We start from the raw sequence: 72089 nt of genomic DNA, 5'->3' as shown, positions 1-72089 counted from the left end.
CGGTCAGAAGTTGTAGTACCTTATTTACGGTAGTTCCTCCACCACGGTACAAAATTTTGTGAATGCACGAATTATTAAACACATTCCATGTTTTTCGGTCGACTTTGACTGTCTTCAATGCTCCACCATCTTAGTAAAACACTAATGAATTATCAAACTGACTGAATTTAACAGTACAAATGCCCGCCCGGTTAGCCGTGCAGTCTAACGCACAGCTTTCCGGACGGGAAGGAGCGCCTGGTCCCCGACACCAATCCGCCCGGCGGATATGTGTCGAAGTCCGGTGAACCGGCCAGTCAGTGGATGGTTTTTAGGCGGTTTTCTATCTGACTCGGCGAATGCGGCTTAGTTTCCCTTATTCTGTCCCAGCTACACTACGTCGGCTATTCTGCGCAAAGTTCTCCACGTACGCGTACACCACCATTACTCTACCACGCAAACATAGGGGTCACACTCGTCTGATGTGAGACGCTCCCTGGGGGGCCCCCCGGGTGCCGAACCGCACAATAAACCTGAGTTCGTTGTGGGGCAGCGGATGGGTGAAGTGGACTGCAGTAGTCGTCGTGGGGTTGTGGACTACTGCGGCTGCAGTGGGGACGGAGCCTATCCGTCGTTTCTAGGTCCCTGGTTAACATACAATGCAATACAATACAATACAAAATAAAAAATTTCGTCGTAATATTCGTCAGGCCCTCTAACCTCCGAACTACTGTAATTGTAAGTATTATGTAATGGGTCGAGTTTTCAAAGTTATTAGTTTGAGCGGAACGTTTAAAACAAACCTTTTTCTTACATTACCCTAAGTGCACGCTTAAATTATCAACTTAAACAAAAAAGCCGTGCAATTGAGATATTAATACCTCATAAATTGGTAAGAGATGGAACGGATCCCCCGTGGTACACAAAAAAGGTCCGAACGCTGTTGCAGAGGCAACGGAAAAAGCATGCGAAGTTCAGAAGAATGCGAAATCCTGAAGATGGGCTAAAATTTACAGACGCGCGAAATTTGGCACGTACTTCGATGCGAGATGCCTTTAATAGGTTCCACAACGAAACATTGTCTCGAAATTTGGTAGAAAATCCGAAGAAATTCTGGTCGTATGTAAAGTACACAAGCGGCAAGACGCAGTCAATACCTACGCTGCGCAGTGCCGATGGTACTGTTATCGACGACTGTGCCACTAAAGCGGAGTTATTGAACGCAGTTTTCCGAAATTCCTTCACCAGGGAAGACGAATGGAATATTCCAGAATTTGAAACACGAACATCTGCTAGCATGAGTTTCTTAGAAGTAGATACCTTAGGGGTTGCGAAGCAACTCAAATCGCTTGATACGGGCAAGTCTTCAGGTCCAGATTGTATACCGATTAGGTTCCTTTCAGATTACGCTGATACTATAGCTCCCTACTTAGCACTCATATACAACCGCTCGCTCACCGATAGATCTGTACCTACAGATTGGAAAATTGCGCAGGTCGCACCAGTGTTCTAGAAGGGTAGTAGGAGTAATCCATTTAACTACAGACCTATATCATTGACGTCGGTTTGCAGTAGGGTTTTGGAGCATATACTGTATTCAAACATTATGAATCACCTCGAAGAGAACGATCTATTGACACGTAATCAGCATGGCTTCAGAAAACATCGCTCTTGTGCAACGCAGCTATCTCTTTATTCGCACGAAGTAATGGCCGCTATCGACAGGGGATCTCAAGTTGATTCCGTATTTCTAGATTTCCGGAAAGCTTTTGACACCGTTCCTCACAAGCGACTTCTAATCAAGCTGCGGAGCTATGGGGTATCGTCTCAGTTGTGCGACTGGATTCGTGATTTCCTGTCAGGAAGGTCGCAGTTCGTAGTAATAGACGGCAAATCATCGAGTAAAACTGAAGTGATATCAGGTGTTCCCCAGGGAAGCATCCTGGGACCTCTACTGTTCCTGATCTATATAAATGACCTGGGTGACAATCTGAGCAGTTCTCTTAGACTGTTCGCAGATGATGCTGTAATTTACCGTCTGGTAAGGTCATCCGAAGACCAGTATCAGCTGCAAAGCGATTTAGAAAAGATTGCTGTATGGTGTGTCAGGTGGCAGTTGACGCTAAATAACGAAAAGTGTGAGATGATCCACATGAGTTCCAAAAGAACTCCGTTGGAATTCGATTACTCGATAAATAGTACAATTCTCAAGGCTGTCAATTCAACTAAGTACCTGGGTGTTAAAATTACGAACAACTTCAGTTGGAAGGACCACATAGATAATATTGTGGGGAAGGCGAGCCAAAGGTTGCGTTTCATTGGCAGGACACTTACAAGATGCAACAAGTCCACTAAAGAGACAGCTTACACTACACTCGTTCGTCCTCTGTTAGAATATTGCTGCGCGGTGTGGGATCCTTACCAGGTGGGATTGACGGAGGACATCGAGAGGGTGCAAAGAAGGGCAGCTCGTTTTGTATTATCGCGTTATAGAGGAGAGAGTGTGGCAGATATGATACACGAGTTGGGATGGAAGTCATTACAGCATAGACGTTTTTCGTCGCGGCGAGAGCTTTTTACGAAATTTCAGTCACCAACTTTCTCTTCCGAATGCGAAAATATTTTGTTGAGCCCAACCTACATAGGTAGGAATGATCATCAAAATAAAATAAGAGAAATCAGAGCTCGAACAGAAAGGTTTAGGTGTTCGTTTTTCCCGCTCGCTGTTCGGGAGTGGAATAGTAGAGAGATAGTATGATTGTGGTTCGATGAACCCTCTGCCAAGCACTTAAATGTGAATTGCAGAGTAGTCATGTAGATGTAGATGTGGCATACTAACTCAATCAATATACAATCAAAAACGATAAATATCGGAAATCGTTCTTGTAGTCTGAAATTTTCGTACAGTGATTGGGGGGAGTGCCACGGACAGCGCACTAGAAATCCTGACTGTGAGGGATGTGTGTGAGGTGTGTTTGGAAATCACTAGCCTACGTTTTTGTGAATAATTCGAAAACCGTGTCCTCCATAGATAACATGTCACAGCATAAAATTTAACTTCATGAAATGTTCTACGAAAAGGTCTAGTTCATTTTTTGTGTGGGACTGGTAGTTTGCGCGTAGCGAACGAGAGAATATGAGAGTCTCACATGTGGTTTTTGAAAGCCACGTACAACCTTGCGGATCGCATAAAATAGTATCGATTGTGGCAGCCGAATCACCGTGTACGTTTCAGCTTTGCTCCGCTGTCTTCTAGTTATGTAAAATATCTGATTAAGTGTCTATGAACACAACAGATAACGCAATATCTGGCATAATGTCCAGGTAGAGATGGAATTTATGAATCAATACATTGCATACATCGGTATTATGTGGAAATGATACCGGTAGTAGTATATCGCCAATATACTTCTGTTATATCAACAAATATGTATAGTTTTGTTTTGAGATGTGCTAGGTTTTCATAATTCAGCTTTCAACATTATTCTATTGGGGATTAAATGAACATAGTCACCTATTGATGTTACGTTTCAATTTTCAATTGATAACAACTTGTTGTTCTTTTTCTGTGAATGTATGCGTGCGCCGTCTCTATGGTATTTTTCTGACTTTACAAAATCGTCAAGCCACTGCCATTTTCCCCGAAGTAGCTCACATTTCAGGCAGTCCTATGTTGAACGCTTATAAATTAAAAGAAGGGAGGTGTCAAGTGAAATGAACACTGGAGAAGGTAATCGAACATGTCCACAGCAAAGAAACCCACTACTTTTTGTGTGAAGTGATTTGGTGCAACAACGGCAAATTCAGAACATTATGATCGGACAGCATATGAACTGCAGTCCTGCCCAATTCGAGGTCTGATGTCTTACCACTGCGTCATTTCACTTGCATATACGTATAATAGCTTCATCACTGGCTTATTAAGCACATTGTTGGTTTAGTTTCGTATTGCAAAAGTGTGTTCGACTTACTACAGCAGAGTTTCTCAGCTACCGTGCCACCGCACCGTTGTGTTTTCACTAATACATTTCAGGTGTGTAGCGACATTTTTATTCTTCTAATCATCAGCAGATAAAGTATCTGGAACCCTAAAAAGTTATCGCCAAGGTTTTCCTGGAGTAGCCAGATTCGCAAGAAATCGTCAATCATTGTACATGATTATACACATTATAATAATAAAAATGGGTATGTTTTAAGTAAGGGTGCAGTGAAAGTTTGTAGTGGATTTAGTGTGCCCCGTAGGAAGAAGGTTGAGAAACGCTGCACTGCACCAACCCTAGTTTAACATAACATGCATTACAGACCAAGGCGTATCACTATCGCGTCAATAGTATGGGGAGGTAAACGTTATAGCGTGGCTAAACGTTTGACAGAACATTTCATAAACAATATAAAAAAACATCCATTTACACATGCTGTACCTGGGATAATCGTACATGATTCTAGCGATAATGGAAAAGAGCATCTGTACCAGATCCCAATAGGATACTATGCCGTCAAACGGCAGCGTCTACAGTTGTAAACGAAATTAAAAAAAGACTATGAAAACTAACGTTTGAGTATTAAACAAATATCAAAATTGCAGTATTTTTTAAAATTTCAAGTTTACAGCCCAGCTGTCCACAATTTTTGAACTGAGAACCTGCCAGTCAAACACATGTGAGACGGTCTTCCATGGTTCACCTGAGGACGATTCACAGATACCCAATCGGAATATCGTGGAGTGCAGCGAACGATAGTCAGCTGCAAGGGTAATATTTCTTAGAACAATCTCTAAGTTGATACACTTCCAGGATAATATACCTAACTAGCAACAAGTACAACGTTTACGAAAGTGGTGTAAATTGGCGTCCCAAAGTTTCAGTGCCAACATAACAATGTCTTATGCCTTTCTGTCGAATTTGTTCAGTAAGCCTGACATTGAACAGCGTTCCAGGCAGCGAGACTCCTTGTCATGAGACGATCGCAGGCCTCGTGCATAAGTTGTGGCAGGTGCATTCCAAAGTGGGGTTTACGATTTGGCCAGGAAACAGTCTCCCCTGTGGATATTCACCTACATCTGACACGAGTAAGTACGACCAACACACGCAAAGTGAGACTAGGGTAACCAACACCAAACTATTAAAATCAGGATAGTACTTCACAAAAAGCCTGTAATTTTTTTTATAAAAAGCATGATAATTTATTTTAGAATCAATAAACTGCTTATATTTTATACATTGGGTTAATAAACTTGCTCCGATCTCAATATGAGCATACAATAATACATAGGAAATTTGGAATAGTACTAACAATGGTATTTAATGTTGCTAATGTAAGATAATCATCCTGAAGTAATTTTCAGTATTTTTCATTAGTGTGCCCTTTGAAACCATATTTTTCAGTAGGAAGCACCCTTGAGAGAAGAGGTCAGTTGTTACCTTGAAGTATATAGCTATAAAATGTCTCACGAGGCGTTTACATAAAACTCTATTTCTCTAGTAAAATTCCTCTCACTGAGTCCATCAACGAAGGTTTCCTCTCTTTTGGCCACAGAGAACTTATGAAAGGAAATACAAATTCAGTAGATGCACTGCTACAAGGAATTGAAAAGACAAATTGACAAATTTTCATAATTTCAGAAAATTGTTGGAGAATTTTGACACTGTCTAAACAAAGAACACCACTGTTGCTCTAGTTTAGAGTTTTCGTCCAGCACCATGGATGTGGAAAAATTCTTGTTGTTCGCGAACTGATCATAAACTTTCGAATCATCTATTTTCACGAATTTGATTTGCAAAACATGGAAGTGTTTCCTGAAAACGTAGATCGTAAGTCTTTGCCATTTACAGCACCTGAATTATTCCACGGCTGCATCCATTGGTCTAGGTACTCAGTGCACTGTACTCTACATTTGGTTCCACTTTCGTTTCGTCCAAATACAAAGCATTAGTGTTTTGCGTTTATTTTGTCTGAGGATTTTCACTGACTTTTCTCTGTTATCACTACGATTTAACTTAGAAGAAGAAGTACTTGAATCCGGATATTAACTAATAACTTCTTGTTTTAGAGCGTTGAAGAATCCAGGCATTGCTAAACAAACTACGACATATCGAATCGAGCTATCGCATACGTCGACTATGAAAATGTAATATTCGAAATACCGCATACGGCGACTGTGAATGCAACATTTTCCCGACAATTAGACCATTGGTAGCGATTTTCGTGAAAAAATACATCGTCAAGTGTACGTAGAGACACTGAAATTCACCAAAAGAGGAAAAGAAACTTCTCTACCAAGAAATCGGACATTTCTAAAAAACAAGATTCCGGCCGGACATTATAAAAAGCTTGACGGTATTTTCTTTCTGTCGCTGCAACTACAAAAATGTGTGATTTTTTTTCACCAGACGCGTTTCTCTTTATTGAAGTGAAGTATGATCAGTAGTCTGTAATTAAGCTATTCACATTTTGGTTTGCTTTTAGATCGAAAAACGTCGTTAAGAGTCAGTTGATTTGTACTTACGGTGATTTTCAGTTGATTTCTCACTGACACCTGGAAATGACGTCTGTTAGCACATCGTCGTCTTTCTGAGTTAGACACTGACACATTTCTCGATGTAAGCGAGAAGTCAGCTGAAGGTCAGACTAAGTACAACCCAGCTTATTCTTAACGAATTGTTTTTCCATCTAAAAGCAAATCAAAGTGTAAATAACTTAATCACAGACCACTGACGATGCATTACTGCAATAAAGCGAAACGCATCTCGGGAAAAAGAAAAGAAAGCACGAGTTTTTGTAGCTGCAACGACAGCACAAAGTAACCTCAAGAATTAAAAAGCAACTTCGGACACTACGCCCAAACAAATGAAGAATTATGGAAAGCCTCGAAAAACCGGGCTTGTACGGAAAAAGCAGTACCCTAGGTGAATGGAGCCTCATCATGCTGGAATCTCATAGTGTACTAAGGTCAAGAAAGGTGCCTTCTACAACGTGAAAAGAATGTGTTCCAGAAATACAATATACTCAGGTGCAGTTAACAGAGAAGTAAGCAGATTGCAGCCTATTAAGGCATGCCTGACTATACCCGACATCATGTTCACTGAAATATTTGTTGGTAATTCACTCTTATAGTATGGGCATTCTCTATAACCTATTGATAATTAGTGTAAACATTGTTATAACCCGTCTCTCGTAAAACGGTTGCCAGCGAGGAAAGTACACACTCAGCAGGGATACAGTATGCAATAGACTCAGTAAAACGTAAGCTCCAAAATCAGTAAGGATTAAAGCTTCTTCTTTATGTGTCTGATACAGTTGCAGATGCTGTACCCGTACTATTTTCTACTCAATAATGTTCGTGGCACCTCGTCACGTTCAACTGCCCAAGTGCCGTCAGAAGACTGCTGCACCACAAGGGTAAGAAAGGTAGTGACTACGTAACGGTCTCTGTCCTCCGCGGTCTCTATATTTGGCACAGTACGCAGCTCGTCGTCTCGCGGTCGCGTTCTCGCCTCCCTAGCACAGGGTCCCGGATTCGATTCCCGGCGGGGTCAGGGATTTTCACCTGCCTCGAGATGACTGGGTGTTTCTGCTCTTCTCGTCATTTCATCATCATTCTGGAAAGTGGCGAGATTGGGCTGAGCAAAGGTTGGGAATTAGTACGGGCGCTGATAACCAAGCAGTTGAGCGCCCCACAAACCAAACATCATCATCATCATCATTTGGCATAATTGGTCTTGTCTCCCTCAACCATTGGAACAATCAGATGTGCGGTCGGTTTCTCCCACTTGGGAATATCACAGTATATACCCTGTTACGTTTCCTACAGTTTTCATTTCCGTATTGGTGCGCGAAAATTATTTTTTGTCATTTCGTAGCTGGGTACAAGGGAATTTAACAAGGGCCGATCGGCTGACCACTTCATCGTGTTAATCCATAGGGGAGTCTTACAGACCATTACGTCAGAACTGATCACGTCTGTGTACACATTACTGTATCTTCTGTGTCTTAACGTAGTTTCCTCTTTCCATCCGTTCTGAAGTAAAATAGTACGATTTTCATGTTTATCTGTCCTGCAATTTTAGCAATTGTATGTATAATAAACCATTTATCGAATCATGCTAACAACGGTATGTTAGTTCCAGATGTAGTGTTTTGTACCCCCCAATAGGAACAGTGGCATTTTTCATCACCCTTAAAAGCTGACGTTTTCATTAGGGATAAACCATCAGCAAATGAAGTATAGTTTAAAAAGCATTTTCACCCTGAACCTACAAAGAAGGAAGAAATTTCGCCTGCGCCAGCAGTTCAGTTTGTAGACTGCGGTTATAAGCATCCCTATTGCTAATATGAGCAGTCAAATCATATAAAACTTCCTGAAATTTAAAAAAAAATAAAGCAAAAGTTTCTATTTATCATAAAATACCTCTATTGCCCAGTGAGTGTCTTTCAAAGATTTCGTACGATTACTGTATAATTGCGTAACTGTTCGCGGTCTCTTCGGTGTACAATACTTTTTCCGGGAAGCAATATTTTTTTCGTTTTATTACATACATCTTGGTTAAACGATGAAGCTATGACGAAGGTCTTATCTGGCAAGCTCCACGCACGTTTGAATGTAGTGATTTATTAGTACAGTGGTAACAACTATCAAGTCTGCACCGATGTATAGCTATCTGGAGGAGAATATTCATTCTAAGCCGGAACGAACAGCACCCACGATGACAGCTGTGGGCTCTCCGCTGCGAGATTTTTGTGCACAGATAGCGGACAACCGACGAGGGGGACCGCATTCATACCTCATAGCCACTCTCAAACGCCAGTCCGATAAGGCTCCGGTGGCAGGTTTCGTTCCAATCGCTGAGGCAGGAACGTTTCCAATTTAAGATTGGAGGACATTTATTTCCACGAACAGCTTTTGTCCGTACACAAGTCGTTTCCCTCACGAGTCGATACCGTAACGGCTTCCACAGAGCACGCTGATGCCATAAACTGATAAATACCGCTCAACCCTTCACCGCCAGACTTATATATTTACGACTGGGGCTGAGCCTTATGAACGCTTCTGTGGATTTTATCTTTTTCTTCAGGTGGAATGTTAGTGATTGTGAAGTCAAAAAGTGAGCCACGAGGAGCGGCAGCGTGGTTTGAGATCGCGATGTCACTGATTGCGCGACCCCTCCCGCCGGAGGTTCGAATCCTCCCTCGTTCACGCGTGCGTGTGTGATGTTCTTAGCGTGAGTTCGTTTAAGTTGGATTAAGTAGTGTCTAAGTCTATGGACCGATGACCTCAGCAGTTTAGTCCCTTAGAAAGTCACACACACTGGAACATTTGAAAAAGCGAAGAAAAATCCACAGCTAACCCATGAACAGGCAGGCCTCAAGTAAAGACGGATAGTCGTCTCGAATGTTGCAGAGGGTGGACGTAAACAAATCCCATGAAAGCAGCGAGAGGAATCACTCATGAGTTCCAAAGTGCTGCCGGTATTCCATCCAACAGCATTACTAAGCGTGGGGACTTAAAGGAAATAGGATTCAATGGTCGTGCAGTTCCCCATAAGTTTCACATTTCTGTAGTCAATGCTGCAACACTGTTGAGGTCCAGTAAAGAGCGACCCCATAGTCAGTGGATGACTGGAAACAATGTATCTGGAGTGATGAATCACGTTGTACTCTACGACGATCGGATGGACGCATTTGAGATTGGCGAATGCCTGGGGAATTTTACCTATCATCATAAGTAGTGCCGACAATTACGTAGAGGAGATGGTGCTATGGAATTAGGAGTGCTTTTCATGGTTAGGTTGTAGCTCTCTTATTGTGCTTTAGAGAAAGCTAAAAGAAGAAGGATATGAACACATTTTAGAACGCTAAGTGCTGCGTACAGCAGATGAACAGTTAGGATAAGATGACTCTTTAGATCAGCATAGCCATTCTTGAAATGGAATGGCTTGCTCAGAATCTCCAACTGAACCCAACGGAACACCTTTGAGGTGACTTTTGACTTCAACTTCGCTCCAGATCCCAGCATCCTGCATCACCACTTTCGACATCGCTAGCAGCAGATTCTCTTCGTACGCTCTGGCAATGATGATCGATATTGCTGGTGCTTTCGGTAACGTATGGAGGCCGTCTTTCTTTGGTCACCTTAGCGAAATGGAGTGTCCAGAAGCGGTGTACACCTGCTTGAGAGAGTATAGCCTCGGGGACCACGCTTCTTGAATAAGCCAAGGAAAGAAAATAAAGAACGTAGTAGCAAAACGCTGTCCGCAAGGATCAGTGCTTGGTCCAGAGTTTTGGGCTGCTGCACTGGGGACGTTACACGGCAGCGGTAACATAGGCGGGCTGGTAGCGTTTGCAGATGACGTGCTGTTTGTTGTTAATGGTGACTCAAGTAGAATTATAGAAGACGAATGTAATGCGGCGTTCCGCTTGAAGTCTGTTTCGGAAGATTAAACTGTCATTTGCGCCTCACAAAATAGCATACCTCCTGCTGAAAGAAAACAGAGCAAGAAACCTTAAAATAACATTAAAGGATGTATCGGTTAGGAAAAGCGCAGTAACGAGAAATCTAGTGGTATTTCTGTATGAACGTCGTAACTTTGCGCATAATATACAGAAAGCAGGCACAAAAGGAACAAACATAAAAAATAAAATTATGACCATTGCATACAGTCAATTTCGGCTTCCCTTGAAACAGAGCATACCATCGATCTTTTTAGCCTCAATCGTAAGATATGATGCGAGCGTTTGGGTTCATAGATTGCAGCTGGTGAAGCCAGCCTCATTAGTGGGAAAAGTTCTGCGAGGAGCGCTTCCAAAATTAACGGGCGTCTACTGCAATTTCCCGAATGAATCCTCCTTACTAATTCTACAATACGCCCACTGCACTTGAAAATTAGGAGAGGGAAGCCATATTCTGGGAAAAGAAAGGCAACAGAATGGAAGTGCAAAGGATGCTTGGAACTGAGGACAATATGAAAAAAATTAATAAAGGTTCGTATATCACAACTGTGGCTAAATAAATATGACACTTCAGGCACAGACAAGAAAAGGCACGAATTTCTCAGTAACCTAAGGAACAGACTAAAAATGAGATTTCTTACCCTGTTGGGTGGATTGATATACAACCTGAATGGCCATGGCCGTTTGCCACTTATCAATACAAGGCCAAAGAACATATCAAAAATAGCTGCGCTTGCGGCAGTGTGTGCATACCGGAACTCACTGTGCGACTGCACGCCCAATGAAGTTGCTGCGGATTATGGACGTTAAGCATTAAGGATGTTGTATCTCAAAGCAGCACTAAGGAGGGTCGACTTGGCGCGTCTTGGGCGACACTGCAGCTACAGTATCCAGGAAGGCCAAAGAAGATTTCATGGGGCGTTCAACCACACGCCAGCATGCCTCCATCCCGGATAGGCAACATATTCCGCAGATAGCGAGAAGACAACTGAGGTCGGCCACCACCGAATGAAATAGTTTCTCAGAAATTCTGACTATGTTGGTGCAAGTGATCAGGAAAGTGTGGACTTTAAGACGTAACAATAATTAGTGGTACTGTTTGTTGCAGTGGAAACACCGCCGAAGTGCTGCCCCACGCCCATGGAATCCTGCGGACGATGGCTGTGAGCCGGGGAAGTAAGAGGGCGGATGCAGTAGCACAAATAACCAATTATAGGTTAAACGCACCGAAACAAATGAACCAACACAGTATAGGTTCTGTAGTGGTTACAACAGTATTAGTAGTTGGGTAAATTGTTAACGGTTTTATTGTAGTTTTGGAGTAACAGAAGTAACTGTAATATTACGAAAATTGGTATGTCAATTTAAGATTAACCAAGGAAATGTGAGACTCTCTTAGCTTTCCAGATAATAGGTTGCAATTATGAGGAATAAATAATGAAATTCCCAGTTTCCTTGGTGTCGGATCATGATGAAGAATGGGCTTGTCGTACCTCCACAGACATTCAGGCATCTCCCCCTGAGAGTGTCCCCAGGTGAATTCAACCTTTCATAAAGGTGAAGTGTGCACACCCCATATTTCTGTCTAATAAAAGTGTCCACGTTGTTTTGATTAAACAGTGTATTAATAATGACAACGGAATATTAGTCTAAATAGCGAATACTGAGCGTTTATTGAAAATACCAACCATGCATAATCTTTTAACGTTACCAAAGAAACCAATTTGGTATTTGCTTTATAATGAAAATTTTGTATTTACACCCATTGCCACAGTTTTGCATTTTTATCTAGACATGTGGCAGCTTGTTATTTTTCTCTCTAGGCACAATTAGTCGCTTTAAAGCGCTTTCTATAACGGAAATTGAATAAATTGTAAATGACGCCCACTCAGTGGCGACTTCTGATGATGAGGGTCAAGTGAATGAGACAACCGACATTGTCTAGCTCCCTCTAGATCGCGTACATTCGATGTCTGCCTATGATGGTATCGACAAAAATAAATTGGAAGACGTTCCTCCAGCTGATGTGTCGGTACACTGAAAGTTAATACTACTGAAGAGACGGAGGACGAAGAAAAAGCATGCCGTAGAAAAAATTAAACGTAAACTGGTGTCACTTCTAATTGAACAAACAGAAGATGCAACTGGCCGTAAAACCGATCCCGATCGAGTAGAAACTGATCAGCGGAATTGCGGTTTGGTCACAGCACTGAGAAAAAAGTCCGCAGCTGAGCGCTTTGAACAATTTTTCTGTAAACAAGTACTGAATTTGACTGCCAGTGAAAGAGTCGAACTTGGTACACAGAAGAATGATCACAGCTTTGCGTTATCCAAAGAATGCGTCAAGCACTTCTTATGTGTACTGCTCTTCGCTGGATGCCATGCTCCCAGAAACAATTATGTTGGAGCGAAGTTGAGAGCTCTGAAAGAAAAACACAATGAGACGAATTTAAACGACTCTTTTATTCTACGACACTGAAGTTTTTTTTCGATGTCTGAGGGTCACTTGAACATTACTGACGCCGGGACATGTTTCGCAATAGGGTATCTGACCATGATGGACGGCAGTGCGTTATCTGCAACGTGCTCCCATGCTGGCCAGAAATTTGGCAAGGAGTAGTTGTAGCAGGGCGTTCCATTCATGCAGAAGTGCGGTAAACAGCTGATGGATGCTCGGAGGTGTACGTGGACGTGCAGCAACACATCTTGCCAACGCATACCACATGTGCTGGATGGAATTTAAGTAGAAGGAATGAGCGGGCGAGTTTATTAGCCACATATCCTCTCTCCTGCTTGCGCTGTTCGATGCGATGGGCATTGTCATCTATGAAAATAAAGTCAGCGCCGAATGCACCCCTGAAATGGCGCGAATGCGGAATTAGCACAGTGTCACAATAACAGTATCCGGCGAGTCTACTGTGTCCAAAGATTTCGAGGTAGGTACGCACTTGTTGCCCCCACCCCATACCGTATCACCTGGGCCAGAGCCAGGCGGGGTAGCTTCGCTGTCGAATGGCACCTTGTCAATGTTCGCGCGAGTTCCCCCTCGGAGGTTCGAGTCCTCCCTCGGGCATGGGTATTCTCCTTACCGTAAGTTAGTCTGAGTTGGATTTAATGTTCTGTAAGCTTAGGAACCGACGACCTCAGAAATTTGGTTCCATAGGAACTTACCGCATATTTCAAAAATAAAAATCCTGGACCAGACAAAACGACCAGATCGACAGCCTTCCTGGGTACAAAATAGTTCAAATGGCTCTGACCACTGTGGGAATTAACTTCGGAGGTCATCAGTCCCCTAGAACGTAGAACTCCTTAAACCTAATTAACCTAAGCACATCACACACATCCATGCCCGAGGCAGGATTCGAACCTGCGACCGAAGTGGTCACGCGGCTCCAGACTGAAGCACCTAGAACCGCACGGCCACAACGGCCGGCTCCTGGGTACATTGCGTGTTCTCAACTGTTGCAATTTGAGAGTATCTTCGTTATTTTTTCTGGAAAAATTTCGTGTTAGACAGTGTCGCGACCAAAAAACTTCGACAAAAGAAGGTGGAAATAATTTCTCGATCAGCCTTGCGGTAATTGATGGCATTTGGAAACAGTAAGTGTGTCAAATAGGGCTTTAACGAATCTCATGCTTGCATACATGTTTTCGACATCTTAGGTCAAAAATATACAAGATGACCCGAAACAGTTCGAAAAGTTTATAAGGGTGTTGTGGAGTACGGTGTCCTGAGAAATAACTGTTAAACAAAAAAGTCGATATGTTGTGCCGTTTACCAGTCAATTAGCAATGATGTTAGCCAATCAGTACACTGTGTGCGGAAATTCAAGCAGCCCGCCATGATGTAGTCGGAAAATATTACTGCGACGGACGAGGCACAGTTTACTGTGCTGGTGGTGTGAAAGCACGTAACTGTCGTGTCTGGAGTTCTCCTCCGTCACATGTTGTGCAGGAACATCCCTTCTACTTAGCTTATGTGAATATGTGGTCTGGTTTCATAGGACCCTCCATTGTAGTTCCTCTTTTCTTAAAAAATATGGCATCTCGCCGACCTATTAGCTGTGTAGTTTGCATTTGCACTTTATTCACTGATACAGAAAATGTTATAGGATTCCTCTTAATGTTGAGTCTGACCTCATATTGCCCGGCGTAGTGCGGCAGCTCAACGTGGAAAGGACCGAACAAGTCGTTGGACGTCACCTGCTGAAATATTGATCCATGCTGCATCTATAGCATTCCATAACTACGGAGGTGTTTGTACGAGCAGAATTCTCTGCATGAACTGACCTCTGGATTATGTCCCATATATGTTAAAAGCGACTCGTGCCGGGCGGCCTGGATGTCAAATCTTTCATTCGAAGTGTCCAGAACATTCTTCAAACCATTTGTGAAGAATTGTGGCCCAGTAACATGGCGCATTGTCGTCCATAAAAATTACATCGTTGTTTGTGAACATGAAGTCTAAAAATGGCTGTAAATGGTCTCGAAGTAGCTGAACATAATCATTTCAATCAACGATTGGTTGAGTTGGACCACGGGACACAGTGCATTTCATGAAAACCTATCCCACACCATTATGGAGCTTTCAACAAAAAAAAAAAAAAAAAAAAATGGTTCAAATGGCTCTGAGCACTATGGGACTCAACTGCTGTGGTCATTAGTCCCCTAGAACGTAGAATTACTTAAACCTAACTAACCTAAGGACATCACACACATCCATGCCCGAGGCAGCATTCGAACCTGCGACCGTAGCAGTCGCACGGTTCCGAACTGCGCGCCTAGAACCGCGAGACCACCGCGGCCGGCTATGGAGCTTTCACTGGAATGTAGAGTCTCTTGTTGAGAAATTGGGTCCACATCTTCGTGAAGTCTACGTCACACGCAAACCCTACCATCAGCTCTTAGCAACTGAAGTCGGGACTCAAATGACGACGCCACGGTCTTCCTGTGTATTAGCGTAAAATCGATTTGGCCGGGAGCCCAGGAGAGGCCTTGCAGGTGTTCTTCGCGAAGGGACTCGCCTCGGTCGCCTGCTGCCGTAGCGCATTAACGCCAAGCGTCTCCGCACTGACCTAACGCACACTGCGTCTTTCACCATACATTTATTCCTCTGGTTATGTTACTCAGTGTTTCTTGTCTGTCAGCAATGAGAACTCTTCGCTAATACAGTTGATATAGGTCGTTAAGTGACGGCCATCAGCCACTTCATTATGGAAGGTAAGAGGAAATGCCTGAAATTTGGTATCCCCGCACACTCTTGAGACTATGGATCTCTGAATGTTGAATTTTCTAGCGATTTCCGAAATGGATGGTCATATGCGTCTAGCACCAACTACAATTTCGAGTTCGACGTTTTTTAATTCCTTTCGCGTGTTCATAATCACGCCGGATACCTTTTCACATGAGTCACCTGAGTAATATTGACAGCTTCACCAATGCACTGCGCTGTTACACCTTGTATACGCGAAACTAACGCCATATGCGTTTGTGCATATCGTTATCACATGACATTTGTCACCTCAATGTAAGGATCTCATTGCTATGTAACGATCTCCAGCTATGCAAGAATGCAACTGCCTGCACATCCCTATTTTCATGTAAGATGGGACAATACCGCTTGTTGCTTCACTGGTTAAACATCCGGTAAGAACCACATCATCTCTAGGAAGTTTCCAAACGTATGGCCCTCCAACCCCCGACTGAAATTTATGTGACTATGGTTTCGAGATATATGGAAGGTCGTGTCAATAATGGATGTACCCGGATTCTTTTAGATTTGAAGGATAGCGTGTGCCGATATACCCCCTAATTGCACTGGAATTGCTGAAACGAACTGTCGACCATACAGTATTACGGATGCACCCTGTTCCTGAGTTGGGAGGCCATTCTGAACACATGTTGTAATTTGTGTTTATATACTAATAAAAGTACCAGAACCACCAGTCTCATATGTTGGATCGTTCCTCCTCTTTATCCGTAACCATACTAAATCCCAACTCCTTACAGCGCTATATTTCGGCCTGGTGGCAACAACTGAGGTACTATTTTTATCATTGTACTCCGCGAGCGCACAGATTAATGAACAAACCTACGATATTTCAGAGTTCTGTTATACAAGGTGTTACCAAATGGTAAGGCCAAACTTTCAGGAAACATTCCTCACACGTAAATAAAGAAAAGTTGTTATGTGGACATGTGTCCGGAAACGCTTAATTTCCATGTTAGAGCTCATTTTAGTTTTGTCAGTATGTACTGTACTCTCTCGATTCACCGCCATGATTTCATACGGGATACTCTACCTAAGCTGCTAGAACATGAGCCTTTACAAGTACGACACAACATGTGGTTCATGCACGGTGGAGCTCCTGCACATTTCAGTCGAAGTGTTTGTACGCTTCTCAACAACAGATTCGGTGACCGATGGATTGGTAGAGGCGGACCAGCTCCATGGCCTCCACGCTCTCCTGACCTCGACCCTCTTGACTTTCATTTATGGGGGCATTTCAAAACTCTTGTCTACGATAACCCGGTACCAAATGTAGAGAATCTTCGTGCTCGTATTGTGGACGGCTGTGATACAATACGCCATTCTCCAGGTCTGCATCAGTGCATTAGGGAATCCATGCGACGGAGGGTGGATGCATGTATCCTCGCTAACGCAGGACATTCTGAACATTTCCTGTAACAAAGTGTTTGAAGTCACGCTGCTACGTTCTGTTGCTGTGTGTCTCCATTCCATGATTAATGTGATTTGAAGAGAAGTAATAAAATGAGCTCTAACATGGAAAGTAAGCGTTTCCGTAGACATGTCCACATAACATATTTTCTTTCCTTGTGTGTGAAGAATGTTTCCTGAATATTTGGCCGTACCTTTTTGTAACACCCTCTATAAACAGCTTGCGCTGAAGTAGTCGGGACACGGTCACTTTACTTATGACCAACGGTGCTTAGAAGTCGCTTTGCCGTTAACAATTCGTAATTGTTGAGGTAACATTAGATTTTTTTTTAAGCTGCAGTGATCTGAGGTTCAATCTGAAGCTAACGCGCACGAATGCAGAGGTAGAACAGAGAGTGGGAAGTGCGTAGCAATCGCGGTGCGAGAGCCTACGATCCCCTCACAGCCCCGTCTGTAACAAATTTCAACAGGACGCTGGCCGTAAGAGGCGACACACAAGACGCCCCCGCCGTATTTCTCGCTGATAAAAGCCGCCGGCAGCGCCGCCATATTTCAGGTGGCCGTTAGGAAACACGGCGGCCGGTCTGAAAGACCGCGCCGGGGCTCCGTGACACAGCGGCGTACCTCGCAGCTAGCCGGGTCTACCGCCGGCGGCACCCTGCCCTAGCGGCACGATAAGGGCAACGCGCCGCGTCCTGCGACCACACTTAATCTTCCTTATTTACGACTTCTCTAGAGCACCCCACCTGGCACCATACTTCCAGATGACCTCTAAATTTTGCGTGAAACAGGCTGCTGTCCTATCTCTCTTGCGTGATGCAGTTTCGTCCCGTCCGGGAAGCACATTTCCAATTTAACTACAGTGGTGCCACAAAAGAAGTGTTCTCATATCTGATATGGCAAGAAAATGTACTGGTACGAGGTGAACCTCCATTATTGTCCTCATTGAGAATTAAATCATTTCGGGTCTGTATTGACCTCAGATCTTCGTCTACAGCACATACACACTCCGCAACAGAGTTAAAGGATTACTTTTTCCAAACACCGTGGCTGTCTCCTATCGCAAGGGCTAAGTTTCAAATTCGACATAAAGGTGTGTACAATCTACCTCTGTGGTGGTGCAAAAGAGTGGGACCATGCGACTGCACCCTCGGTCTCGCCGACGATTTAAACAGAAGACGTCGACACCCGCGAAAAAATGGCCAGAGCTGAGAAGATCGTGTGACGTGTGAAGTGCGTCAGTGATGTAACATTGACAGAAAATCTGACCACAATTTTACTCAGCACCACGATGGATTTGTCACTTGATGGGAAGCCCCCTTACCCTCTGATAATATCTTCTTTTAACATCTCTGTAATAGAGACCAGAAGCGTAACGTCCAGCACTGAAATCAGGTGGTTTTGTTATGAGCGCCCAAGGAAAACGTTCCAGACACATCGCCGCTCACAATGGGTACGGGACATTCTCGCGGGTTGGCATTAAGAGCGTCAATGAAAGCACTCTTTTCTCTGGGTCGTTGATTGTCATGCATTCTTTAGTCGGAAACGACAGCGATGAGGAACAGGAAGACATTCTTGGCAACGTCTGATACTGCTGCCACCCTTGGATGTGTTGACACTCTTCTGAGGAAGCCGTAAGGCTGTAAACCCACTGAATATGATTGAACCCATTTGGAGTGCAGTGCAACTGCAATTTATTCTGTCTTGTACAGGCTGGAACCACTGGGGATCGTTTCAAAATCACTGGATGGGATACGAACGTGATCTGAAGGAACAAAGGATGCTTACGTTTTTCCTGTCTTGTATCCTCCTGTGGCGTGATGATGGAGGGGTGCGACATGGTCGCACGTGTGAATACAATGATGGCTGAGGGTCCCTCTAAGGGCCTCCAATTCAGCAGTAATCTCATTGGCACACACCCACATTTACGGGGAATTTTCAAAATGTGCGTTTACACAGAGAACTAGTGAAGTACTCCTACGTGCTTGCAGGCAGTGAAGTAGCATCAGAGGTGAGACAAGTGGTTGCCTAACTGCAGGCGCCTAGGGCTACTTCGCAGGTTTTACTTGTAGAGGCACATTTAGAAAAACCTCATCATATGTGTTCGGGTAGCATTGGCGATTTTGCTAAACTGGGGGTCTTAGAGGAGCTATGTTCTGTTTTCTTCAAGAGTGTGTCAATGTTCCTCTCCTTAGTTTCATGCCACAGGAAGGTGTGAAACAGGACCACTACGAAACAATAAATACCCTTAGCTGCTTTGGATCACGTCTGAATTTCGTCGAATGATTTTGAACTTTCCCTAGTAGTTCCATCCCACATATCAGAGCAAAAACTGAGGCTGCAGCTTGAAACTTGTGATGAGTTTCCCAACAGGAAATGCGTCGGAATGGAATTGTTGCTTAATGGGTGGTGACATAAGAACTTCAGCCCTAGGAGTATAGAGAGAGAGATAGAGAGAGAGAGAGAGAGAGAGAGAGAGAGAGAGAGAGAGAGAGAGAGAGAGGAGAGGAGAGGAGAGGAGAGGGGTATAGGGGAGAGAGGGAGAGGGGGAGAGGAGAGGGGAAGGGGAGGGGGGGAGGGGGGAGAGGGGGATAGGGGGGGGATAGAGAGAGAGAGAGAGAGAGAGTAGGCATTTGGTTGTCAGTTGTTGGCTGGGTCGCACAAGAGAATGTAACGTAACATTCGAGTAGATTCGCTTCCTGATTCATAGAACCCACATGCATCCATTTCATGTGTGGTGAATCGTTTACAATGGAATTCGATCTACAGTGAGCTCATTTTGTCAGTATTTGATCTTAATTTATTCTCTTTCCTGCTCAAAATTACGCCACTTCACTACACTTGGGTGTCACTTGTAATTGTTTTGACAATGGACACTCTTGCTTGCAGCTACACGCTGTTAAGAGCTTTCTCTAAGCTGATAATAAAGCTCAATAAATTTAATCCCTTAGAAGTTTATCTTGGTGCTATTCAAGGATTAGATGTGTGGGTCTTAAGATAACGTGCTCATTCACTTACATCACTTTGTTTGAACAGTTGTTATATCCACGATTTTGCTTGCAACTTTATCATTCCTACAGAAGAAGATAATCCTTTTAAATGAGAATGCCATAATACGCAACCTATCCTAATTTTCAATATGTTTACTGTTATTATCTTGCATTATTTCTTTGGCATGCGTTTTTCATCAAATTTGCTACTACCTTCCAGCATTAAGAGATATCTGTTGAAGCTTGAGATGCAGTGGAAGGAGTTGCGCAAAGTTTTGAAGTCTAAGGTAATAAGACAATCATATTTTGGTCTCGATTCAAGGTAGTATGGTTATCACCGACCAGCATGTTGATGTGCTTATGCCCAATATAGGATTTTTCTATAAAGTAAATGGATTTTGAGGAACCACTATTTGATTTCATGGTACATCGAAGTGGTCGCTTTCATTCACCAAATTTACTAATGTTCACATTTCATTTAGTATTCTCTTTGACGACGTGATGGAAAGGACCAAAAATCGGAAGGTAGAGAACATTCAGTCGTCTTGGCACACCTTGTTTACTTTGGTTACATTCCATTAGGATTATTTCTCGTCGGTGGTGTAAACATAACGAAGTATAAAATAGAAAAGTAATGTAAGAAGAAGTCAATCTTACGTCCGAAAGAATGGTCACAGAGACGGCGTCCAGAAGCTGACAATGACATTGGCCTTTTTGCTGGCCTAGGCAATCTGTACATATCATAACTGACGGTGATACGCACCAGTGGCTGTACGACATCAAAATATGTATCGTTCGGCTGGAAATCTAAATAACCTCTTTTCACACAGCATCCTGTGGATTTATCGATGCCACTTCTGAAGCGATTCGCTGTCTGCTTATTCATGTATTGTAGGTAAATTCTGGTTGATCAGGTACAAATGGCCTTCCACTAATGAGATATTTTAGTCTGAATCGCCAAAACTCTCTACTTACAGGGAAGTTTGGATGGTTTTTACTTTTATTAGAAATTCGGTGTACAAGCTTCTGACTGCTTGTCTTGAGATTTAATTCTGTCTTGTCTTACATTCCGGACGCCCCTCACGGTGTGCCTCGGTTGTGTGGTATCAGCTATAAACAAGGACATTCGTTAGGTACGACACCCGTTTTCGTCAGGTACTGGTTACAGACATCCACATCGTGAGGGATGGGTGCATCTTCCAGAATAAGAATGCAAGTGCTATGGACTGTGCAAACTAGGACAGTATATATAGTGTGAACTATATATCTGTCAGTCGAAAACAATATTGGATATCCACTGTCCATATAACAAGCTAAAAATTGCACGTAAATTACGATAGAGCACGTAGGTATGCACCAAAGACATCGGTCAACAGTATTCGTCATAGAGTGTGTACCCGCGAATATCATGCTGTAAGAAAGAAATCATTGTCAGAGCAAGTTGTAATACACTTAATGTCCGTGCTATACGCTAATATACACTGTTAGTAATTACCAAGCACAGATCACAAACTTCAAGCTTCACACAAAATTTTACTAAATTTTTTTTTGGTCATCAGTCTACTGACTGGTTTGATGCGGCCCGCCACGAATTCCTTTCCTGTGGTAACCTCTTTATCTCAGAGTAGCACTTGCAACCTACGCCCTCAATTATTTGCTTGATGTATTCCAATCTCTGTCTTCCTCTACAGTTTTTGCCCTCTACAGCTCCCTCTAGTACCATGGAAGTCATTCACTCATCTCTTAGCAGATGTCCTATCATCCTGTTCCTTCTCCTTACCAGTGTTTTCCACATATTCCTTTCCTCTCCGATTCTGCGTAGAAACTCCTCATTCCTTACCTTATCAGTCCACCTAATTTTCAACATTCGTGTAAAGCACCACATCTCAAATGCTTCGATTCTCTTCTGTTCCGGTTTTCCCACAGTCCATGTTTCACTACCATACAATGCTGTACTCCAGACGTACATCCTCAGACATTTCTTCCTCAAATTAAGGCCGGTATTTGATATTAGTAGACTTCTCTTGGCCAGAAATGCCTTCTTTGCCACAGCGAGTCTGCTTTTGATGTCCTCCTTGCTCCGTACGTCTTTGGTTATTTTACTGCCTAGGTAGCAAAATTCCTTAACTTCATTGACTTCGTGACCATCAGTCCTGATTTTAAGTTTCTCGCTGTTCTCATTTCTACTACTTCTCATTACCTTCGTCTTTCTCCGATTTACTCTCAAACCATACTGTGTACTCATTAGACTGTTCATTCCGTTCAGCAGATCATTTAATTCTTCTTCACTTTCACTCAGGATAGCAATGTCATCAGCGAATCGTATCATTGATATCCTTTCACCTTGTATTTTAATTCCACTCCTGAACCTTTCTTTTATTTCCATCATTGCTTCCTCGATGTACAGAGTGAAGAGTAGGGGGGAAAGACTACAGCCTTGTCTTACTCCCTTCTTAATACGAGCACTTCGTTCTTGATCGTCCACTCTTATTATTCCCTCTTGGTTGTTGTACTTATTGTACATGACCCGTCTCTCCCTATAGCTTACCCCTACTTTTTTCAGAATCTTGAACAGCTTGCACCATTTTATATTGTCGAACGCTTTTTCCAGGTCGACAAATCCTATGAACGTGTCTTGATTTGTCTTTAGCCTTGCTTCCATTATTAGCCGTAACGTCAGAATTGCCTCTCTCGTGCCTTTACTTTTCCTAAAGCCAAACTAATCGTCACCTAGCGCTTTTTCAATTTTCTTTTCCATTCTTCAGTATATTATTCTTGTAAGCAGCTTCGATGCATGACCTGTTAAGCTGATTGTGCGATAATTCTCGCACTTATCACCTCTTGCCGTCTTCGGAATTGTGTGGATGATGTCAGATGGTATGTCGCCAGACTCATATATTCTGCACACCAACGTGAATAGTCGTTTTGTTGCCACTGCCCCTAATGATTTTAGAAATTCTGATGGAATGTTATCTATCCCTTCTGCCTTATTTGACCGTAAGTCCTCCAAAGCTCTTTTAAATTCCGATTCTAATACTGGATCCCCTATCTCTTCTAAATCGAGTCCTTTTTCTTCTTCTATCACATCAGACAAATTATCACCCTCATAGAGGCTTTCAATGTATTCTTTCCACCTATCTGCTCTCTCTTCTGCATTTAACAGTGGAATTCCCGTTGCACTCTTAATGTTACCACCGTTGCTTTTAATGTCACCAAAGGTTGTTTTGACTTTCCTGTATGCTGAGTCTGTCCTTCCGACAATCATATCTTTTTCGATGTCTTCACATTTTTCCTGCTGCCATTTCGTCTTAGCTGCCCTGCACTTCCTATTTATTTCATTCCTCAGCGACTTGTATTTCTGTATTCCTGATTTTCCCGGAACATGTTTGTACTTCCTCCTTTCATCAATAAGCTGAAGTATTTCTTCTGTTAACCATGGTTTCTTCGCAGATACCTTCTTTGTACCTATTTTGTCCTTTCCAACTTCTGTGACGGCCATTTTTAGAGATGTCGATTCCTCTTCAATTGTGCTGCCTACTGCGCCATTCCTTATTGCTGTATCTATAGAGTTCGAGAACTTCAAACGTATCTCGTCATTCCTTAGAACTTGCGTATCCCACTTCGTTATGTATTGATTCTTCCTGACTAATGTCTTGAACTTCAGCCTACTCTTCATCACTACTATATTGTGATCTGATTCTATATCTGCTCCTGGGTACGCCTTACAATCCAATATCTGATTTCGGAATGTCTGTCTGACCATGATGTAATATAATTGAAATCTTCCCGTATCTCCCAGCCTTTTCCAAGTATACCTCCTCCTCTTGTGATTCTTGAACAGGGTACTCGCTATTACTAGGTGAAACTTGTTACAGAACTCAATTAGTCTTTCTCCTCTTTCATTCCTTGTCCCAAGCCCAAATTCTCCTGTAACCTTTTCTTCTACTCCTTCCCCTAGAACTACATTCCAGTCGCCCATGACTATTAGATTTTCATCCCCCTTTACATACTGCATTACCCTTTCAACATTCTCATACACTTTCTCTATCTGTTCATCTTCAGCTTGCGACGTCGTCATGTATACCTGAACTATCGTTGTCGGTGTTGGTCTGCTGTCGATTCTGATTAGAACAACCCGGTCACTGAACTGTTCACAGTAACACACCCTCTGCCCTACCTTCCTACTCATAACGAATCCTACACCTATTATACCATTTTCTGCTGCTGTTGATATTAGCCGAAACTCATCTGACCAGAAATCCTTGTCTTCCTTTCACTTCACTTCACTGACCCCTACTATATCTAGATTGAGCCTTTGCATTTCCCTTTTCAGATTTTCTAGTTTCCCTACCACGTTCAAGCTTCTGACATTCCACGCCCCGACTCGTAGAACGTTATCCTTTCGTTGATTATTCAATCCTTTTCTCATGGTAACCTCCCCCTTGGCAGTCCCCTCCCGGAGATCCGAATGGGGGACTATTCCGGAATCTTTTGCCAATGGAGAGATCATCATGACACTTCTTCAACTACAGGCCACATGTCCTGTGGATACAAGTTACGTGTCTTTAATGCAGTGGTTTCCATTGCCTTCTGCATCCTCATGTCGTTGATCATAGCTGATTCTTCCGCCTTCAGGGGAAATTTTTCACCCCTAGGACAAGAGAGTGCCCTGAACCTCTATCTGCTACTCCGCCCTCTTTGACAAGACCGTTGGCAGAATGAGGCTGACTTCGGCCGCCAATGCTGAGAAAAACAAACACCTATATCTTTTCGTGCGATTTCTGATTTCCCTCATCGTATTATTATAATTAATTCTCCCTATGCAGAACATCGTAAACAAAATATTTTTGCATTCGAAGGAGAAAGTTCGTGATCGAAATTTAGTGAGAAGATATCGCCGCAACGATTTCAGTAGGCTGTTTAGGTCTTTATGTTGGTAAAGCCACGTAGTGCTCTGTATGAAAATCACTGACTGTGCTGTGTGCAGTCTGTGGCTGGTTTGCATTGTTGTAATATTTACTATTGTAGTGTTGGGCAGCTCTATGTGAACAGCGCGTAGCGTTGAGCACTTGGATGTGAGCCGCCAGCAGTGGTGGATGTAGGGAGAAAGATGGCCGAGTTTTGAGAGCGAACGATCTGGACGTGTGTCCGTCAGAAAAAGGAAATTTGTTAAACTGGATGTCGCGAATTTATATAAATACTCGTATTATGACTTTTGAACACTATTAAGGTACATACATTGTTTGTTATCCATCAAAATCTTTCATTTGCTAACTGTGCCTATCAGTAGTTAGTGCCTTCACTAGTTAGAACCTTTTATTTAGCTGGCAGTATTGGCGATCGCTGTATTGCAGTAGTTCGAGTAACGAAGATTTTTGTGAGGTAAGTGACTCATGAAAGATATAGGTTATTGTTAGTAAGGGCCATTCTTTTGAAGGGTTATTGAAGGTCAGATTGCGTTGGGATAAAAATATGTATTATGTGCCCTTTTAGTGTTGATCAGAATAAGTGAAGAGAGAAATGTCTGAGTACGTTCAGTTCTGCTCAGCTGTTTACCAGCACAGTCATTCTTTATTTTTCTAATGGGATGTTTCACGATAAATACCTTTGTTTTAATTATGTCCACCGCAGATCCTGTTTCATGTCGGTGACGCTCTCTCCCCTATTTCTCAATAACACAAAACGTGTTGCTCTTCTTTCAACTTACACGATATACTTTGTTAACCATATCTGGTAAGAATCCAACAACGCGTAGCAGTACTCCAAAAGAGGACCGATAAGTGTAGTGTAGATCTGTTGCATCGTCTAAGTGAACTGTCAATATATCGAGATATTTTGTTTGCCTTACCCACAACATTTTCGATGTGTTCTTTCCAATTTAAATTCTTCGTAATTGTAATTCTTAGGTATTTAGCTTAATTTATGGCCTTCGGATTTGACTGATTTCTAGTGTAACAGAAGTTTAACGAATTCCTTTTCAGCATTCATGTGCATGACCTCACATTTTCCATTATTTAACAGACAATACATAACGGCGTCATCTGCAAGCAATCTAAGACGGCTGCACGGATTGTCTTCTAAATCGTTTAAATAGATAAGGAAGAGCAGAGGGTCTGCAACCCTACCTTGGGGAACGCCAGAAATCACTTCTGATTTACTCGGTGAATCTACGTCAGTTACTACATTCTGACAGGGAATCGCGTATTCACTCGCGTAACTGAGAGAATATTCCAAAGCAAGTAATTTGATTACAAGCTGCTTGTGAGGTACAGTGTCAAAAGCCTTCAAGACATCTACAAATGCGAAATCAATCTAAAATCCCTAATCAATAGCCCTCAGCACTTCGTATGAGTAAACTGCAAGTTCAGTGAAGGACAGCATGTTTTGCATTATCGCGGAATAGGGGAGAGAATGTCACTGAAATGATAAAGGATTTGGGATGGACATCATTAAAACAAAGGCGTTTTTCGTTGCGCAGCAATCTTCTCACGAACTTGCAATCACCAACGTTCTCCTCCGAATGCGAAAATACTTTATTGACGCCGACCTGCATACGGAGGAACGATCACCATTATAAAATAAGGGAAATCAGAGCTCGTACGGAAAGATATGGGTGTTCATTCTTTCCATGCGCTATAAAAGATTGGTATAAGATAATTGTGAAGGTGGTCTGATGAACTGCCTGACAGACACTTAAAGGTGATTTTCTGAGTATTCATGTAGATGTAGACGTAGATATTGATTTCGCTAATATAAAATTACTATTACACAGACTCTCCTAAAAAAACTTAACGATATAACCAACTCACCAACTATGTCTGGTTGTGCCTCCACGAACAACAGCATCGAAACTTACTTGTCGTTGAGATCTGAAAAAGAAAAGAAGGAGAACGTAAGAACAACTTTGATCTTTGAGTATAACACTATATACGGAGAACTAATGTAACACACAAACTGCTCATTGAAGAATTAACATTCACCTGTTGTGTATGGAGAGAGAATTCAGATTAATTCATTAACAAAGACCGATTCAGAAACACGTTTCTAGTAACGCCCAGCAATCCGTTTGCTCTTAAACTGTTTCAAGGCCACGTAGTTGCTTCTCTGCAACACACCAGACGCTACAGGGAGTCATTCTGATCTGTGCGTGGCCGTCACGTATCTAGAACTAATATAAGTTAGCTATGGGAAACCAGAAGTAGCGAAAGTGTTTCTCGATGGCATCCCAGTTGTTTTGTTTCACCCTCTGCCGAAATGCCTAGGAAAATTGTGTGTGTGTGTGTGTGTGTGTGTGTGTGTGTGTGTGTGTGTGTGTGTGTGTGTGTCTGAAAGAGAGAGAGAGAGAGAGAGAGAGAGAGAGAGAGCTTAATCAAATATAATCATACACTATGTTCACATATGCGAAATCATTAATTTAAATGAAACACTAACTGAAAATGTCCTCAACGAGGATTGGGGTTCTGCAGTAGCGTGGTCAAAATCAATTCGGGAAGAGGTGAATGCTGGACAGCAGGTGTATAAAGTGATCTGTTTTATACAGTCGAGTTTTGTAGCCCGCACGTCTAATTGATCGCATCACAACGCCACCTCTGGAGGGCTCTCCGAATACAACGATCACATGGCAAGCAGTACTGAAGTAAATTACTCTGTTGTTACACGTGGTCTGCGGTGCATCATGTGCCACTGACCAATTACGGGAGACCATATGGCTTTCAAAAATGACTGCCGGAGAAAGCTTTGACGACTTAGTTGGAGACTGGAGACCAGTTCAGTAAGTCACTGTACTCAGACTTCTTTTCTGCTTTTTAATGACAATTTATTTGTAAGAACAAACTCGATTTAGAATGCGATTAGGATTGTAATGAGGAGCGAATCTAAAGACGTTCATAGGTACTAATATATCATCAATGGTATTAACATGAAACGTAGGAATATTGGAGACTATTAGCCAATCTCTGGAAGAGACTAATTCCCTCCCATCTACAGAATATGGAAGTTAATAATAAAGGAAATAAATTTATTGAATGAGACTAAGATCGCATTGTATTTTTTTAAACTGACACTGACCACAGTTTCACATTTTTTAGCTTTTCTGTGCGGCTCGTCCCGGTGGAGGTTCGAGTCCTCCCTCGGACATGTGTGTGTGTGTTTGTCCTTAGGATAATTTAGGTTAAGTAGTGTGTAAGCTTATGGACTGATGACCTTAGCAGTTAAGTCCGATAAGATTTCACACACATTTGAACATTTTTTTAACTTTTGATCTGATGATAGTAGTACCTGAAACGTGGTTATAAATAAAGAAAAATATATTCATTAATTTGTAGTCACTTTCTTTCCACTCGCAACTATCCTGCCATTGTAACTAGTCATTATGAGATGTCTAAACAAACCAATATTCAAGCAGCGTCTGAATCCAGTATCACTACTCTCTTAGCTCAGACAGTATATAACCGTTTCTTGCCAGGTAAGAAACTACTCGGAGTGGTTGTATCAGGAAAGGTAGGACAAGTGCAGCATGCGGTACTGTCTCTGAAGAGAGATAATTCTATCCCATCTGCAGGACCCATAACTCATTAATAAAGAAAACAAAATTTCTTGAAAAACTCAGACTTAATGTTTTAAATGAAAGTAGCTGTAACCTGACACTCAAAGTTGTTTTACAGTTCCTAACATCTTCACTGATGTTAGCAGTACCTAAAATGTGGTTATAAATAAGCAAGGCTTCAATCAGAAAATGGCGTTTAACTTTAAATAACTATAAATGAAAAGACTGCAAAAGACCAACATCAATTTAGTTGTGGACTCAAATGTTTCCATATTATACATTTACACACATAAAAGTTTTTATCGACTGTTTCACCCGGGCACGCATAGATCACATACATTTCACACATACACTATGTGACCAAAAGCATCCGAACAACCCTAAAAAACATACGTCTTTCATGTTAGGTGCATTGTGCTACCAGATGCTCTATGTCAGCGAGCTCAGTAGTCATTAGATATCGAAAGAGAGAGAGAGAGAGCAGAATGGGGTGCTCCGCGGAACTCACAGACTTCGAATGTGGTCAGGTGGTTGGGTGTCACTTGTGTCATGCTTCTATACGCGAGATTTCCACGCTTCTACACATCCCTAAGCTCACAGTTTCCGATGTGATAGTGAAATAGAAACTTGAAGATAGACGTACAGCACAAAAGCGTACAAGCCGGCCTCGTCTCCCGGCTGACAGAGACCGCCGGCAGCTGAAGAGGGTCGTAATGTGTAATAGTCAGACATCAAAAATAGTTCAAATGGCTCTGAGCACTATGGGACTTAACATCTGAGGTCATCAGTCCCGTAGAACTTAGAACTACTTAAACCTAACTAACCTAAGGACATCACACAAATCCATTCCCGAGGCAGGATTCGAAACTGCGACCGTTGCAGTCGCACGGTTCCGCACTGAAGCGCCTAAAACCGCTTGGCAACAGCGGCCGGTTGCAGACATCTATCCAGACTATCACTCAGGAATTCCTAACTGCATCAGGATCCACTGCAGGTACTATTACAGTTAGGCGGGAGATGAGAAAACTTGGCATTCATTGTCGAGCGGCTCCTCATAAGGCACACATCACGACGGTAAATGCCAAACGACGCCTCAGTTGGTGTAAGGATCGTAAACACTGGACGATTGAACAGTGGAAAAACGAGGAGTGGAGTGACGAATCACGGCACACAACGTGGCTATCCGACTGCCCTGTGTGTGTATGGCGAATGACCGGTGTACGTCATCTACCAGGGTGTGTAGTGCCAACAGCAAAATTCGGAGGCGGTGGTGTTATGGTGTGTTCACGTTTTTCATGGAGAGGGCTTGCAACTCTTGTCGTCTTGGGTGTCACTATCATAGCACAGACCTACGTTGATGTTTTAAGTTTCTTGCTTCTCACTGTTGAATACAATTCAAGGATGGCGACAGCATCTTTCAACACGATCTAGCACATGTTAGTAACGTGTGCTGGACTGCGGTTGAAATTTCTCGTCAGTATTTTACAAAGTTGTAGGCTTCAGTTACTTTTTTAAAAGTTTATTTGTGTTAATATTCGCTGTGACAGTAACTTCTTAGTGGATTTTAATTAATCTCAGTCTTTCTTCCTGTGTTATTAACTCGAGTGTTCTGTTATTCGTGAGTTTGTTTTTTTTCTAATAATTTTGTGAAGTTTTGTTGGCATTAGTATTATCTGTGGTTTAGTAGTACTAATACAAGCAGTTGCTTTCTTATAGACAGAGAATTTCTAGACCACTACTGTTAGTTCTTTAAGCAGTTCTACTGATGTAACTGAACGTAGGAACCTAGGTAAAGTAGAAGTATAGTTTTTTTCAGTAACTGTAAAATTTTACCATGCGTGAGAAGTGTGGGCTCTGTCCTAGGTTTGTGAATAGTGGATTACGGTGTGGGATTTGTTCAAAGTAATTTCATTGGCGTAATGCAGTGGGGAAGCTAGTGGGCATTCTAGCAAGATCCTCTGCTGGGAGGGCAGAATCTTTAGTAGAAATAAGGTGATACAGGAGCAGGAGCTTAAGATCTGTGCCCTTCAGGTGCAGTTATAACGCGCAAAGGAGGAACAAGATAGGTTGAGGAGGGTGAAGAGTGATGGGGAATGGCAAATGGCGCATGGCAAGAAGTCATCTAGTAGTAGGAGGAGGAGGAGGTATTCAGGCAGTTATACTTTGCGTACATGTAATAGATTTGACCAACTGTCAGAGCTGAGTGCAGAGGAGCCTCTTGTAGCTGTAGATGTAGGGAACAAGGAGCAGCCCTCAACAGTTATGTGGCCCACGTCAGTTGCAAAGTCTAACAGAAAGACAAAGGTTCTGCTGCTAGGTAGTTCGCACGGTAGAGATGTGGACCAGCAGTTGCAGGAAGTGTTGCGGAGTGAGTACCAGGTCACAAGCATTGTGAAGCCTAGTGCAGGTTTAGCTCAGGTGACTGACAGCATAGCGGAGTTGTGTTGGTATTTTATTGACGAGGATCAGGTATTGATAGTGGATGCCGCAGGAAACAGTTTTGATAGGGACAGGGATTATTATATAGGTGGTGACCTGGTAATGATAGGTACTCAAACTGGTGGCACTAATGTGCATTTTGTGCAACTGTTTCAGCGTCATGATCGACCTCATCTTAATGCGGCTGTTAGACGCGTTAACACGGGGATGCAGAGGGCGCTGATGGCAGAGGGCATGGGTCACATTTCAGTGGTGCCAGTTTAGTCTATCAGCATATTGGGTTTCACTAGACATTGCATGCAGCTCAATAGGTATGTGAAGGAGAGGCTGGCGAAGCTTATAGGTGACAGTGTAGAGGGTGGTGGTGGGATCACTCATGGAAAAATTGATGTAGTAGTTGGTGTTAGAGCTGCACCTTTTTTTAGATTGAAGTTAGCTGATAAGTATACCTACTTAAAGATAGTCCACCTAACTAAGGGATCACCTTCAGAGGATTTCATGCTTCCTAGTAGAGAAAGAATTAGCGTATTTCATCAAAATATAATAAGTATTAGAGACAAAGTTAGTGAAATGCTTACAGATCTTGACTCTGAAATTATTGGCATCTCAGAGCACCACTTAAATAATTTGACAATTTACAAGCTTCCTTTGCCAGAATACAGATTAGCTGGCTGTTTTTCAAGGAAGTCCTTGCGGGGTGGGGGAGTGGTTATGTACGTAAAAACAATATTCAGTTTGAGTCCATCGATGTATCATGACGCTGCACTGAGCAGATATTTGAATGTTATACTAGGGCAGTTAAATTTAGTGAAACTAAACTTCTAAATGGGATTATTTATAGGTCCCTAACTCTGACTTCATAGCATTTTGCTCAAGCTAGAGGGAGTTCTTGATTGACTTTGTAGGAAGTACCAGAATTTAGTTACTTGTGGTGACTTCAATATAAATTTTGTATATCAGGGTGCAAGAAAAAGGATGTTGGTAGATCTCCTAAATTCATATGATGTGACGCAGACTGTAGTTTTTCGAACCAGGATGCAGGGGAACAGTAGCACAGCCATAGACAATATTTTAATTCATTCTTCATTACTAGATTGGCACTCCGTTAGTAAAAGGGTAAATGGCTTTCAAACCAAGATGCACAAATTTTAACACTAAAAGGCTTTTGCGCTCAAACAAATGTCACATATAATTACAAACTATGTAGGAAAGTTTATCCAATAGCAATAGAGGAACAAGATTGGCAGGATGTTCATAGTGCCAATAACATAGATGTTAAATGTAGTGCTTTCCTTAACACATTTCTCATGCTCTTTGAGAGTTGCTTTCTATTAGAAAGTTATAAACGTGGTACTAGCAGTAATAGGCAGCATGGGTTGGTTAATTAGTGGGATAAGGATATCATGATGAATAAAGTGGGAATTACATCAAAATGTTAGAAATAGTCAGAATCAAGCTACAGCAGCCCATTACAAACAGTAAGGTGCTCAAAATTGTTATCAGGAAAGTAAAACGTATATGGTACGCAAAAAGAATAGCATATTCACAGGATAAAATTGAAACCATTTGGTCAGTTGTGAAGGAAGTGTCTGGTCAGTAAAACAAGTTCGATGATATAAAGTCAGTTCGTAGTAAAAATTATTCTGTTATTGGTAAATTACATATATGTACAGTATTTAACAATCACTTTCTGAGCATTGCTGACTAATTTAAAAAAAATTTAGTTTCTACCGGGAATCATGTAACTTTCTTGGCAAATGCCTTTCCAAAATTGATGTCTGAAATACTCCTCTGCGATACAGACAAGGGGGAGATTGAGTCAATAATTAAATCACTGGACACTAAGGACTCTCATGGATATGAAGGAGTGCCTAGCAGAATATTAAAGTATTGTGCTGCACATGTTAGCCCTGTATTTAGCCATATTTTATTTTTTCATTTAGGAATGGTAGTTTCCTGAACGATTAAAGTACTCAATACTAAAGCCGCTTTACGAAAAGGGAGAAAGACATAATGTAGACAGTTTTAGACCTATTTATATGCCATTAGTGTCTACTAAAGTTATTGCAAAGGCTGTGTATGTAAGGATAATTGATCATTTTATATCACACGATTTGCTATCGAATGTACAGTATGGCTTTAGAAGTCGTTTAACAACTGGAAATGCTATATTCTCTTTTCTCTGTGAGGTAATGGATGGGTTAAACAAAAGGTTTCAAACGCTGGGAATATTTTTTTTATTTAACTAAGGCGTTTGATTGTGTTGATCACAAAATATTGGTCCAGAAGTTGGACCATTACAGAAAAGGGGGGGGGGGTAGCACAAAATTGGTTCACCTCTAGCTTTAACAATAGTCAGCAAAAGGTCGTTAGTGACAGTGTTGAGAATGGCAGTGATGTGGGGTCTGAATGGGGTAGAGCCAAGTGGGGGGTGCACCGAGGATCAGTGTTGGGTCACTCCTTTTCCTCATTTATATAAATGATATGCCCTCTAGTATTACACGTAGCTCTAAAAAATTTCTGTTTGTTGTTGGTAGTAATCAAGCAAGCTTGGTAGTAAGGGATGTTGTGTGCGTCAGTGGCTCGATTTCCTAAAGTGCAGTACATGACTTAAGTTCATGGCTTGTATAATTTAAACTAACGCTAAATCACAGTAAGACTCAGTTTTTACAGTTTCTAACACAAAATTCAACTAAACGTGACGTTTTAATTCCACAGAATGGGCATATGATTAGCGAAATTGAACAGTTCAACTTTTTAGATGTTCAGATAGATAGTAAACTGTTGTGGAAAGCCTACGTTCAGGATCAAGTTCAAAGACTTAGTTCTGACATTTTTAGTATCCGAACGCTATCTGAAGTGAATGATCGCTCGACATGAAAATTGGCCCACTATGCTTATTTTCATTCACTTATGTCATATGGTTTTATATTTTGGGGTAACTCTTCGCATTCTGAAACGATACTTTTGTCTCAGAAACGGGCGGTTCGGGCAATAAGTGGTGTAAGTTCACGAACTTCTTCTCGACACCTGTTCACGAGTGTGAATATTTTTATATTGGTCTATATTCCTTACCGTCATTTCTTGTTGACAATATTAGCTTATTCCCAAGAATAAGCTGCTTTCACTCAGTTAATACTCGGCAGGAATCAAACCTGCATTTGATCGTACTTCCTTAACTCTTGTGCAGAAAGGTGTGCAGTATACTGCCTTACCCATTTTCAATAAGATACCATTCGAATTCAAAAATCTTAACAGTAATCCACGAGCTTCCAAATCGAAACTGACGTTTTCCTCATGGGTCACTCCTCCTAATCTGTCTAGGAGGTCATTGAAAAATTAAAGATTTTTTGCATTGGTGATTGCGTTTACTTAAACTTATGGATTGCCCCTTTTCGAGTTCATAAACATTTTTATCTTTATCTGTTATTACTCTTATGCTGTAATTTCATGTATGACACGTTCCATGACTTTAGAGATTTGGCTTCAAATTGGTCCTACAGAACTTGACTTGTAAATAAATAAATAAATAAACAAACATTTCTGGAATGGACTGACCTGCAAGAGTCTTGACCTCAATTCCATAGAGCACCTTTGGGATGTTTGGAATGCCTACTTCATGCCAGGCCTCACCGAGCAACATCGATACCTCTCCTCAGAGCAGCACTCTGTGACGAATGGGCTGCAATTCCCTTGAAACCTTACAGTGCCTGACTGAACGTATGCCTGTGAGAGTGGAAGCTGTCCTGAAGCTAAGGGTGTGCCAACACCATATTGAATTAGAGCATTACCAATGTAGGGAACCACGAACTTTAGAGTCTTTTCAGCCAGCCGTCCGGATACTTTTGATCACATAGAGTGTATAAATTTCACGCCTACTTAAATTATTTCTTTGTAAGTCACGTTCGGTTGGTCTTCAGATTCATCAGCTGCGTTGTAGTAACATGGTGCAGCATATCCAGAAATCGACGGTGTCGTTGATAATCCGTTTCATTTCTTCGCAATAGTTTCGTATTTGTTCCTTTCCGTAACAACTGTCAGACTTTTATCTCTTTTCAGGCATACCGGCTAAAGAAACTGACCTTCATTTCGCGGAAGAGAACTGTTGTTGACAGCTATCTTATTTTTTGCTGCCTTAGAACCTGTGACACGAACATTAAATGTACCGTAGGTATTTAGCCGTATAGCATGATCACTGGCCCAGAACCTCGTGGCCTGGGTAGGTAGTGAACAACACAAGTAAGAAACAAATTGATTTTCATACTGTAGAGGAATTCAAGTCAAGCTAAAGCCGTTTTCGATCACAGTTATATTAAACACCTTCTCATCTCCAACTCAACCCATAGCTGCAGCAGGGGATATTATCCCAACAATATATTTACACAAATAATTATTCCTCTATTATTTGTTGATTCTGTCCCAGTGGCCCTTCTAGTATGGATTTATGTCATTCCTATTCTCCCCTATCCTCAACCACAGAGGTGCTGGAAGTGTCTTACTGTAACCATACTTTTCTCCACATAGCAGGTGACGAGTATGCCAAATGTGGCAGAAATTACTCCCGACATTACAGAAATCTGGTGATTTGTCGCTCTCTGTGCACCGCACCCCTAGCAGTTTAACTTCTTCGGGACATTCATGACTGAAACTAACTAATTCAACATTTAGATATGATACCAGTATCGGTAGTTCTGGAACAATTTTACTCGTCTCGGCTTCTAATCCCTACCAATATCTCTAGCGAGGTTAATATATGATACTTTTAAGCAGATAATACAAGTAATGAGTAATTTACACTCAAAGCTTGCCGGAAGTTGTTCCTGAGTTATGCTTGTAACCCACCATTTTCCACCCTCCCCGTCGTTGTGAGAGGTAGGTGGTTCCTAGTTCTACAGTGATTCTTTCCAGATTGTAAGTGGTATGTATGCAAAGTATGGTTGCAATCTATCCGGTGGTTTGGGAGCAGATACAGAATGTATGCAAATATATATTTTAATTGTATAGCGAACCCACCAATGCTTCACAACCGTAGAAAATAGGGGTCCTAATCTTCTTCAGCACACTTTCACTACGAATCTGCTGTTCCCTCCTCTTTTCATCCATCATCTCCTCTATCCCATCACTGTTCATCACCCCCCCCCCCCCCCGACCTTTCTGCTCATCTTGCTCATATCCTCCCCTCCGACCTCTCTCTCTCTCTCAACCTTCTCCTTCTCTCTCCATCAATTTCCTTCTTCCCCCATTTTCTGCTATTCCCACCGCCCCCAACTCTCTATGTCCCTCAGCGTCTTCCACCTCTCATTCACCATCACGTATCTCTGTCCACTTCCTCTCCCCATCTCTCGTTCCATCTCCACTTCATCCATTCTCTGTGTTCTTGAGTCTCATTTAATGTTATTGCAAAAAGAAGCCTCAACTGGACATTGAAGACGCTTGAAATAAATCTTTGCGATCAATGTTATAAGGGATATGAGAGAGACCTCTTCAGCTGCTGGATCTATGATGATAGTAGCTCAACGATATATTTTGCATTGTTTTAATCTGCGAACGGATACGGTTACGAGGTATCACATTATTCAGATTCCATAATAGGATTCTAATCATAAACCAATAAACCATGATTACAACTTTCCGGTTTCCTGTTAAAAGTGATTGTGCGGAAGAAAAAAAGCAGCCAATTTTTGTTTAAATTCCAGAAATAAGTAGAAATAATAAATAAGAGAGTAACAGTTTGTCTAATGGTCACAGTTAACATTGATTTCCAGAATGGAACGTAAACTGAACTTATTACGGGACACTATTTTATAGCATTTCCTTTCTCAGGGTCTGTTTTAGCAGAGAAGCTGTCACTGGTGTTTAAAAAAATATGTAGCTTGTGCTGAATCTTTATTAGAACATCGTGTAAAAATTTACTCATAATCACCCAGTCCAAATTGCTAAGAATTGAAACTTTAAATTTCCAAAGATGTTCATTTTATACTATAGGTGTCGTTTAAGAAGAGATTTTTCGAAATTCCGCACCTAATGGGGTGAAATAAAGGGTGAAATGGATTTTTTAAATATGAAACTAGCGTTACGAAGATTGGTATTTTTTCTCACAGTCACAAAATAAAGAAATACGTGTCACAGTATTTTTAATAATTTAATCCCTATGGAGGTGAAATAGTTGTTGTTTTCATTAAACAAATCAATATTAGAGAAGTCCTAAAGTATTTTTAAAGATCCGTCTATGGAAATTGATATCTAATTTCTCAGTTGAAAATAAAAAAATGTACATGTCCAGTGTTTTCGAAAATTCAGCACCCAGAGGTGTGAAATAAGGCGACTGATTCATTGACTCATGATCACCAATCCCAAACCACTAAGGACAGAAACATGAAATTTGGAGATGCAAGCATAATTTAGAAATGGATTGTTAGAAATTCTACCCCGGAGGAGGTGAAGTAGAGGATGTTAGGTTTAAAAAAAAAAAGATGTTGCCAATAAGGAAATGTTGAAGCTAGAAGTACAAAAATTGGTATTTGTGTTCTCTGTCAGATATTAATGTATGTGCTTCAGCATATTTAGAAATTCAGCCAATATGGGGAACAACAGTGGGTGACAGTTTTATTGGAAAATAAACCATTACTTACGTCCTAATAAAGTATTTTTAAAGCTACATCTTTGAAAATTGATATTGTTGTTCTCGGTTACAATTAATAACATACGTGTTTCAGTGTTTTTGGAAATTCTAGCCCTAAGGGGGTGAAAAAGGCAATGAAATTTTTTATGAAAATGTTATATTAAACATTTTTAAAGCTAAATCTACCAAAATGTTTATTTGACATATAAATAAATACGTGTTAGGGGATTAAAGTTTCTATGGAAATGTCACCACAAGACCTCAGAAGGTGGGTTAATGAAGATCTCCGACTCTAGCTGACAGAATCGCTTTTTGGTCAGAAGTAAATTCGGAGAAGGCCATTTATCTATAGGCCCAATTAGTATCGAAAGTATAGATGATCTTGCAATGCTTGAACAACATACACATTCGATTAAAGGAAAACAATGAAGTCTGTGCAGGCCATACAGTCAACGAGAGTGAAGCAGTGGGCATTAAGCTAGATTATATATATATATGAACTTTCGGCGTGGAACAATACATACATGTATCAGCTTTCATGGTGACTGGTCAAATGATGTCGAAGTCTGTTTCGCAAACAGATATACCGACATACATTTTTATATAAAAAGATCAACACTCAAGAAAATTGACTAGCAATAAATTTCACCAGCACAATCTACAACAGACTGTGCAACAAGTAGAAATAGCGTAACCTTTAGCTTAAAAGCTACTATTTGCGCAAATCGATGTGAGGCTTTCTCACAGCAGAACGTAAACGTCCTTCGGATGCAATACGGGCGCTGGGCGCTGTCGGAACTTGGCACATCCATCGCGTGCAGAAGGTCGCCGTGCCACACAGGGGCCGCATGCAACCCAGCGAGGCACGGCAGCTGCGAGCGCTGAGTGGCTGTGACGGGCCCTGCTTCGGCTTATTAAAGTGATGCTGCTCACGGCCGCTTGTCACAAAGTGACAGTATCTGCTTACGGAATGAAGTGTTGCTCTTTGAACGTACACGCAATGCACGTGAGACCCGGAGACTTCAATGCTTTGTTGGGATAACGCACATGTGAAGTTCGACTTGTAATTAGGGAGACTAGACATTACTCTCATGATTCAAAGGCAAAGTAATGTCGATGTACTTAATTTATTAACGAATGTATGTACCTTTCCTCCGGCCTTCTACGTTATTACGATGGTTGCCCAGAAAGTCATGCACCGTACTTCCTTTCCTCAGCCGAAAACAATGCTACGAATGCGAAATGTTACATATGCAATTTTTGTAGCCTTCTGAGTGAGCGCACCTAGTTTCCGTCAGTTCCGGAAGATAGTGTAGTTGCAGGACAATTACAAAATGGCGTATCAAGGTGATGTTCATAACAAGCAATTTGCCGTCTCTGAATTGGTAACTGCAAAGAAAGGTCACCGAAAGGCGTTTCAGCAGAGCTCCACGATTTGTACCTGTTGGGGAGACCATCCACGCTTGTCACATTTGACATGTCGCAGCGAGCTGATATTGTCATTCGTGAGGGCAGATGCCTTACGACTTGGCAGTTGGCAAGGCATCTGTCAATCAGCGGAGAAATTGTGAATGCAATTACCCGAATTCTAGGATATTTAAAAGTGGTTGCGGTCTCTAACGGTGGATCAGAAATCGCACAGGAAAAACATTTCTCCTGATTTGTTGCAACGTTTTGAAACTAAGAGGGAAGGTTTCTTGTACCGAATTGTGACAGGTGACGAAACCTGGATTCGCCATTTTGAGTCTGTAACAAAAAGACAGTCGATGTAATGGTGGCATTCCCGATCCCCACAGAAAAAAAAATGCAAAGGAACTGCTTCCACCGTTAAGGTCACGATCGCCGATTTCTAGGAGTGTGCGGCCGTGATTCTCATTAATGTGATGACAAGAGGTGGTATCATTAATTAAGAAACAAATGTCAACACATTTAACAATACTCAAGACGCGCTTCCGGTGACTTCTGCTCCACATCAACCCCTGGTAGAATTTCGCACAGAGCATAGCTTCATCATAGCTAACACTTTGTTCAATAATCATAAAATAAGGTTGTATACATGGAAGAACCCTGGAGATGCTAAAAGGTTTCAAATAGATTATATAATGGTAAGACAGGAACCAGATTTTAAATTGTAAGACATTTATTGGGGCAGATGTGGAGTCTGGCCACAATCTATTGGTTTTCATCGGTATATTAAAACTAAATAAACTTCAAAAAGGTGGGAATTTAAGGAGATTGGACCTGGATAAACTGAAAGAACGAGAGGTTGTACAAAGTTTCAGGGAGAGTATAAGGGAACAATTGACAGGAATGGGGGAAAGAAATACAGTTGAAGAAGAATGGTTAGCTTTGAGGGATGAGATAGTGAAGGTAGCAGAGAATCAAGTAGGTGAAAAGACGAGGGCTAGTAGAAATCCTTGGGTAACAGAAGAGATACTGAATTTAACTGATGAAAGGAGAAAATATAAAAATGCAGTAAGTGAAGCAGGCAAAAAGGAATACAAACGCCTCAAAAATGAGATCAACAGGAAGTGCAAAATGGCTAAGCAGGGATAGCTAGAGGACAAATGTAAGGATGTAGAGGCTTATCCCACGAAGGGTAAGATAGATACTGCCAACAGGAAAATTAAGGAGACATTTGGAGAGAAGAGAACCACTTGCATGAATATCAAAAGCTCAGATGGCAACCCAGTTCTAAGCAAATAAGGGAAAGCAGAAAGGTGGAAGGAGGATATAGAGGGGCTATACAAGGGCGATGTATTTGAGGACAATATTATGGAAATGGAAGAGGAGGTAGATGAGGATGAAATGTGAGTGTGATACTGCGTGAAAAGTTTGAGCACTGAAAGACCTTAGTGGTAACAAAGCCCTCAGGAGTATACGACATTCCATTAGAACTACTGACAGCCTTGGGCCTAACAAAACTCTACCATCTGGTGAGCAAGATGTATGACACAGGCGAAATTCCCTCACACTTCAAGAAGAATATAGTAATTCCAATCCCAAAGAAAGCAAATGTCGACAGATGTGAAAATTATCGAACTATCAGTTTAATAAGTCACAGCTGCAAAATACTAACGAGAATTCTTTGCAGACGAATGGATAAACTGGCATAAGCTGACTTTGGGGAAGATCAGTTTGGATTCCGTAGAAATGTTGGAACACGTGAGGCAATACTGACCCTACGACTTACCTTAGAAGAAAGATTAAGGAAGGGAAAACCTACGTTTCTAGCATTTGTAGACTTACAGAAAGCTTTTGACAATGTTGACTGGAATACTGTCTTTCAAATCGTGAAGGTGGCAGGGGTAAAATACAGGGAGCAAAAGGCTATTTACGATTTGTACAAAAACCATATGGCAGTTATAAGAGTCGAGGGACATGAAAGGGTAGCAGTGGTTGGGAAGGGAATGAGATAGGGTTGTAGCATCTCCTAGATGCTATTCAATCTGTATATTGAGCAAGCAGTAAAGGAAAGAAAAGAAAAGTTCGGAGTAGGTATTAAAATCCATGGAGAAGAAATAAAAACTTTGAGGTTCGCCGATGACATTATAATTCTGTGAGAGACAGCAAAGGACTTGGAAAAGCAGTTGAACGGAATGGACAGTGTCTTGAAAGGAGGATATAAGATGAACATCAACAAAAGCAAAACGAGGATAATGGAATGTAGTCGAATTAAGTCGGGTGATGCTGAGGGAATTAGATTAGGAAATGAAACACTTGAAGTAGTAAAGGAGTTTTGCTATTTGGGGAGAAAAGTAACTGATGATGGTCGAAGTAGAGAAGATATAAAATGTAGACTAACAACGGCAAGGAAAGCGTATAGATTTAAGTTCAGGAAGTCGTTTCTGGAAGTATTTGTATGGAGTGTAGCCATTTATGGAAGTGAAACATGGACGATAAATAGTTTGGACAAGAAGAGAATAGAAGCTTTCGAAATGTGGTGCTACAGAAGAATGCTAAAGATTAGATGGGTAGATCATATAACTAATGAGGAGGTATTCAATAGAATTGGGGAGAAGAGGAGTTTGTGGTACAACTTGACTAGAAGAAGTGGTCGGTTGGTAGGACGTGTTCTGGGGCATCAAGGGATCACCAATTTAGTACTGGAGGTCAGCGTGGCGGTTAAAAATCGTACAGGTAGACCAAGAGATGAATACACTAAGCAGATTCAGGAGGATGTAGGCTGTAGTAGGTACTGCGAGATTAAGAAGCTTGGACAGGATAGAGTAGCATGGAGAGCTGCACCAAACCAGACTCAGGACTTAAGACCACAACAGCAACAACAACTTTCGCGCTGGAGGAATGCAGAACGCGATGGAGAATACGTGGAAAAATAGGGTGTGTAGGTAAAACACCTTTCTTTCGTTTGTATGATTCTCAATATGTTCTATAATGAATTGTTGAAGAAAAAATGCGGTGCAATACCTTCTGGGCTACCCTCGTACTTTGGACAGTTTGCAACGTTCGGCTGCTGCGAGCCAAACGATGAAAAAGCCAATGCCGCGTCTTCCTCACTCATGCAGCGATACAATACAAAAACCGTAACATCACACTGACGAGGCAAAATATTGTGACCACTGACCATTGCTAAACTGAACGCCATCTGGTGTTGTTACGGGAAGGTGAAGCAACAAGGAAAGTTGAAAGTGGTGCAGAGCCGAATGGAGAAATATTCTAGCGTCGATACCGGTCACAAATGAGGAAATCCGTGGACATGAGGGTCTTTGGAAAAGGGAAGACTGCTATGGTCCAGCGAATGCTAATGGGCAACACGGAAAAGACAAAGATAGTCATCTGTTCGCGTACTACTTTCGTGTACAATCAGAACATAATTGCGGATTACCAGCTTCCCTCTATGCTTGATATCTTCCCCGACGGCGTTGGGAAGCTCCAGCAGGACATCTGTTACTGTTACGATGCCAGAAATGTGTTACAATGGTTTCAAGAGCATTGTTGTGAACTCACTTCGTTGTCTTGGTCACAAAATTTTTCAGATCTTATCTTATCTAGGGGGCTATTGGGTCCCACCTCAGCCTCCACAAACCACCAGGTGTAATTTACGGGAGCTGTGTTTACCTGTGCGTAGACGTCTAGTTTAACAGACCTCCGAAAAGCCACCAACGGCTTGTCAAATTCTTGACGCACAGATTTTCTGCCGCATTGCGTTCCAATGTTGGACCAACATGCCATCACGCAGATGGTCATAATGTTTTGGTACATCGCTGTAGAGCAAGGATTCTGGGGAATTTGGAGTGACGAGAGGACCACGTTCATAAACAAGACTGCCTTCTGAATGGTCAAAATGTTCAACGAGAAAAGGAAATAATTCAAACTACTAAAGAATCTTTGGTAGTTGTAAAAATCATGTAAATTCTGTAACACATTATCTGGGTCACTGTGTTGGCGCCCAACAGCCGAATTAGATTAGGAACGAGTTCCCAAACTGCGAGATAAAACAGGGTCTCATGAATCAAGGTAATGAAGTGGGCGCAATAAGGGGAGCAGACACTAGAACAAATGGAGATTTGGGCCACTCCTAAAAGCGTGCTAGTATAACTGAATGCGTTTAGGCGACCGCTCTCGACAAGCGGGAAATCAGGGTTCGAGGCCTGGTACGGCAGATATTTTTATTTATTCTATAATATTCTACAGCTGATGCAGCACCATAACAGCAGTTTGCGACTTCAGTCTTAAATGATGCAAATGCATGAGAAAGAAAACAATTATAAAACGTCGACTGGAGGATTCCTTAAACTTTATGTAACAGATTAAGTCATAGCCAGTCAAGAATTTTAAAAAAATTCAAAAGCATTCGCAGAAATGGGAGAATTTCCAGCCAAACAGAGGACAACTTTCCCCTTGTGAGCGGATGGATTATGACAAATACAGAACATATTACGAAGCGCGGCAGAGTGGGCAGTGTGGGACACGCTTTCCGAGAGAAAGACTGTATTACTTAATTGTGAATATAAAACCACAGTGTATTAGGTATTCTAACCACCCAAGAGTTTGTGTGTCAACCTATAATCAAGTGTGTGATGAAAGCATTCAAGAACATGTAGCCCTAACTCTTTAGAAACTTTTGCTTCTGAGCCTATACGAGTTTAATCCTATGCGATGCATTAAGTTTCCTAACCTTAAAGTTTGTGTACGACAGCTTTAATTCATCTGTGAAATGCTTGTGCTTGTACATTTTAAGTAATGTACAGTAAATTAAATTCCCAATAAGGTTTTGTTAAGCTGGTTTTGGTAAAGGTTTGTTCATGATGTAAGTTTAAAACAGGCACCAGTAATGTACAGTACGTTTAATTTGATACTTGTCTTGTTGCTGATATGGTTGTTTTATTATTCGTCAGTTTTTCAAAGTTGCTATTCCTTCAGAAAGAAGGCAGTATTTAATTTGATACTTGTCTTGTTGCTGATATGGTTGTTTTATTATTCGTCAGTTTTTCAAAGTTGCTATTCCTTCAGAAAGAAGGCAGTATTAGAAAATGGATTTCAGTGGTGTGGAACTAATTAATTAACACGACAGAATTGTCACGTGTAACCTACGTTAAGCCACAGCACTTCCGAGCACAGGGCACTGGTAAAGGCAGGTGAATAAACAAATTAGAAAGTCCCAGTGAACCGAACAATCAAAGAAGTTTCGGGTTTGCTCTTGGTCGTCGTTAACTAAAACCGACGATGTTTCGACTGTGCACCTAACAGTCTTCTTCAGGCGAGCTATTGAAGACCGAAGATGACTTTTCCCGTCTCGCAGTTCATTGGCATGCTGTGTGCGTTACGCTAATAGAACGACTGATCACACCTCGATGGGACATATACTGTACATGTGAAAATATGATGTGTCCAGGGTTGTAGCTCCCCGCAGCCATTGGCGTGCCCTGTCTTCTTCTTGTGGAGCAAAATGTGGAATTGAGGAGCTCACAGATTATGAAACTGGTAGTCGCTAACGAAGTTCATCATACTTTCCGCTATGCGTATTTTCACAGATACCTTAGCAATGAAGACACCAATTGATATAGCTGTGACAAAAAGTGTTGTACAATACTTCACGGAATGTGACGCAATGTATGAGACAATTTTCAGCCTCCGACGTACATTGTTGTTAGCATAAGCCGAGTGCAAATTTGATGTTGGTATTTGGTGCAGCTTCCTTCTACGGTACGTGTCGTCTGGCCAACGTATCCTGTATCACATTTGCAACGCATTTTTGTTGATTCTAGCCCTTCCTAATAACAAATCATCCTTGCCTGACCCTACTAACCCTGCAGTTTTTGAAGGTGGGCCAAAAGCACTTAAACCTAACATTTATGAGTATTCAGGTTACCTTGAAATAAATAATGGCAACAAAGGAAAAGATATACGATTTTTGCAGGCGTGCTGTACCCTTTACCCACTGCTTGGGTTTTATCTTTGACTAAAAGTGACTTGTTGATATTTTGAACAGAATACCAGTTTTCTCTAAACATTGTTTATACACTCCTGGAAACGGAAAAAAGAACACATTGACACCGGTGTGTCAGACCCACCATACTTGACCCGGACACTGCGAGAGGGCTGTACAAGCAATGATCACACGCACGGCACAGCGGACACACCAGGAACCGCGGTGTTGGCCGTCGAATGGCGCTAGCTGCGCAGCATTTGTGCACCGCCGCCGTCTGTGTCAGCCAGTTTGCCGTGGCATACGGAGGTCCATCGCAGTCTTTAACACTGGTAGCATGCCGCGACAGCGTGGACGCGAACCGTATGTGCAGTTGACGGATTTTGAGCGAGGGCGTATAGTGGGCATGCGGGAGGCCGGGTGGACGTACCGCCGAATTGCTCAACACATGGGGCGTGAGGTCTCCACAGTACATCGATGTTGTCGCCAGTGGTCGGCAGAAGGTGCACGTGCCCGTCGACCTGGGCCCGGACCGCAGCGACGCACGGATGCACGCCAAGACCATAGGATCCTACGCAGTGCCGTAGGGGACCGCACCGCCACTTCCCAGCAAATTAGGGACACTGTTGCTCCTGGGGTATCGGCGAGGACCATTCGCAACCGTCTCCATGAAGCTGGGCTACGGTCCCGCACACCGTTAGGCCGTCTTCCGCTCACGCCCCAACATCGTGCAGCCCGCCTCCAGTGGTGTCGCGACAGGCGTGAATGGAGGGACGAATGGAGACGTGTCGGCTTCAGCGATGAGAGTCGCTTCCTCCTTGGTGCCAATGATGGTCGTGTGCGTGTTTGGCACCGTGCAGGTGAGCGCCACAATCAGGACTGCATATGACCGAGGCACACAGGGCCAACACCCGACAACATGGTGTGGGGAGCGATCTCCTACACTGGCCATACACCTCTGGTGATCGTCGAGGGGACACTGAATAGTGCACGGTACATCCAAACCGTCATCGAACCCATCGTTCTACCATTCCTAGACCGGCAAGGGAACTTGCTGTTCCAACAGGACAATGCACGTCCGCATGTATCCCGTGCCACCGAACGTGCTCTAGAAGGTGTAAGTCAACTACCCTGGCCAGCAAGATCTCCGGATCTGTCCCCCATTGAGCATGTTTGGGGCTGGATGAAGCGTCGTCTCACGCGGTCTGCACGTCCAGCACGAACGCTGGTATAACTGAGGCGCCAGGTGGAAATGGCATGGCAAGCCGTTCTACAGGACTACATCCGGCATCTCTACGATCGTCTCCATGGGAGAATAGCAGCCTGCATTGCTGCGAAAGGTGGATATACACTGTACTAGTGCCGACATTGTGCATGCTCTGTTGCCTGTGTCTATGTGCCTGTGGTTCTGTCAGTGTGATCATGTGATGTATCTGACCCCAGGAATGTGTCAATAAAGTTTCCAGTTCCTGGGACAATGAATTCACGGTTTTCTTATTTCAATTTCCAGGAGTGTAGATAGGCAAGCACATTGGGTGGATCTGAGGCCGTGCACGCTATGTGAAAAAGTGTTTTAAGCACATTGATAATTTGTGAAGGTAGGCTGCGACGAGAGGCAAATGTGAGGGGTCGCGACTACCTCAAATACCACTACCAAGGGCGCTTTCCGCAGGGTGTTGTGCTGAGTCTGCCACCACTATTTTAACGCATGCATGGAATACATACACAGCGCGCTAGTTAACTACCGGAGGCGATCTTCATCAGTCTTCGATGGGAAACTTTAAGATAACTAGCTGATTCCCTGCCGAAGTATTGCGGTTTGCAGTTAACGATGACCGATAGTGAACTCGAAACTCATTATATACACTAGTGTCCAAAACGTAAGGATGAAAGTAACTTTAGCAATACGTGGCACTGCCAGGTAAGATAGCTCGAAAAACCTTGGACCATATATAGAAAGGTTTGCTACAGTGCAATACAGAAGGCAACTGAAAGAAATACGGAATGAGACGGGTAGATGTGACACTTATTCAAAGAAATCGCGATTTCTGATGGTCCCCTGTATTACAATAGGCGGAACATGGTTCTTAATAGATGCAGTATCACCACGAGCCGAAATGGTTGGTCTGCGACGTACTTACATGCTGCTTACAAGATGAGCGAGCAGTTCTTGCGGTAGGGCGCTCATTCCTCCATAAGTGAGGCTGACAACTGATGGAAGGTCGCAGGTGCATGTGGACGTGTTGCAATTCGTCTCCCACCGTATACACACGTGCTCGATAGGACTTGGGTTAGGGGAACGGACAAGCTATTTATTATCCAAATATCCTCTCGTTCCAAGAGCTCTTCTGCTTTAGTTGTTCGATGTCTTATCGCATTGTCATCCACAAAAATGGAGTGAGGGCCGAATGTGCCCCCGAAATAGCGCAAATGTGAAAGGAGTGCAGTGTCACAACAGCACTGAACCGTGTGTTTGAGCTGTGATCTAAGATTCCGATGTCAGCCTGCCCGTGCAACATTAAGTTTCCCCTCACTTTAAGTCCCTGACCGCCAAGATGATTATGTTCGACAATGTTCCTGGGCGCATTACGGATTCCAGTCTCTCTCTATGTTAGGGTACGTTGAGAATCAGTACTCAGTCTGGTTCTGCTCTGAACCGAGAAGAGCTCGTGACCCTACTCCTCGCCGGGCCAGTCCTTGTGCTCTTGGCACCATTGCATACGATGTCGCTGATATTACGATGTCAATGGAACAATACGTACTAGTCGTTGGGCAAAGAGACAGCCCCCAAGCAGTCTCCGCGTGAGATGGCGTGAGATTGCGTGCCTTCCAGTCTTTTTAAACTTGGTTGCAATTGCACAGGTTGTTTGATTTGGGTTCCTTCTTGCCTGCTGCTCAAAGTAGCCGTCAGCTGATGTTGTAATTGGCCATGGTAGACAATCACCTCTCCTTCGGCAACAGACCTGTGTTTCGGAGCGCTTCCGACGCACATGAAACAATGCTGTGAGCATTACCAAACTCCCCGTCTACAGTTGTGACACTTCGTTCCTCTTCCAGTTTCGCGATGATGCTTCCACGTGTGACATCGTTCAAATGTTATTTCTGGGCCATGTTGTAAAGAAGAACGCCATCACAGTGGACCGCAACTGTTCGCTGACTGACACACGCTCTTTCTTTAGATCCCATTAATTTCCTCGTGTTTCGGGGCCGGCCGAATATGGCGCTATAGTCACACTGACCTGACACTACCTGACGTCCAGCTTCATGTGTAAGACATTAAGACCTCTAGCAACATGCTCCCGCGTTGTGATTGATTTCCAGTACCTTAACTTATTTCGTCTTTAAGATTTTCGGGGCAATGTAGTTGTAATTTCTGTAACAGTAACAGTCAAAGTATGACGTCCAGTTAATGTAAAAGTTATGTTTGATTATGATACTTTAAAGCTTTCTTTCGCTTTCCAAAGGCAGTCAATGGACATAACGTCAAGGTTGTTTTTTATGTAAACCTTTTAGTACGATATAATTTTACACTAATTAGTAATTAAATTAAATCTATAAAACAGATCTTGGGAGCAAACATAAACATTTATGAAAGTATTTGTTTTTGCCAACGTAATTAGATGATGATTTTTAGCTGGGCCTAGCGGTCTTGTGTTGCGCTAGGTTGGATGTAGGCGTTGTTTTCACGAAGTTTCCGAAAATAAAAGCGCTGTTTCAAAAGCAACAATTGTGAACTTCAAACTGTCTGACCTAAAGTTCAATAATGACGAGGTTATTATCAGCCGCTTTAATGAATAGAAACGAGTTGGAGAAACGGAAAAATAAATACAAATTCAGAGCTGAGTTGTGCTGTTAACTTTTTATAGTAACACAGTCAGAAGGGCCAAATGATCATATGGAAAACTGTAGCTTAGAAAGGGAGAGTCGCTTTCTGGTGGTGGGGGGTGGTGGTAGCCAGAAGGGGGAGGGGGCTTTACAATGGACGAGACTTGGAAACTTAGTTTCCAGAGGCTGATAAAATAAACATGCATACTGGCTAGAACCCAGCAACTGGTTATCGGAACACTTCGTGAGAGTCATAAATTGGCACTAGCGCATCTAATAAGCAATATGACAGAATACTTGCAATGGTATTTTAAGTGATCCGTAGTCCTCGTCTGCCATTAATACAGTAAATGCAGATCTGCAGCGAGTACATAGGACCGGTCTAAAATATCGTATCTTTATTTAAGAAAGCCGTAAAATATTTTGCCCAATCTTCATAGCATTCCTCTTATTTAGCCAAAATCATATCGAGCTATAACCTAAAATACGACCTCGTAATCAGTTATCCCATAGAATCCTCCACTAGATAACCTGTTGCTTTGTGACATAAAAAGTATTGCACTTTGACATAAGTCTGTTTAACTTGCCAAACTGGATATTTGACGATTGTCAAAGGCTAAACAAGCAGTTGTTACTACAGCGCAGTGCGCAGTTGCCTATCTTGCGAGACAGTTTGCTGAACCAAATTGAAACCGTGAGCAAAATTAACGATTTGGTATGTTGATTTTAACCGCTAATCTAAGCTCGTTTAAACATACCCGTATTGTGCGCTGGTCATGAATCTCTATCTCAGAAAATGCGACTCTCAACGGGTAAAAAACGACAGCATTCAGTACAGTACTTACATGATGCACACACAGATGGCGCACACAGCTTCCCTCCCTTGCTCTTACAAAGCAGCTTCCAGTAGTCTCAGAATGGATACATACAGGTCCTGTATGTTTTTCAGGGGAACATTACACCATTCTTCTTGCAACATAGTGGCACGTTAAGGTAACACACCCATCATGCAAAATTCTCTCGAAAGTAGACCGTAAAGGCTCAATAATATTGAGATCTGGTGACTATGGTGGCCACTGTGGATGCGTCAATTCATACTCATTCTCACAAAAACAGTCCTGTATTCCGCGGGCTGAATGACCACGGGCACTGTCCTCTTGAGCCACAGGTGGTGGTGGTGGGTAGTCTTTAACGTCCCGTCGACAACGAGGTCATTAGAGACGGAGCACAAGCTCGGATTAGGGAAGGATTGGGAAGGAAATCGGCCGTGCCCTTTCAAAGGAACCATCCCGGCATTTGCCTGAAACGATTTAGGGAAATCACGAAAAACCTAAATCAGGATGGCCGGAGACGGCTCACTCGGTGAGCCCCAGAATCTCCGTTCGGGATCGCACATTGTTCCATGGGATGGGCCTGACAAACCAAACTGGCCACATAGTCCTTGGAAGTAATGCGATCTTGCGGAGCACCCTTGGTGGCCATGGATTACCACGATGCGGCTACCAAAATCATCACCGAAACCACAGCGTGTTTCGCTTTTGGAACGTAGCCGCGGCTAGAAAGAGAATACCGTGGACAACAAGACTCATACAAGCAAATAACTTTCTTCCTCCTTACTCAGTGTTTTATGGTTGCAGCACCACTCTTTTCTACTACAGTCATTTGCATCACTGATGAGTGTTTTTGGAATTCCCCCTAGCCCTATATTTCCCTGATTATGGAGATTCCGTTGTTTCTTTTTGGAGGGGAGGGGACAAAAGGATTTCCTTGTGCGAAATTCAATCCGACGTAGATTTTTGCGTATGTTATCTTCTTATATTTCGTAATAATCCTCTTTAATGAGAGTATCTCACGACCACTCAACGTATCGTATCGTCCACGCTGTGACACAGAGATTAAAGTTTTTCAGCTTTTCCTGTAGGCAGTAAAAATCTTCGCCATGGCGCCTCTTGAAATACCGATCACTTCCGCTGCTTTGGTAAGGGAAGTACCCACCACAAGAACAACAACGAGTTTCCCCCGTTCGAAGTCACTTAGCTTCACCGTAATGCGTTCACAGCTACACAGAACACTATTGCGTATATGACTCAGACTTGAAACGTAATGAGGGCATTGAACAGCTATTGTTTCTGCTCAGATACAACATTGTAACTGACAGGCTTGGCTAGCATCTGCATTTATGTTCAACCATGTGTCTCTCGTGGTACTTCTGTATTTTTGTTCAACCCGTGTATAAAATGTGAAGGGGTCTGTATCATTCGCAGTGCAACGTATATTGTTTCGATATTATCAATAGTTTCTAAAATAATTCCAGGTTATTAGATTACGTAATTTTTTAAATCTAATACAACTTTGTGTGGATAGCTTTACTGAGAACCAATTTCTCCACTACATATAACTCAGACTCTTTATGAAACTTCCTGGCAAATTAAAACTGTGTGCGAGACCGAGACTGGAACTAGGGACCTTTGCCTTTCAGGCAAAGTGCTCTACCATCCGAGCTTCTCATGCTCGACTCACGCCTCGTCCTCACAGCTTTACTTCCGCCAGTACCTTGTCTCCTAATTTCCAAAGTTCACACAAGGTCTCCTGCGAACCTAGCAGGACTAGCACTCCTGGAAGAAAGGATATTGCGGAGACATGGCTTAGCCACAGTCTGTCTCCGCAATATCTATCACAAAGCGAAAAAAGTGGTCCAACTAAAACATTCATTCTTCTTTACGTACTACACGACGTGTAAGAAAAAATGGGGGTTCCTATTTAAAAAATCGCAGTTGATATCCGTTTGACCTATGGCAGCGCCATCTAGAACGACATCCACAGCGCCATCTGGTTTCCCCCTTCAAGCAAGTCTCGTTCTTTGTGGTTTTTTCGTTTGGCGCTTATTTCGTGAGATATTTGGCCCGGTCACGATCAATGGACCACCCCGTATAGTACTGTTTTAAAGTTACGTAAGTCTTTGAATTGCACAGATAATTTATGGACGCACCGTATCCGCCCAAGGTGGTCGGTCGTGCCGAGCCAAATGCAGTACGGGTAATGAGCACGCACTGGATACACATTGCAGCAGCGCAGGGATCCGTGTAAACAGATGAGCCGACCTACGGGCAGTGTGTGGTGTCAGAGGCTCAGCGACGGCCTTCGCACGGCACAATGCGCCCCCTCTGTGTACAGCGTGGGGCTCGGCAGGCCACCCGGGAACGCACAGCGCACGGCCGGGCTGAGGTGAGGTGAGGCGAGCCGAGCCGGTATCGCGTGCCTGGAGGCGCAACCGAGCACTCACGGAGCTCAGCGCAGCCGGCCGTCGTAATCAGAAGCGCCTACTCGCCGTGACCGGCGATACACGCTCCACCGCAGCAGTCAGTATCAGGCCGATACTGACGTCCACAGCAGGGCCGCGGGGCCAACGGTATGTGCGAGCCCTGCAACGAACTTGTGACGTCACACTGGTCGGCTACTCCGCCAACGCTTGGCTCAGTGGAGGGCCCACGCTATGTCAAAATTTAATCGGAAAGGTACCCACTGAAGGTATAAATTTTGTCGTGTGGTCTCGAGAACGTGCATAGATACAAACACGCAGTCAAGAATTAACAAACTCACAAACTCATCCCCGATGGAGACGAGTGCTGGCACTCGTAAGACCTACACTGTCACGTGCTGTGACGTACGCGCCATGACCTGTCTTTCTCGTGGGCCTCGCAGGGCTGCGGAACGTCGCAAGCACAACGGTGGACTTTGCGAAGTAGCAACTCACCTACAGCTCCGATCCGTAAAAGGGGTACTGATAATGTTTCCACTTCCTACAAAGGTGACTAACATTTCACAAAAATTTTCGGGACCAATTACTAACATCTGCTTCTTATACAACTAATTGAATATTATCATTCTACTTTCGGTGTTTTCGGACCCACACCATCAGCATATAATTTTATGTTTTGGGCATCTGAAGTTTATATATATATTATTTCAAGCTATTAAAATCTTCTAAAAACTTTTGGTAGCCGCATAACCTTAGAAGTTCATTCCGTACAGGATCTTACACAACCTGTTTCGCTATTTTCTTTTTTTTGTGGTTTTAGGGCGCACAACTACAGTGGTCATTAGCGCCCAAACTAAGTTACGAATGCACTACGAGGCACAAGGTTAAAACAGCATCTAAAAAGGACAACACTATAAAAGGCACATTAACAGGTAAGGTATTAAAAGAAAACAACATAATCAAATGTCCTTATACAAGTTTGTCAAGTAGATAAAACGAAGAACGCGAGCAGCTAATCCTGGGTCATCCGCTAAAATGGCATCCAGAGTACAAGGCAGGCGGTTTCGCGATGATTTAATTGCATCCTCGGGTTTATACGTCTATGAAAAAATATAATATAAATTAGAGGGTACATTAATGATAAAAATAGGTCTGTTAACCAGAGAGACAAATGGTTCAAATGGCTCTGAGCACTATCTGACATAACTTCTGAGGTCATCAGTCACTTATAACTTAGAACTACTTAAACCTAACCAACCTAAGGACATCACATACATCCATGCCCGAGGCAGGATTCGAACCTGCAACCTTAGCGGTCGCGGGGTTCCAGACCCAGAGAGACAGAGAAGCAAGTTTTCACATAACTAAAATTAACAGTGGTTAGTTACAAACACACGGTATCCCAACGTTCGAGTGACACTCCAATTGCCAGAACCGCCTAAAGTAGATGGTTACAAGATGAAAAATCAAAATTCCAATGGGTATAAGGTGCATATAATGTACATGAGCACTGTCAGCCGGGGATATAGACCTAAAAAGGAGCTAAATTAAGACTCCGGAGGAAATCTATGCGGAGTAAGCGCATGTTTGGATAGATAGAATGTAAATACTCACCAATGATGAAAAAACAAATTCCCGGAAAAGCTACATAGTGGATGTTACTATGGTACTTTTCATTTCAGTTTTACCTTAGAAGCTCTTACCACGCGCTATGTAATTGTCGTCTACCTATTTGTTTTTCCTCCTGAAACTATGTTGTAACGGTTCCCAATCTTCGGTTGCTACGTAATTGTGTTTCTTCCGCCTCCATTATTGCAGCTTCCAGTGGCATATTTCCATACTAATAGTTTGCCGCTTCTCTTCGGCACACTACGTGCTGACATTTTCAATAACGCTAATATTAATGAGTGAGATGGCGCAATGGTTAGCACACTAAACTGACATTCGGCAGGGCGCCGGTTCAAACCTGTGTCCGGCAGTCCTGATGCAGGATTTCCGTGATTTCCTTAAATAGCTTAGGGCAAATACCGGGATGGTTCCTTAGCGAGTGCACGTCCGACTTCCTTCCCCATACTTTAGCAATCCGATTGGACCGATGGCCTCTCTGTTTGGTCCCATCCCCCAAATCAAAATGGCTGCTGCTTCAAAATAGTTATTAACTGCGCGTTTCTCCAGTAGTTTGGAACGCACATGAAATTCCCCTGCGATCTTTCCAAGCTTCCCTCCATCTTTCGCGTGCTTAAGAAGATTCAACACTATAATGTGTAAACGTACCTTGACGAAAAAAGTTCTACGCCCGTTCAAATTCACCCAGCGTATTGTCTTGTTAACTTCGGTTTCTGCATTGTTTGCTGAATCACTAGCAGGTCCTTACTTAGGAGAAAGTGTAACAAAATATTATTCACTATTTATGTAATTATTTGTGGATGATTACTAGAGATTCTGCTGAATCTGTCAGAGCGTATTGATATTTAGGAAGATGACATATGCTTATTTCAACATTTTCTTGATCAGAATTACTTAATTTTTTCGACTGTAGTATTTCATGTTACTCATGTTTGAATTTATTTATAAAACGTTTCTCATTAAGTACCGAAGAGGTCTTCAAATTAGTTTTTTATTCTTACCACACTTTCGTAATGAAATGCGTCTGAGGAACCGACAAGACGGCTTCGTAATTTGCAGTGGCGTTGTACCATCTCCTTAACTCAGACTGGATGCATATAAACAGTTCTAAGTTCTAGGAGACTGACGATCTCAGAAGTTAAGTCCCATAGTGGTCAGAGCCATGTGAACCATGTTTTTGATAGTGGTCAGAGCCATTTGAACCATGTTTTTGATGTGTCTTCAATCAATTTACTCACACAAAACTCAAAATTTTTCAACAAACGATTAGCGAAATACTTTCATACATAGAGGCAAGTTACAAAATATACGGAGTGCTAAAGATAAAGAAGATAGCCTACTGCGTAGAGCACTGACCTATCTCGACACAAGCAGAATGTTCCAAAACTCAACAAATTATATTTTTTAGAACATATCTTTATAGAAATTATTGTAGTTTTGTCCGAATACAGATAATATTTTCTTCAATTTCCTGTAGTAACTGCGGCAGCATTACCACCACGCTGCGTTAAATTTTTGAACGACTTGTAGTAGCCAAGAATTACGACACATTTATGAAATCAGTGTAATTGATATAATGTGCAATACTGCTAGATCAATTAATGTAAAATATTTGTAGTGTCTTTCTACAATTAAGTTTCACATAGAATGGGTAAAGACACACTACTTACGAAACTTATAGTGTTTTGCATTATTTCTGAATAGAATCGCCCTTTCCTACCCAGCACATATAAAATTAGTACAGGGTGTTTCAAAGTAACACCGACAAAGTTCGAGGGAATGTAGAACGTGTCATGAGGAACAAAATGACGATAGCAGCCTGCGTCCGGAAACGTCACACAACGACGCTACAGAGCGGGGTCGGTGCATGTACAATACAAATATTGTGTATGTACACTGTGCAACAGAATTAAAGGGTTACTTTTTCGAAACCCCGTAATTCCTAACCACTGCGACGCTTAAATTTGAAACTTTACTGAAAGGTAAACTTTCTCAGTAAGTATACAAAACCGTGGTGCCCTGCAGTGTCATCTTTGGTCTCACCGACGCTTCGAACAGCAAGGTGTCCACACTTGCGAAACAAGACCACAGTTCATATGTCCAAGTGAGTGGTTTTAGAGGGATTTTTGCCGTTTGATGCAAGTATGTGTCAATGTAGCATCTAGGTGTGATAACACAGGTGTTGCGGAGCAGATACAGTCTGCTACAGTTTTATAGGGCTTTCGTGCGTTCACTGCTCGACTATGGGTGCGCGGTATATGGATCGGGAAGGCCTTCTAATCTGAAGATCACTGACTCTGTCCACCATGAGGGGGTTCAGCAAGCCACAGCTGATTGTAGGACCAGTCCCAAACTCAGTTTCCGTGCTGAGGCTGGGTAACCAACACTCATCATCCGGCGGTAGCTCCTCATGGTTCGTCAGCATACAAGTTACTTGGAGTTCCAACTTCACCAGCGTACCTTACTATTGCTCGTCCGACTCTGGAACGCCTTTTCTCCAACATTCCACGAGCCACAATGCCGTTTCGGTTCGACGTTCGACGTGTGCTGGATTCACTCACTGCGGACCAAGTACAATCTCAAATCAACGGTTTTAACAGTCTGCCGTCCAGGTTATTGCAGAGGCCAATAGCGATATATGATTAGTGACAGTACAGAAGAGACTGCACTCCTTGTATTTTTAATGCAATATTTTCTGACATATTGTCTGAGCGCCACAACTATGTAGCTGTGTTTCGTACAGGTCTAAACAGGGGTTAACAGTTAGTTGGTCTGTTGTTTTCCCGTATGGCGTCCTCAACATCTAACTGCCTGAAGACTTCGTTGTTTTCGGCGCAGAATTATATTTAAAAAAAATGAAAATGTGCGTACGGCATTGTGAGCAGTGAGTCCCCCACCCGGGGAAGTTCGGCCGCCGAGGGTAAGTACTTATTGCATTCGACACCACATTGGGAGACTTAACGCGTTGGAGTTGGTGATGAAATGATAAGGAAGACAACACAACACCCCGTCCCTGAGTGGAGAAAATCTCCTTCCCCACCCGGAAATCGAACCCGGGCCCATTGGCGTGGCATTCCGCCTCGCTGACTTCTCAGCTAACGGGGTTGCGGGGGGGTGGGGGGGGGGGGAGGAGGGTAGGGCAGAATTATATGCAATCTTGCGGACACTGGAGCAGATGAGACGTTCTTTCAGTGGTAAATTTCTTGTCTGTTACGATTATCTGAGCGCCCCTCACTCTATGCAACGTTTGTACCCAGGAGATAAAGTAGTGCAGAATATACAGGATACCCTCCTCCATGTGGAATCCGTGAATAAATTTCAGCTACTTACGCGATGAAACTTATTTAATATCGTAATATTTATGATTCCTGATAAGTGAATTCTCGACCTATAAACAGGTGACCAAGGTCTCTGCCATTTGCAAGGTACTTTGTTTGCTTCTCCTATGCGTCACAATCGAAAATTCTCGCATATCTGTTTACTTAGTGGGGCAATTTTATCAATACACGACGCAACAAAGAAAAATTTTTTCATTGATACTGGGTTTTAAAATACGTTCCTTACAGTAATTCATATGCGCTCAATACATAATTACAGTCGGATTTGCTCTGGCACGTCAGGAAAAACAGTTATGTACATGTAAAAGTTATCAAAGGAAATGAAAATAACTACGCTGAATTGCGAATGTGAGAAATTTTAGGGAAATTAATGTGCCTACTATGGGATGAAAAAACTAAATATTAAAATTAAGAAGTGAATTATATAAGTTTATTTACCTCTGAAATGAGTCAGGGACAGTTACACTAATATAGTCAGTGGCTTGGTTTAAAAATGTGTAGAGCTTCCTGTTTTCAGCCTGTGAACATCATCTGTTGCTCTCTGCAAAAACCAATAGCCATCCCCCATCATGTTCGGATTGAAGCGTCTTTGCTTCCGTGGTCGACATCTCCTGGTGAAATCTTTCACCGTGCTCGTCACTCACGGCTCGCATGTTTGACGGGAAGATGATGAGATGCAAATGCAAGAGATGCATCTTTAGTGACATTCCGCAAACGCGGTGCTGGAAGACTTAACAAGTTGTCCACAATTTGTGCGTAGATGTCTACTCTGTGGTTCCCAAGAAAGTTGTGCACGACAAGTGCAAATGCGTCACAAGCTGTTAGTTATCGTTCCATGAGCTCCAGTCTGAATTGTGTATCTCGAAAAACTTTCACATTTCTGGTTCAACGAAGACTCCTGTTTTCAATTTCTCGGCATCTTACCTAACTTGCCGTTTATGTACTGAAAACCACTGGTTGTTTTAGCTTTCGCTGCAACAAACTGTTTCATGAGAACCAGTTTGATACGGAGTGGAGGTAGGTAAATCTTACTACAATCCGTAAGAGGCAAATGTTCAACGTTGTGTAGTAAATTTGTAGGCGGCCAATTTTTCACTATTTAGTGATTGCCATCACAACTGCTCAATAGACAAAGAAGGCATATGTGCTCTGTGTACACAGTTTGCATTACTAAGAGAAGGGCTACAACTTTCAAATTGAAGCAAATATTCCAATTATGCTCAGAGTAATTAATCAGCACCAAGAGAGTGTTCGTTGATTCGTAGGTTTCCTTCATCTAACGGCATGAACAAAAGGAACTAATGGTTTCTGGTTGTCATTGTGTAGTACTGGAGCTTTGAGACTGCTTGAGCTAGTCAGTAACAAGTCTCCACCCTTCTGCCACGTGTTTGTTATCTAGTTCATTTATGAGTCCTGTCACCTGTGGACAGAGGCAGACACCGCATTCAGTAGCTAAAGTTCCGCTGTCAGGACCTTCAGTACCACTTTCTTCGTCGATCATTGCATCCGATGGAGGAGGAATTAGTACTGGGTAATCTGTATCACACGCCACAGGTTTTAGAGAAGACTGACAATGCAGATACACGATTTTTCGCTTGCTCTTCTTGCTGTACCCGGATATGTTGGTCAAACAGAAATAAGAATCCGAGGGGTGATCTTTCTGCTTCCTCCAAACCATGAGAACCGCAAGAGATATTCGATTTCGCTAACCGTGTAGCCTCTGGGTTAGGCCGTAGTAACAGACAGTGTAATATAGATGAGGAGCCCAGGATTTTGTTTAATCTCCAATTTCACATCGGAAATAATGTCTGTAAGCCATACGTAACTTTCTGTTATCATTCTGATGCTGTTCGGACGTCGTATACGTGCCACAAACGCTGAAAAACACTCCCGACAATTCACACAATTGCGCTTATTCGTCTTTCGTTTACTGAATCACCATATCCGAATTACCGAATCGTCTTATTCGAAATTATTCAAATGCATATTATTGCGACTGTTGATCAATAAAATATATAAGCACATTAGTACGAATGGTTCTCTAGTCACCTCCGAATCCTACTGATGAAGAAACAGGAGTAATTGCACAGGAACTAATTTTATAAAATATGTTGAAACCTGCCTGACGCAGTTGCTGGCTGACAAATTAGAACTTGTTGCGGGCTAGTTACAGCTTGTCTAAGTCGGCCTGTTTGTTTTTTTCCACTGCACACTTATTTTTCTACAGACGCATGAATCAGAGTAACCTTGAGAATAACTGACACTCACAATCGTACGCCAAACACGGATCGTTGAAGCAGGTACATATTAGCCCATTTACAGGCTTTTAATATCATATGAGTTTCAAATCCAGAAGTCCTACGACATTTCTGATTGCAAAATCGGAATCAGCGCATCCAGTTACATAACACTCACGTTATTTGCACTCAGTAGCAAATTCATTGTTGCGTAGTGTTATCCGTTATCTGGGGTGGCGAAACTGCAAGACCTGATCATTTCAATTTCGTTTGAGATTCCTCCACGACCAACTTATGGCAATATTTATACGTGCGTCACTCTAATGTGTCCCACTTTCACTTTGTCTCTTAAAGCCCAACCATGCTAGTATTTTTTTACGGTTTAAACTTCTTAATTTAATAAATTTTACATTTAAATTGCAATAACTGAGCCAGTGAAACTTCTTCGTTTTCACCTAAATTCCTTAATGCAAATGAACCTTCTTAAATTGCTGAGTAAAATTGACTATACTGTCTCTTTGCTATTTTACCATTTCAACACTGACCTACAGAATTTTCCCTGACAATCTGAACTCAAACTTTTCCTATTCATTAATTACTCACAATATTTAACGGTACCACGATCAGACTGCTTTAAATTTAACTCAAAAGAATGGTCCTGACTTAGAAGAAATCCTAAAAATAACCCACACATATCATAAGTCACTTACCTCACAGAAAATCCTTATTACACGAACTACAGCAATGCATCAAACACCAATAAAAGCAGCTAAAGAAAAGATTCTAAGTACTGTAGCCTAAACTACTAATAGGCATGTGAGTAGCAAAGGAAAGATTTTGTTGCCGAGTAAACAATGCATTTTGCAGATTTTACTTTAATCAAACGACAACCAGTTCAAAAATATAATAATCATCAGTAATAAACCTCCATGACGGATACACATTCAGACCATCACCACGCGCTAATACTGCAAACCTCCAACACTGCTAATTATTAACGTCTAACGTCGAGCACTGCCGACCACTCACGTCCAACTTCCATCAGTGCTGGCTGCTCACCTCCAATTGCCACCACTACTGGCGAGTAGCTTCCAACTGCTGAGTCCGTCCAGGAACAAAGTCTCTTACAGAGTGCTTACAGTGCTGTCAGAGTTATCAATGCAAAGCGCTACATAGCGCTGCCAACATACAAACACATAAACAGCCTACTTACACAGTTTCTAGTTATATCTGAGAATGCTCGCTGTAACTATGTTCCTTATACTACAGAGACTTCCATATGTGCGCGTGTTAAAATGCTGATGACATGCGCGTAGATACACCAACAGACAGAACACGCTATGTTCGACTTTCCATCGCTCCTGTGGAAAAATGCTTAATGTTTGAGATATTTTGGTAGCTGCAGCAATACAAAAATTCACAAATAACTCCGAATTGCTAACAAGACATTTTTCCCGTACCTCACGAGATACTGCCCATGGTTTCAACAGTCCTGTATTGGCGTAATTGCGTTGTACGCCGGGCCGCCATTTCTGCAGGCGCTGACACGCGATCCCCTCTTCCATCATACCTTATGAGCGCTTGAGGCCGCGAAGTGCGCGCCTAGGCATCCGGGGCCGCAGGGGAAGGGCGTTCGCAACTTCACAGCTGTAATGAGTTTAATTCCGGTCTGAATATTACCACCCATTACGTAATGGACTGAGAGGCGGGCGGCGCATGATTAATCAGAGGCCTATTCATTCGGAAGATGCCTATCAGCGAGAAATTATGTACGCTGCAAGCACAATGTACGCCCGAGAGTGGATGAGGTAGGATCACAAATGAAAAATATATGTATAAGATATTCCAGACCATAAGCCTTAATACGTTGCATATTGCAGATAGTACTATCTCTACTAGCAGGAAGTATGTATTGTGAAATACATGCTTGCTTCTATGTATGTCAGTGGGAAGTGATCTGGAGATATTTTGGCTGATAACTAAGATATGAGTGATAAATTCAGGTAGACGTTTCCATTATATTAGCAAGAAATTGCACATGCGTATACAGGATGTCAAATAAATGGTTACATATCCCTACGGGAGGCTCTATTGGAGAAAGCTGGACGCAAAGTTCCTTTAGTGGTATGTCTAGAAACCAATGCCTGTCGAGATTAGGGACAATCTGCCCTCTCATTCCTTTCTCTCTGTTAGTACAAGCAGGTAATCTAAGCAGTGCTGCATTTGGTTACCACACATCCTCTTACACCTTTCAGTCCTCCTTTGCAGTGAAACACGAACACTCTCAATTACGAGTGGCTCTATGACTGTGTCATATGAATTCGTCACACGGACCTGTAGAGTCTGCACATTGTCGTTGGGTTGGGCATACACAATGACCTTTAAATATCCCCAGAGGAAGAAATCCAACGGTTTCAGATCCTGTAAACGGGGAGGCCATGGTACTGGACCTCCTCTACCAATCCCATGAAACGTGGTGAGATAACGTCGTACGATCCCTAGTAAACGGGGTGGTAGACCTTCGTGCGTAATCCACTTTCGCTGCCTTTCTCCAAGAGTAACGTTATTCATTAGCGCCGTTAATTCACTGTGCAGAGATCAGTGATACATAGTGACAATGTATGGTCCTGTTAGTCTGCCGCCTCCAATTCCCGCCCACATACTGATACTGAAGGAATCCTAATGCGTGACTTTCATGATTAAAAAAATGGTTCAAATGGCTGTAAGCACTATGGGACTAAACATCTCACTCAGGTCATCAGTCCCCTAGACTTAGAACTACTGAAACCTAACTAACCTAAGGACATCATACACATCCATGCCCGAGGCAGGATTCGAACCTACGACCGTAACAGCTGTGCGGTTCCGGACTAAAGCGCCTGGAAGCACTCGGCCACCGCGGACAGCCCTTCATGATTGCTCGAGGACATGCATCTGCTCACATGTGCGTATCCTGTTAACATATTATGTCGTCTCTGGTGAATCCCGTCATATCTGTAAATTAATAAAATGCGGGTTGTGTACAGCGGACCTTCAACGGTCCAAATCTCAATATGTATTTGTTTCCAGTACTGGAAATTTCCTTCTTTGGATCAATATTACCTCCTGCAAGAATATATGACACCTTTTTCAAATACCTTCTATAAAACAACTTTTCTGCATACTAAGGTACAACCTTTCTCCAGACAACAGACACAAAATCGTTGTCGTTCTTAAGGTGAATGTATTGTTCCCACGAATGGCCAAATAATGTCGCAGCCAGAGTCGGTCGGTGCTGGCCACATAACTGCTTATTCACCTGCTTCGCAAGCGCCGGTGTGTTGACAGCCTACACATGCCGCAAGCCTCCAGGGAGCTATTTCCCTTAATCTTTTTTTATGTCATCAATCTTCCAACTGATTTGATGTTGACCGACAGGAATTTCTCTCCTGTACCAGCCTCTTCATCTCAGAGTAGCACTTGCAATATAAAATCTCAATTATCTGCTGGATGTATTCCAATCTCTTTCTTCCTCTACAGTTTTGCCCTCTACTGCTCCTTCTAGTACCATGGGAGTCATTTCCTGATATTTTAACAGATGTCCTTTCATCCTATCCCTTCTCCTTGTCAGTGTTTTCTACATATTGCTTTCCTCGCCGATTCTGTGCAAAGCCACCTCCTTTCTTACCGAAACAGCCCTTCTAATTTTCAACATTCGTCTTCTAGCACATCTCAAATCATTCGATTCTCTTCCCTTCTGGATTTTAGACAGTCCATGTTTCACTATCTCTATGTGCTCCGAACGTACATTCACAGAAATTTCTTCTTCAAATTAAGGCAAATGTTTGATAGTAGGAAGAAGAAATAACAGACCTAATGTTTCTTGCAGGAATGTGGTGTACGTCCTACCATTAAGATTTCCTTCGATAAAATAATGGCCTATAATTCTGTCCTTCAGAATCCCACACCATACATTCACCGACCATGGTTTATGGTGTGCAACTTGCCGAAGACAATTTGGATTTTCTGCTGCTCAGTAACGCATGTTACGCAAATTAACATCTCTATTGTTCGTGAATGTAGCCTCGTCAGTAAATAAAATCAAATTCATTACTGAGTCATCCCTATGATTTTGAAGATGGGCCCATCGGCAGAATTCAATGCGATGCACATAATCTGTACCAGTTAATTGTTGATGGAGACTGAAATGGTAAGGATGATATATATGGCGATGCAGAACGCGAACACTACTACTTTGGGTCATGGCAGATTCCCTTGCCATTTGACGTGAACTAACACAAGGATCTCGAGCCACAGTGGCAATAGTGCCAATTTCCCTTTCCTCGTTAGTACCTTTCTTTTTCCGGATATGTTTCCCATGCGTTATAGATCCAGTTGTTCTCAATTTATTATATACATATTTAAATGTACAGTTTTTGTGTGAGTACGTTGACGATATCTTTATGCTCTCACTGAATTTTGTTGGCATACTTCGTAAATGAAAAGCATATCGATATGTTCTTCGAAGGACTACAAACATTCACATTCGCTTGATTCGGCGAGACTTAATATTACCGTTTCTATTAGTGTTGTATTGCGAAACGGTTGAATGGTGTTTTTGTGTCAATGGCCCGTTAGATGGATGCGACATATTCGGCGACTATTTACTATTTGCACGATATAGGAAAGAGAACTGTCAGAGTATATGCTTCGATAAATGCCGAAGTGATAAGAGATACAACTCAATCCATGATAAGAAGATTGCAGCACACCTTCTGTAAATGGAAGTTCATGGTACGTTTTTAGACCTACGTTGACCTTTAAAGAGCTTACTGTTACACATCATTGGACTCGTCTCGATAGCCGCTATCAGAAAATAAGAAACAAACTATAGCATCGCATTTGAAAAAAAGGAAGTTGACCTTCATATATCTCTGAAGCGGCCCCACGTACAAAAAAGGTCCCCTTTGTCCCGTGCAACTCTTGTCCCACCAACTTTTCAGCTCCTATCATACTTCCAGAGTTATGCTAGGTGACAATAATTAGTGATTTACCCTGTACATGTGTCGCCAAACGAGCTGTTTGACGGAGCATTGAAAATTTTTGTTTATGGGCCGTCAGTGAATTCTATGTGAAGTTCTGAAATAGTGTGTACTAATGCAATGGTCGCGTGGTTAGAGGCACCATGTCACGGATTTCGCGGGATCTGCAGTGGGAATTTCGAGTCCTCCCTCGGGCATAAGTGTATGTGTTGTTCCTAGAGTAAGTTTGTTTAAATATTGTGTTATTGTGTAAATCTAGGGACCGATGACCTCAGCTGGTTTATCCCCCTTTTTTTGTCATCAGTCTACTGACTGGTTTGATGTGGCCCGCCACGAATTAGTTTCCTGTACTAACATCTTCATCTCAGAGTAGCACTTGTAACCTACGTCCTCAATTATTAGCTTCACGTATTCCAATCTCGGTCTTCCTCTACAGTTTTTGCCCTCTACAGCTCCCTCTAGTACCATGGAAGTCATTCCCTCATGTCTTAGCAGATGTCCTATCATCCTGTCCCTTCTCCTTATCAGTGTTTTCCACATATTCCTTTCCTCTCCGATTCTGCGTAGAACCTCCTCATTCCTTACCTTATCAGTCCACCTAATTTTCAACATTCGTCTATAGCACCACATCTCAAATGCTTCGATTCTCTTCTGTTCCGGTATTCCCACAGTCCATGTTTCACTACCATACAATGCTGTACTCCAGACGTACACCCTCAGAAATTTCTTCCTCAAATTAAGGCCGGTATTTGATATTAGTAGACTTCTCTTGGCCAGAAATGCCTTTTTTGCCACAGCGAGTCTGCTTTTGATGTCTCCCTTGCTCCGTCCGTCATTGGTTATTTTACTGCCCAGGTAGCAGAATTCCTTAATTTCATTGACTTCATGACCATCAATCCTGATGTTAAACTTCTCGCTGTTCTCATTTCTACTACTTCTCATTACCTTCGTCTTTCTCCGATTTACTCTCAAACCATACTGTGTACTCATTAGACTGTTCATTCCGTTCAGCAGATCATTTAATTCTTCTTCACTTTCACTCAGGATAGCAATGTCATCAGAGTATCGTATCATTGATATCCTTTCACTTTGTATTTTAATTCCACTCCTGAACCTTTCTTTTATTTCCATCATTGCTTCCTCGATGTACAGATTGAAGAGTAGGGGCGAAAGGCTACAGCCTTTTCTTACTCCCTTCTTAATACGAGCACTTAGTTCTTGATCGTCCACTCTTTATTATTGCCTCTTGGTTGTTGTACATATTGTATATGCTTGCACCAATTTATATTGTCGAATGCTTTTTCCAGGTCGACAAATCCTATGAACGTGTCTTGATTTTTAATTTAGTCTTGCTTCCAATTATTAGCCGTAACGTCAGAATTGCCTCTCTCGTGCCTATACTTTTCCTAAAGCCAAACTGATCGTCACCTAGCGCATACTCAATTTTCTTTTCCATTCTTCAGTATATTATTCTTGTAAGCAGCTTGGATGCATGAGCTGTTAAGCTGATTGTGCGATATTTTAGTAATTCTGATTGAATGTTATCTATCCCCTCTGCCTTATTTGACCGTAAGTCCTCCAAAGCTCTTTTAAATTCCGATTCTAATACTGGATCCCCTATCTCTTCTAAATCGAATCTGGTTTCTTCTTCTATCACATCAGACAAATCTTCACCCTCATAGAGGCTTTCAATGTATTCTTTCCACCTATCTGCTCTCTCCTCTGCATTTAACAGTGGAACTCCCGTTGCACTATTAATGTTACCACTGTTGCTTTGAATGTCACCAAAGGTTGTTTTGACTTTCCTGTATGCTGATTCTGTCCTTCCGACAGTCATATCTTTTTCGATGTCTTCACATTTTTCCTGCAGCCATTTCGTCTTAGCTTCCCTGCACTTCCTATTTATTTCATTCCTCAGCGACTTGTATTTCTGTATTCCTGATTTTCCCGGAACATGTTTGTACTTCCTCCTTTCATCAATCAACTGAAGTGTTTCTTCTGTTAACCATGGTTTCTTCGCAGCTACCTTCTTTGTACCTATGTTTTCCTTCCCAACTTCTGTAATGGCCCTTTTTAGAGACGTCCATTCCTCTTCAACTGTGTTGCCTACTGCGCTATTCCTTATTGCTGTATCTATAGCGATAGAGAACTTCAAACGTATCTCGTCATTCCTTAGACCTTCCGTATCCCACTTCTTAGGGTACTGATTCTTCCTGACTAATGTCTTTAACTTCAGCCTACTCTTCATCACTACTATATTGTGATCTGAGTCTATATCTGCTCCTGGGTACGCCCTACAATCCAATATCTGATTTCGGAATCTCTGTCTGACCATGATGTAATCTAATTGAAATTTTTCCGTATCTCCCGGCCTTTTCCAAGCATACCTCCTCCTTTTGTGATTCTTGAACAGGGTATTCGCTATTACTAGCTGAAACTTGTTACAGAACTCAATTAGTCTTTCTCCTCTTTCATTCCTTGTCCCAAGCCCATATTCTCCAGTAACCTTTTCTTCTACTCCTTCCCCTACAACTGCATTCCAATCGCCCATGACTATTAGATTCTCGTCCCCCTTTACATACTACATTACCCTTTCAATATCCTCATACACTTTCTCTATCTGTTCATCTTCAGCTTGCGACGTCGGCATGTATACCTGAACTATCGTTGTCGGTGTTGGTCTGCTGTCGATTCTGATTAGAACAACCTGGTCACTGAATTGTTCATCTGACCAGAAATCCTTGTCTTCCTTCCACTTCACTTCACTGACCCCTACTATTTCTAGATTGAGCCTTTGCATTTCCGTTTTCAGATTTTCTAGTTACCCTACCACGTTCAAGCTTCTGACATTCCACGCCCCGACTCGTAGAACGTAACCTCCCCCTTGCCAGTCCCCTCCCGGAGATCCGAATGGGGGACTATTCCGGAATCCTTTGCCAATGGAGAGCTCATCATGACACTTCTTCAACTACAGGCCACATGTCCTGTGGATACACGTTAGTTGTCTTTAATGCAGTGGTTTCCATTGCCTTCTGCTTCCTCATGTCGTTGATCATTGCTGATTCTTCCGCCTTTAGGGGCAATTTCCCACCCGTAGGACAAGGGAGTGCCCTGAACCTCTATCCGATCCTCCGTCCTCTTTGACAAGGCCGTTGGCAGAATGAGGCTGACTTCTTATGCCGGAAGTCTTCGGCCGCCAATGCTGATTATTTATCACAGTTTAGGCAGTGGCGGGGATCGAACCCGGGACCGAAGACGTTTTGATTATGAAGCAACGACGCTACCCCTAGACCAATCCACCCCTTAGCAATCCACAAACATCTGAACATTCAAACAAATTTAAGTTCCATATAAATCAACTGAAAATGTACCCGTGACCCATGATTAGGAAATGTATTATTTAATCTTTGGGGCTCTGGTATACTTTTCTGTTGACGTAGGATGTCATCTATCGCACCACTACAGTCCAAGATGTGTTGCTCGGACAGAGCCTGTACCTAGGGCTCCAACGTTATTTTAGCTCAGTCTCCAGAATTTTCTGTCTGCACTCATCTCAAAAATGAATCACGCAGCGCTCCTATTGAGTAGATTGAAGAACTGGATCAATGAATGAGACTGCCTTGTGAGGACTTACGAAATGATCCGAAGGTGTTTCATAGAATTCGCAACACGCCTCAGCAGCAGTCACAGTAAAGCACCAATTACGAGGTACGAATGCACAGCCAATTGCACCATCCAGTCGCACAGGCACGTTACCAGCGCTTATTTTCGACGTCCGCGTACTATAGCTACTCACAGACTGCAGCACCAGAAGTCGGCAGTATACACTGTTTGTCGGGGGAACTGCGAAAACAGTACAGTCGGTGTGGTAATGCGGAAATGGAGTGACTTGTCTGACGTCTAAAAGGGAATGATTATTGGTTTTCGCGCCAAGAACGGAAGCATCCCCGAAACCGTTGAGTTTGTAAACCGTTCGCGAGCCGTCCAGGTTGAAGTATACTATGTGTGGCAAGATGGCGCTGTCCAAAACCGGCGCCAAGGCAACAGTGGTGCACCGCGGGCCGCAGATAACACTGGTGAAAGATGGCTGCAGAGATGTATATGGGCGAACAGAGGTGTTACAGATGATCAACTGACAGCCCAGATCAACCTCGACGACTGTTCGGCGAACGTTGCTGTCTATGGAGCACCATAGGCGCCTGGTTCATGCATCCGTGCTGACTGGTGTTCATTGCTATGAAGACTGCGATTTGCACGTCAATACCGCAAATGAAAGTAAACTAAGTGGCTACAGGTGGAGTTTCCAGACGACTCGAGTTTTATGCTCCATCGAATAGTTGGCCGTTGGGGCGTCCACCGTGCGACGTCTGGAAGTAGGCACCCTTCAATAATCATCGAAATGGTTAAGGCCGAAGGACATTCTCTGGGTGACTTTGTCAATTCTGTAAGACACAATGGATCAACGTAAGTATGCGCTTTGCTTGAGAGCTATGTCCGCAACTACATGTAGTTTGGTTAACCTCGACCAGATGGCTGGCATCTACCAGCAGAACAATGCAACTTCATTAGTCGTCGTTGTTGTGACACTGTATTTCGTGCCGTTGTACGTCTTTTCTGTGCTACATTCGGCCCTGACTTCATCGTTATGAACGTCAATGTGCGACCGCATAGAACAGAGCAGTTGGAGGAGCTCCTGGAACGAGAGGATACTTGGCAATGCACTGGTCTGCCCGTTTCCCCGAGCTGATCCTCGTAGAGCACGTGAGGTGTGCGTTGGGAAGACGTGTTGCACCAGGTCCACCTACACAGACGATCATCCAATAGCTGTCAACAGCGTTAGGGGAGGAATGAGTTCTGTCACAACCACTTTTTCTAGATCTTGCGTTCTGTACGTGCTGCTGTCCGCACCGATCACAGACCATACTAAGAATCATGTTCCACCTTTTTGTTGTTCAAGTGTAGTGGGACATCCTCCTCTACCATTACTTTTCTCGATACCAGTATTTTTATCCAACTTTGGGCAGGTCCAAATTCTCTTGGCAACGGCCTTGCCGCAGTGGATACAACGGTTCTTGTGAGACTACCGAAATTAACGCTGTCGGACGTGGCCTGCACTTGGATGGGCCGCCAGGCACTGTTGCCATTTTTCGGGGTGCACTCAGCCTCACGATGCCAACTGTTGAGCTACTCGTCCGAATGGCACGGCTCAGGCCAAAGAAAACCATCGTAACGACCGGGAGAGCGGTGTGCTGACCACACGCCCCACCTATCGGCATCCTCAGCTAAGGATGGCACTGCGGTCGGATGGTCCCGGTGGGCCACTTGCAGACTGAAGACGGAGTGCTATATTCTCTAAGTAGCTTTCCTGAAAAATCCCATATAATTTTATGTGCAGTACGGTATATTTCAAGCTAAAATTTGTGAAAAGGAATTACTTTATATAATATTTTATTTCTGAAAGTACAGTTAAAATTATTTTTTCGTAGAAACATTTGAGATTACGAATTATTTGCACACTTAAAGTTTCTATTATTAATTAAACAATCCTGCATTCTTTACTATGTTTATTTCTATATTCATTTACGAAATAATAAACAAAATTAATAATGAAACGAAAACTACTAGGATTTCACTTATTAAGGAAAATTGTAAATCTCTGGAATACTGTTATTTCCGCAGGATGCGTGCGTCGTAAGCTTGCCTCTGATGTGATAGGACGTACTTTTGTATAACAGGTGCGAACAATGTAATTTCGGCTTTGTTAATGTGAAAAATCAAAATACTGTATGATATACTAAAATGTGAGAAAATCAATGGAAAATTTATTTATGTGAGAAATCTTCGAATTAATTTGGTTCAAACCAACCGTGAGGACCTGACGTTAGATTTTCAGATTCAAGACTCAGACCGCTAGAAAAAACGAACTGGAGGCATCTCAACATGCCAAGCTACGTAAACTTGAAAGTTTATTGTAATCTTCGCTCCACTCAAATCTTCATATAGGAATCTGCTTACTAATTATTTGGACTGGGCATTGTTTAATGTGGACAGTATAAGAAAGAAGGAAGAAGGGAGGATATTACACAGGGAACCATCATAAAACGCGGTGACTACACTCTAAGTATTATCTTTCAATTAAAGCGACATTTCTGTTGGTAGCATTGCGTTTTCCTTTAAGTTAAATTCTGTACTATACTGTAGCTGTTATTCCTATGTACCGTCCGAGTTTCCTGTAAGGATGCAACTTGGCAGTGGCACATCATGTGAAAGTACTTTCGTGCTTCAAGTTTTTATAGAACTGTACGTCATGTTATGTCGGCCCTTGATTACTGTCGCCCCCATACAAATATCCAGACACTGATGCATTAATTAAATACTGAGTGAAGCAACAGATTTATTATATGAAAGTGAACTAGTCTGAAATAAGAAGAAATGAAAAATATGTCAATGACGTATATAAATGAAATCAGGGTTGGACGAGTAGGAGAGTTTTGGCTTGTCTGATAACGTCGTAGATAGTGCTTTAATTGCAGAAGGTAATGAATTACTGATAAATAATCTCTTAAGTCACAACAGCAAAATAAATTCAACGTTTAATATCGCATGGAGGACGATGTCATTAGTGAAGGAAGGAAGATTGGATTTAACGCCTCGTCAACATCGAGGTCATTAAGGATAGAGCACAAGCTTGGATAGTGTCACGGAAGGGGAAGGAAGACGTTCGTGCCCTTCCAAAAGGAATCATCTTGCCATTTGTCATGTTTGATTTATGGAAATCACGGAAAACTTAAATATGGACGAGTGGGCACGGGTTTGAACTGTTACCCTTCTGAATGCGAGTCCAGTGGACAACCCTGCTAGGTGCAAGGCCGTTAGTGGCGTAGCAAGAACTCAGACAGGCAACAGGAGGGAATGGATTTCGGACGTGACGTGTCCAAAGGAAATCTTCAATTTCTTTAAGTGATACAGGCAAATCACGAAAACCACATTATTTCTAGGTAACCAGACCAGAATTTCAACCATGAATGATATTACACTGCGGTGATAAGCAGTCCACTGTCGGAGATGTCATTTGTACTCTGGCGATTCATTTGGGAAAGTTTCCGGCGTGATAATGACCACACGGCGGGAATGAACAAACTCTGAACGCGGAATGGTAGTTGGAGATAGACACATGGATGGGACGATCCATTTCAGAAATAGTTTGATAATTCAGTACTCACAGAGTGCAGACTGTGCCGAGGAAACCATATTTCACGCATCACCTCTCACAACAGACAACGTAGTGGCCGACGGCCTTCACTTAACATCAGTGAGCAGCGGCATCTGTAGTAACACATAAGCATTACTGCTGAGATAACTACAGAGATCAATGTTGGACGTACGATGAACTTATCTGTTACGGCTGTGCGGTGGAATTTGGCGTTTACTGGCTATGGCAGCAGACGACCACGCAAATGTCCTTGCTAACAGCGCGACAACGCCTCTTGGGCTCGTGACAATTTCGGTTGGACCCTAGATAATTGGAAGACCGTAGCCTCGTCAGGTAAGTCCCGATTTGAATTGGTAAGAGTTGATGGTGGTGTTCGAGTGTGACCCCGACCCCACAAAGCCATAGACCCAAGTTATCAGCAATGTACTGTGAAATCTGGTTGTAGTTCCATAATGATATGGACTCTGTTTACTTGGA

The sequence above is a fragment of the Schistocerca gregaria genome, chromosome 3 (genome assembly GCF_023897955.1).
Source record: "Schistocerca gregaria isolate iqSchGreg1 chromosome 3, iqSchGreg1.2, whole genome shotgun sequence".
Taxonomy (NCBI): domain Eukaryota; kingdom Metazoa; phylum Arthropoda; class Insecta; order Orthoptera; family Acrididae; genus Schistocerca; species Schistocerca gregaria.
The sequence above is the reverse complement of the archived record's forward strand: the minus strand, read 5'-3'. Positions refer to the sequence as shown.